Source organism: Gymnogyps californianus, chromosome 15 (assembly GCF_018139145.2).
Source record: "Gymnogyps californianus isolate 813 chromosome 15, ASM1813914v2, whole genome shotgun sequence".
NCBI lineage: Eukaryota > Metazoa > Chordata > Aves > Accipitriformes > Cathartidae > Gymnogyps > Gymnogyps californianus.
The window spans coordinates 3,468,520-3,537,217 of NC_059485.1; the positions used below are offsets into that span (position 1 = coordinate 3,468,520).

At 59.6% G+C, this 68,698-nt stretch overlaps 3 protein-coding genes across 4 annotated transcripts in view; 2 read left to right on the plus strand and 1 right to left on the minus strand.

Annotated features, from left to right (window-relative positions):
* Positions 1-17,598, plus strand: part of TOM1L2 (target of myb1 like 2 membrane trafficking protein) — a 59,414-nt gene extending 41,816 nt beyond the window's left edge. Inside the window, exons 13-15 of one of the 2 annotated variants that reach the window (XM_050905760.1) lie at positions 8,804-8,863; positions 11,544-11,580; positions 12,115-17,598. In XM_050905760.1, coding sequence (XP_050761717.1) covers positions 8,804-8,863; positions 11,544-11,580; positions 12,115-12,263 — 246 coding nt within the window. In that variant the 3' untranslated portion in view covers positions 12,264-17,598. The remainder of the gene's footprint in view (positions 1-8,803; positions 8,864-11,543; positions 11,581-12,114) is intronic. The other variant, XM_050905761.1, reaches the window with a different exon arrangement.
* Positions 17,599-22,098: 4,500 nt separating this feature from the next.
* On the plus strand, positions 22,099-31,874 carry SREBF1 (sterol regulatory element binding transcription factor 1). The gene is made up of 19 exons (XM_050905759.1): positions 22,099-22,274; positions 25,408-25,791; positions 25,957-26,135; positions 26,216-26,350; positions 26,435-26,653; positions 26,745-26,859; positions 26,952-27,163; positions 27,526-27,726; positions 28,318-28,500; positions 28,963-29,224; positions 29,321-29,478; positions 29,580-29,748; positions 29,829-29,937; positions 30,014-30,123; positions 30,221-30,353; positions 30,556-30,718; positions 31,026-31,211; positions 31,304-31,427; positions 31,619-31,874. Exons 1-19 carry the CDS (start codon positions 22,169-22,171, stop codon positions 31,840-31,842), a joined length of 3,372 nt encoding a protein of 1,123 aa, XP_050761716.1. The 5' UTR covers positions 22,099-22,168; the 3' UTR covers positions 31,843-31,874.
* Positions 31,875-35,112: 3,238 nt separating this feature from the next.
* Positions 35,113-43,024, minus strand: RAI1 (retinoic acid induced 1). The gene is given in 7 exon segments (XM_050906040.1): positions 35,113-35,283; positions 35,734-35,783; positions 36,122-36,215; positions 37,403-39,042; positions 39,045-42,353; positions 42,356-42,718; positions 42,721-43,024. Coding segments are annotated over 7 exon segments (5,775 nt in total). The 3' UTR covers positions 35,113-35,268.
* Positions 43,025-68,698: the final 25,674 nt, after the last annotated feature.

Consider the following 68,698-nt stretch of genomic DNA (forward strand, 5'->3'; position numbering starts at 1 on the left):
AACAGCTCTAGGGAGGAGCCAAAAGCTTCGCAGCACATTCTTCACACACGTCTTGTTCCAGCACAGTTGTCCAGTGGTAAAATTCAGCACATCCGACGTTTCTAATGTAGTCATTCTCAGAATGGTCTGTAGAGAGATGGCTGGTCACGTGGCATTAGCTGTCTTTTAATATGATTTAGCAGCTGGAAACAAGACGAGCTAAAAATACACTGTTTTCTTAATATTGCTTTTCCATGTTGGGAATTGCTTTTGTTGCCACAGAGTTGTTGCGTGATCACAACTGGGAGGAGAGGTGTCCAAGAAACAATTCTCTAGTGTTACACAGCTAGTAGATGAAGTTGAAGTGATTTCCCCCCCTTTTTTTTTTTTCTCAGCACAAGTACTGAAATGAGACATAAAAGATTACAGCTCATTCTCCATTATCTGTGGTAATGGGGACAGGAGAGGTATCCCACGTATACAGGTATCTGGATGGAGGTACATAAACACACCAGTGGCTCTCTGCTGAGCTAGCCCAGTTCTGGCAGGGCCGGTGGGCTGGAACCGCTGCGCTCTGCCGCTCCTGAGCAAGCCCCTCCAGAGCTAGAGATGACTCTGCATCCGGGCCCTGGCTCAGGGATGAGATGCTGAAGGACAAAAGCCATCTTGAGAGTCTTTGTGTTGCTGTGCCATGCAGTCTGCAACCTGCTCAGAGGAACTGGATGCATCAGCGGTCCTTTTAACCTCTGCCGCTCTTCGAGAGGGGCAGTTTGAAAGACTGCCAGAACACTGCAGCAAACTGCTGTTACTTACCCTCCTGCTCAACACCATCATTAGAGCTGTTGTACTGTTAGAGTTTGGGGCAGAGTCTGTCCGCTGAGATCAAGGAGGTAAGTAGGGTGTGCTGCAACTCACAGCTTCATAAACAAGGGAGACTCCACAGTGCGTAACACTAGTGTTTCCAGTAAAGTCTGACTGATTTTAGTAGGTCGTGTAGCCTACATTTTTTCTTCTTCTAAGAAGATGACAAACATCAGCCTCACTACTAGTCAGTGATTTTTTTATTTTTTTTTTTATTTTTTTTAATATCAGCATGGAGGAAGTGCCAAAATTGTGTGAACTGTCTGTAGGAAGTGCAGAGGTCGGGGTGAGGTCTGTCCCTCCATGGACAGAGCTGACAGGCAGCAGAGGGGGATGCAGCTGCTGCCAGAAGCTCCCATAGGCAACTCTGTGTGTGTGTGTGTGTGTGTGTATGTGTATGTGAAGTTTTTAACTTGCTGCTGTTATATTACTTTATCACGGGTTGTTGCTGTGGTTTCTCTCTTTATGGACCTTTCTGTTCTCAACACAGAGGAGAGGTAAAGGTGGGAACTCAGACATGGAGCCCATAGACAAGTGGCTAATTACACAAGGAATGGTGAGGACTTCACCAGTGAAGCGATTCCTACTGCCCACCCCAGTCCCTTTACCTAGAATAACCATCCTCCATTCACCTCCTGTCCTGCCCTACTGAACCACTTGAAATCAGACAGTACAAGGAGTTTATTTCCCACCTACGTCATTACCTGGGGCAAAGGGAAAGATTTGCACCAATTTCTGGTTTATACAGCACAAAGGCCTGTAACCAGCTGAATCATTTGTAGGAGCCCACATCACCTTCAGAAGAGGCCTGGGAATCCAATTGGTTCCTTATACTGTCTTGATTTATTTATGCAGTATCCACTTTTCGAGGGATAAACACAAGTCTCATGGATCTTGTTCATAAAGAGGACACTTTCTATGTGTCTTTAAAGCAGCCTTTTCTGGTAGTGCTTAACTTCATGGTCTGGAATAAACATACGGAAGTTGTAGGATCATACCTAATTGAACTGAGTAATGTAGGGATAGTTCTTTATGAAAGGAAGGGAATGGGAGAACTGCTACCCAGATTGACATCTTCCACCCCACTGGCATTAGGATTCAGACTCCAAAGTCTGTCTAGTGTTTCTGGCTTTAAGGATTTAATTCCCATGTCTAGTGATGCCAGTGCTCTGATAAAATCAAGCTTCTGAAGATCACTGAATCTGTGCACATTTTGACCTTGTTTGAAGTTGTCCTTCATCAACATGCTTGCAGAGAGAAGTTCAAAAGCCTGCTTTAAATGCAGAAGTCAGAGGTAGGTAAAAAATAGCCTCAGCTATGCCTTAAAGCCAAGTTCCAAGACCAATTTTGTATTTTTGGACGACGTAATCCATCACTTTAAGTGTCTGAGATTAGTACCAATAATGTGACCTAACTGTACAAAGTCCTTCTGAGACAGTCCTGACTGCACCGGAGTTCAGAAAGGTGCAGTGCAGAATTCCCTTTGGGCTGGGGTGTGCTTGCAGTGCAGCGTGTGGGGCTGGGCATCAGGAGGCCCATGGAGCAGGAATGCCTCAGTCCGGGAAGATCCTTGAATGTCCCAGACTAAGCTGCCTAGTGCTTAAAAAGAGAAACGTCCCAGAGAGTTTAAGGTTGAGAAAATCCAGAGTGTGCAATATCGAAGTGCACCAACCCTGTGAAACACTTTGCATTTATTCTTCAAGACTGGATTAGGGCTAATCCAGATTATTTCTGAGGGCCAGCTTGTGAATTTGTCAGAAGTTTGCATGGCTGGTGCATGCACAGTGATTGGACACGTGCGTATATACAGTCGTATTTGCCTGCTCGTGCAAGCACCCAAAGGCAGCTCTGTGCCTGCTAGCACACGTGGGTAAGCCCAGCTGTAGGTACCTATCCTTGGGAGCCAGAGTTTATTTCAGTGCTTGTTACAGCTCGTAACATGAGAGGGAAAAGCCGTAAAGTGAGCAGCGCTTGCTTTGCCTCTGATGCTGTTGACTGTGGTTCACAGAGGCTCTTGCTGTTCGGTGGCTCCGTTGCAGCCAGAGATGTACTATGCCACTGTTAGATGTTCATCCATAATGAATAATCCAGTGATTGAGTTAGTTCCTCTTCTTTGCCTTTCCACTGTTTACAAGAGCAGGGAAGCATAAAATCGGCACCCCTGCTGTTCACACCACTCACACCACTGCTTTATTAAAAAAACAAACACAATATTTGTTCATTGGCTTGTGGTTATTCAGTCTGGAAAAAGGATACTGCAGCATTCATGGAGGCATACGGATTTGGGGAGGGAAGCGGGTCTGGCTGTCCAGCCAATCGCGGATCTTACAAGCCTGTCACCTTGTTTGTATGCTAAGTATGAGAGAGAAATACCTAAAATAAAACTAAACTAATCATTAACTCCGTTTCTCTCTTAACTGGCTGTAGTTCTTAACTGTATTTATTAATACGACTTTGTAGCATTTGCAATACCAGTGGAATAACTAGCATCCCAGGTATGAACTTGATGTGCACATTCTTTGGTAACTTTTTGTACTTTTGAGATGAAGGGGAAAAGAGGGGTGAGCTGACATTGCCATTACCTGTGCCTGTACAACACTGAGACCACTGAAAGGGTATTCTCCAGCTGCCAGAGTGGTACTCACATCCCTCGTGACCTGATGTTGTTCTTTCCAAACTGCGATACGTTTAAGCTTAGGGTTGAGTTCTTCCCACTCCATTTCTGTGCATCCCGGTTCACCAACGCACCTTTGCAGAGGGAGACTCATTCAGGGCTCCGTGTGCACTCTTCCAGTGAATTTGGCAGCGTTGTTTCTGTTTCAGCTTAATCTACAGCTCAGTTCTGCTGGCAAGGTGATGCCAGGACCATGGAGACACAAACCACACCTTTATCCCTTCCAGCTATGCCTACAAAACTAGACAAAATGATATCTGCAGAAAATGTTCCGGGTTCAAACATGACTTAGGGATGTTAGCTGAGCTGTGCCAGTACCAGATCTGTTTGCAGTGTAAGGTCTGGGTGTTTGCAGGCTAGGCCATGCAGGTCTCATACAGGGATCTGTATCAGCAGCTCTTAGGCGCAGACTTTAGCATAAGGCCACCACGTTTTAGTGCAGGTAATTCCCGTTCCCTTCTCATGAATTTGGGCAGCTCTTGAGATTTGCATGAATATATTCATTTGTTAGAATAATCTGTCACCCCACTCACATGCCAAATGGGTATTTGTTACAAAAGTGAGAAGCAGGTGTTGCTTAAGCCACCACGTCAGGACAGACGTTATTTGGGACAGTGGCAGGGGAAGAATGAAACTGAACCAGAATTCACAGAAGGTGATACGAACCGCTTTCAGCATGGCATCTTGACCACTAGCAGCATGCCTGGCTAGAGAGGAGATTCCTCTCCATAGTAAAGATATGTGAGTAAAGATAACAACATCTCAACAAAGGTTTCATGTAAATTAGTAACAAAGTGGGATGCTGCTATGTATGCCTTCAATAGAGAGATAGGATCTAAGATGTGGAAATTACTTGGGTAACATGAGACTGTTGAAATACATCATCTTCTTGGAGACTAAAGTGCTTGAATTGTGGGCAAACTGAGAAATAAACGTGTGAAGATCTCATTTCTTCTGTGTGGTAGGACCCCTCTCCCTTTTGAAGGCAAGCAGGCGTGTTCCCTTGTTCTGAAGACGACGTGGGTTTCATTACCTGTCCAGCCATGGCATTTAACGGAGCACTCTACAAGGACAATGGGGTACCCCACGTGAAGGAAGGCTTTCGCTGTCTGGACATGCCTGTCCGATCCAGATTGGCTGGTTGTTGTATGGGCACAACAGGCTGTGTTGGGGAACATACTGCACCTAAGCTCTTGCCTTCCCCGTCTATGCGATGTGTAAACACAGTTACAAGTAATCAAGTAGCTAATTCAATCCTTACATGTAAAGTCAAATGTTCTAATTCTAAAGTCTAAAAGTTACATGTTCTAATATTGGGGCCAGGAAGCTATTTCAAGATCACAACAGCTTTAAATAGATGGTAAGACTGTAGTAGTAAGCTGGAGTAGACTGCTAGTGTACATCTTGGTGCTCTTGTTCTGCCACCGTAGGAATGACAGACCTTTCTTTACTATTGCTAACTAACGGGGGGGAGTGAATAGCAGCTAACCAAGTATTGGTGTCAGCTTTGTTAAACATCTAGAAAGAAGTCGAATTAACTAAGCTACTACAAGACAGTAGTCTAGCAACAATTAGCATGAACCTTGTTAAACATTTTAAAAGCATTAATGAGCTCACCTAGAGACCTGAATTGTCATTTCATACCTGCTTCTTTTCCAGTGGGATCATTTTTAATAGAAATAAAATGTGATAATAATAACCTTAAACTGTCGTTTTAAGGGTAGAATATTGGATTTTATGACTTCTGAGGAAATATATTGGCAATACTCTTTGGCTTTTGATTGCTAGTGAGAACACCAACACAATCTAACTTACGAACTTGAATTCCAGGTTCCTGTGGGTTTTGTGGGACTGAACGCTCGCTTTTGTTCTCCCAGCCCTCCTTTTCCATTTCCCTTTCAGGACTGTTGAGATGATCCCATTTGTAGGATTTTCCAAAGACTAAAGAAAAAAAGGAATTTGAACAATAAGCCCAACTTTTAATTAAAGCCAGTTACTTAAAGTACCCAAAAATATTTTGTGACTTAATTTCCATTTACTTTGAGTATAGACTTTTAAAAAAGAAATCACAGCATCGTTATAAAAACAGCTCTTGCAGCCAACACTGACTATCTAGGGAGCTGTCTTGCCAAGACTGAGAGCTTCACTAGACCGTGTATGTTTGCATAATCAAAGTATTAACAAGACAGTATCCCATCCTGGAGCCATTTTCATGTAGTCTGTGGCTGCCACTGCTGTTTGTTTCCAGAAACTGTTGTCTTTTTTAATGTGTAAACTAGCTAATTTATTTTTACATTGCTTCTGTTGTGTTTTAGGGGATTAGTTTTAACGAAACTCCCCTCCACATTTTTCAGTTTAGGGCTTCTGGAAGGGGGAGACTTGCCAAATACACAACTGACTGGCAAAAAATGAACTTCTGTGTGTGGTCAGTTTCAAATGAAATATAAATTGTTACGTACCATAAATGGTACAATGTTATAGTTAAAATACTTTAAAACTTCCAGTTACTCTTGAGAGTTTCCCCCCTCTTTATTCTTGGACAAATTAAAGCTGATGCATTTAACCCATGTTTTCTGGCAAAAATGGGGCTCAGAGTCTGAGGAAGGTAAATTGGAAGTTTGAGCATGGAAGGAGCAATAGATAGAAACCCTTGGCTCTTCTGTAAGTGTGCTGGAAGATGGGGGAAGCTTTTTAAAAGGTCAGTGCTGAATAGCAAACGGCTGACACGCTCAAATGTTTATCTTACAGCTCGCTCTGCTTCTTATGTATGACCTGCGAGAAGTGTTATTGCACTTCTGAGGTTTTTGTTTGTTTGTTATATAAAGTAGGTCTGTCTGAAAGTAGAATTCCTTTTTTTCTCTTTTTTTTTTTTTTTTTTTTTAATCTTACAAAACACAGCAGCACAGACTCCTATACTGCTGAGCTGTTCTTCGAGGACTCCTGCAAACTCAAGAGTCCTGCGATTCTCAGGAATCCATTACTTGCTCAGTCATCTGTTGTGTTTTCAGGATAACCAAGATTTGAATTGCTGTTCCTCCTAATACAGGGACCGCAGTACTACCACGCTTTTTAGAACAGCTCTTATTTTATTCACAGAAAAGCAAAAAACCCCTGCTGTTTTCCTCCTCCTCTCCATAAAGATTTTCTTATCCTTAAAGAAAGGTAAGTACCTTTCTGAGCTGCAAACTAGCCAACAGCTCTGAAGGCTATACCTTCCAAAGCATTACTTATTGTGTGCAGTGTTGAGCAATACAGGAGAGAGACAGCAGTGAAACTTCTGCAGTAGGCTTTAGGTTGCTGTAGGCTGAATAAATTCATTGCTTTGTATCTCTGAAGCCAGTATTTTCCAAAGCTGTTAAACTAACAAGCCAGTGCTACAAGATGCAACTTGTCCTTGGGAAGGAATGTGTTGGAAGATGTCTAGAGCCCTTCTCTCATTAATGGCCGTCTGGACCAACTCGAAGCAGCTTCAGCACACTGCGTTAGTGTTGTACGTGCATGATTCAGCTCTCCCTTGCAAATTAAAAAGGGGCAATTATCCTAAATCTGGTCATTCCAAAGGAAACTGCAGGAACTTATTTTCTGTTTGGGATCTTCATGTATTAGCTGAAAGCAAAATGACAGCTTGCACCACTGACCCTTCTTGGATCTGTCACGTGCACTTTGTCCAGCAACCTGCAGAGTTGGAGCCAAGCTATCTTCCCAGTGCCTCTCTTGGTGGGAGATGCTTTGGACTGAGCCCTGGATTTCCAGTCCTTTGACACAACTAACCCACCTCAGCAGACCTCACGTCAAGCAAGGGTTTAACTGACCTCCTCAGTGCAAAGGCCCACTTGATTAGAAGAAAAAATTATTGAGGAGCTCTGCTAAACAGCGTCAGCCTGTGCTGCTGCTTCTGTAATTCAGTGTCTGTCTGTCTGCCTCTGCTAGAAGTCCCTGAGAAAACTACATCTCCCAGCAAATTCATCTGCAGAGCCTCTTTCAGTTCTTCTTCCCGTGAGAGGTTTCAGGCAAAGCTGTGGACAATCCCTGACACCTTTTCTTCCTAGGAGAGCCTCTCCAGCACTGCGAGGTCTCTCGCCTGCCAGCTCCACTGCTCGGCTGCCATGCTCTGGCCTGGAACCTGTGTGTCTGACATTGCTTTCCAAGTGTTTTTCACATTGTCCTTACCAGATCTATTGTGGTGTTTTCCTGTTTACTTCTGCAGCCCTCTGTTATATTTAAGCAGCATAGTTAAGTCAGGAAATTCTACACCTAATGCGCAGTAATTTCCCTTGGCTGACCCAGTTGCCTGTAGCGCTTTGTGAAATAGCTGCACTTCAGCACTCAGCGTGCTGCGTCTGCACTGCCTGTCGCAATCGCACAGCGTAACGTGAGTGGTTTTATCACAGGAGGAGAGGCAAACTTTCCATGCCTTTTTGTTAAACCATCCGTGGAGGCCTGACGGGCAGGCTCCGGTGAGCCTTGCTGCAGCACTGCAAGGCATTGCCGGTGCTGGAGCCGGAGCCGAGAGGAACGCGTGCTGTGCTCTCCTCCTCTGCCTGCGCCAGGAGCTGCTGCCCCATCCTCCTCCTCACCTTCAGCTTTGAGACTTTGCACTTTGCACTGGCACACATTAGGTTCTGCTGCCTCCGCTGTGAGAGGGTCACTTTTGGCAGAGGAGTAGAGACAGGGAGCCGGGACAGTTTTGCTTTAAACTGGTGTGCCGAGGCTTGCCAAGGCTCGGTGGTGTGGTGGGAGGAGGATCTGGAAGGAAACATGACTGTGTACCCTGGGTCTGACTGCCTCCACCTGCGGAGAAAATCAAATTGTTTTCTTAGGAGTGTTGCCTAAAGACTTTGAGCCCCTCTTTTTGCTAACCCTTCACTGTGGCTAATACCCATTTTAAAAAATAAAAGGTGTAAATTTAACATTTCAAAACCTAACTGATATCCAGTATTCTACCCTTAAAAGCTTTTCACGATCAAGATTAGAATCATCAGTCCATCTTGATGGTTTTAATATGTGGTCGAGAAGTTACCCGTCTTACGCTGGCATCAAGTCACGTCATTCCCCATAATCTTTCTCTTGGTTTTTTTTAGCCTTGTTGTTCATAATTTCCTTTCCAAGTGTTTCTTTATTTGAAATGCCATTTATATTTTGTTGCCTTTTTTTTCCAGCACATCTTACATCTTTGTTTTTTGTTTTGTTTTTAATCTTATTTCTGGCGTTTTCCATCGCTCTGTGGCCATGATTGTGGATGTGTTTTGGTTTTTGCCTGCCTTGCTGTTCTCTCGCTGCACTCCCTAGATCCCTGTTGCACAGTCCTCTGTCATGGATGACATTGAGGAGTGGCTCAGTACCGACTTGGTGAGACTCTTTATATTTTCATTTTTCACATGGGCAATAGCACTTGTACAGATAACTTTCAATGCATTGCTGAGTTACTGGTACTTCTCCTAACGGGAGGCAGTGAAACTTCCAAATCATATAGCTTATTTCCCTTTGAAGGGAATATCTAAGCAGGAGGAGATAGGGTCATGTTCAGCAATTCAGTCAAAACTTTTTTTTCTGAGTTGTTTTATTTTCACTTCTCCATGATAACATCACAGAATAGCATGCGTTCCAGAAATCGTGTGTTTCTGGTCCCCGTATAGGAAAGCATTTAAACATGTGCTGAAGTTTACCTGTGTTCTCCGCCGGACTTAAAGCACATGTTTAAGGCTGCATTAGCTTTGACAGGATCTAAGTACATGCTTACGTTGAGGCATGCTTTTAAGAGATGCTGGATCAGGGCTTAGATTCCTTTCAAATCGAGATGTCTGTGTTAAATTGGCAAGCAATCTTGACGTGTTTCATAATAGTAATAATAAAAATTTATAACAGTCTCTCTTCAATGTTTATAACTTTCAGTTTCTCCTAAATGATTATTGTCTGGTAATTATTAAACGAACAAACAAAAGACAGAACTAAAAGTAGCTTTTCTTTCCTTCTGGAGTTTGTTTTGCTGTACCAATGCACATTTGGTTTAAGCAGTGGTACAGCTAGTACGCATTTATTCCAGTCTTTTTTTTTAATGTAAGCATCTGACTCAAATTAACCAAGTGCATTTTGGGGACGGGTGGTGGGTTGCGTTTCAGACTGTTCTTTTAAACATGGTTTTAGTGAACTGAACTGTTTCCTTGTGGTAACCATATCCCTAAGGATCGTCTCCTTCCATTACTTCTTATGACTTCAGATATTGTCCCTAGATAACTCCCTACTCCTTAAGGTCTCCCCCAGCCCCTTGCTGTTGCCTGCTCGGTTCCTAGCTGGGAGCTGCGGGGTTCAGGCTCCGCTCCCCGGCTCTGGCAGCAGTGCTGCAGGCACGCTCCGGCACGTCAGCCCTCCACTCCGGCACCAGAGGAGCTGACTGTACTGAAAGGGAGAAAATGCTCCTGCTCTCCAAAGCCGCCTGAAGTGCTGAAATAGATTCTGGGTTTCAGTGTTCGAATTTGGCAGACTGACTAGCTGTCTTTGAAATGTCACTGGTTTTCAGCTGCAGGTAGTTTTTTCAGGCCTCCGTACAGGCAGTCATTTTCAAATTTAATTACAAACTGGCCTCATTTTGTTAAAGAAATACAATAAATGTAGCATGTCCACTCTGCTTAAACAATAAACTTTTGTTTCTGCCATTTAAATTAACTTAGCAGGAGAGAAGATCTTAGGGAGAGATATCAAGGTAGCTGTGTATATCTGTCATCCCCTAGATAGTCTTGCTCAAAAAGGGCAAAGCAGAGAAGTGCCGTGTAAATGCCTGAACAAGCCTGGGGATCACACGCGCTGTGGCCGTGACTGTACCGGCTTCCCTTCTCCCGGGTGCCTGGGTCCCCATCCTGACCATGTGTGGGTGCAGCACAGAGATGCCCCCTGAGAAAGTTTGGACTGGATTTTTGGTTTTCGCTCTGGGTTCCCCCTCTCCTTTTTTTGTTAATGCTTCATTTCAGTTCTCTGCTTCCCAGCTGAGGAAGTTACAGATTAGGTTAGCTAATCGTTGTTTATTTCCTTACCCTTTTTGGGGTACATTGGAACAAACAGTACCTCTGCATGTGAAGCAGTGGCTGCTGTGCGTACCTTTGGAAACCTCTGTGCAGGAGAAAGCTCGTAGATGCTAGGTGGCTTTAATGCTCAGGCATTAAAAACCTTTGTGAGGCCAATCAGTATGTTCCCACTCTCCTGGTAGAGAAGCCGGGGTATGGACAAATACTTTTCTTTTTCAAAGCAGGTTCAACATGAAGTTTTCAAGTAGTATTTTTGTCCATCTTTAACATCCTGATAAATTGACAAGGATGCCACATCCTTGGACTTTTAATTTCCTTATTAAAGCACCATTGGAAATTCACAGGTTGAAATGCACACAGCTGGTAGAAATGCACTGACCCCCTGGCATCCCAGCCTTTGTATCTCATGGACAGACGCTAACTGCCCATCAGTATCCTCCATCCAGCCCACCCTAGTCTTGTCTTTGTACAGCATGGACACCAGGAAAGCTGCTATATTTTTGTATGAAATCTAAAATGAACCCCCACAGGAGGAACATTGGCCCCAAACTATTTTGCGGCATGTGTCCTTTGTCAGCTAAAAGTGCGTTTTATTTGAAGACACAATGCAAATCGCAGTCCTGACTTTTTACAGGACTGTGTGACAGAAAAGGTGGCATCTTGTACAGTGTTTGTGTGACTCACCCAGCTCAGTTTTTGACCAGGCCTACTGTCTGAAGTGGAAACAGCGCTGGACTGCCATTCAGGTCCAACGGGGAAAGTTGAGCTATCCACCAGCAATCTTCAGAAGCATCTCTAGTGCTTGTCCTCTTGCTCTGCTGCGCAGTGAAATGTCAGTCACCATTGGCCTCCCGACGTGGGAGCCATGCGATTTCCCCAGGTCACCCTGCTCAAATAGTTAGCATGTGGAAACAAGTGGTGGAAACCGTCCAGTTGCATTAAACGTAGAGGATAATAGTGAAGGTGAAGCGCTGCCTGTGTGTTCACATGCCTTTTTGTTCCAATTGCAGAAAGGAGACGAACTGGAAGAAGGAGTGACCAGTGAAGGTAAGCAGAGATGCCTGTGGCTATGAGCCGTTCTCAGGTTAGTGCGCCGACTGAATTATCTGCTTTGATCCCTGCTGAGATGCTGACTTCTCCCAGCCTGATGTTCCCCAGCAAATGCTTCTGCACTCAGAAAGGCAGGAGGAGAGCATTTCAGAGCAAAAAGTTCGTATTTACGGTGTGAGGAGCCCTCCTGGCTGTAAGTGCTTTCCTGCCATCTTCCTTGGCTGTGCACTGTGTTTGTGCCAGCAGGAATGCGTCCCCAAGCTGCTCAGCCCTTTGGAATGATGTTTCCCTGCTTCTGTCGCAGCCGATGGCGTAGCGTGGGTTTGATTCCCTCTGCTGCCTGAGCTAGGGTGTCTCAAAGGACTTCTGTACCCTTTCCTGAGGAAGTCAGGCTGTACAAGTATGCGTGCCTGCGAACACAGCCCGACAGGACGCCAGGCGCTGGAATTTCAGACCCTGCTAACCTCTGTCCCCGGGGCTAAACGTACAGCCCCAGTTCTTACCTGTCTTCCTTCTTTTTTTGCATTGCAGAGTTTGACAAATTTTTAGAAGAGCGAGCCAAAGCGGCGGAGATGGTCCCCAATCTGCCGTCCCCTCCCCTGGAAGCCCCCACCCCTCCGACAAATCCTTCCAGCAGGAAAAAGCAAGAGCGCTCGGAGGATGCCCTCTTTGCACTGTGAAGATTGCCCTTAGCCTCCCTCCCACCCCCGTGCTCTGCAGGCGAATGTCGCTGTACAGCCACTTTGTCCTCCCACAGTACTTGGCTAACAACAACCCCCTTCCCCCCGATTTCATAGATTGCTTCTCTTCCCCCCCCCCTCCCCAAACCATCCACCCCCACAAGCTGACTCTTTCTATTTAAGTCCAACACCATTCCTGCCAGACCACGATTCTCCAGCACTCGCTTAATCCCCTCCTTCCTATCCCAGCTGCACAAAACCAGCTCTTGATGCTGAAAACCCCTTTAGAATGCATGAGTACGTCACACTGTGTTGAAACAAAAGCCCAGAGGGGAGAGAGCAGCCTTGCCCTTCAATTTATGTAGGGATCGTCCTCTTCTGTAGGCAGGTCCTGCCAAGTAGACTGCTCTGTCGATCAGCATGTAATTGACTGAGCTGGAATGTTCAGGAGGAGTGTGTCTTTATTTTTAGATAAAATGTTAATGTATTGGCTTTCGTGTCGGATTCGACAGCAAGGAACAACTGTTCCCCTTTCAACATGTGCTTCACAAGTTAAAATCCTTTACTCTCCCACTCACAGATCTCCCAGTACCATATGGTGGTCGCTTTTCCCCACTTTGTGCGGCGCTTCATATTCTAAATCTCACAGGGTATTTTTTTCCTTGTGTTTTATCTGGGCTTGCTCTAATTTGAAAGCAGTCTGTTGGCCATGTCCAGTAGCTCTGGCAGTTGACGAGAATGAAAAACGCTGAGCTAAATGGATGCTGTAACGTTAGCGCATGAAGCATTTTGCTCTTTGGGAGAGCATTCTCACATGAGGATTTTTTCTAGTGTGTTTGCCTTTTAAAATAGCTAGGTTATTTTTTCCTTACCTTAGATTCCTCCTTCAGTGACTGTAGAGCTCTGCATTTGTCTCAGCTGTTGTAAATAACATCCATGCAGATGGATGGGACTTGCTCATGGACTGGGTGTGAACTGAGGTTCCTGGATTCCCTGCCATGCCTGGTAGGATAGACATGCTGGTTCTTGGTGGTAGGTGTGAGAAAAAGAGGCAAACCTCACAGAGGCTTGTATGAAAATGCTGAGGGAGATGGTTACCGTGGAGGGCTTAGCCATGCCTGCCTGTGCTGGAGGTGAAACTCCTCATTTCCTTCTAGGTTCGGGCCTGAGAAAGAGTTGGATGATTGTGGCCGTGCTATTTGTAATTTTTGGAGTGTCCTTTGATACCTCTGGCCCTTTGTTAACCCTCAGCTCCTACGGGGCTGCAGTCTCCCTCCTCTCTGTGCAAACAAGCATATTCCCTTGCTTGCCAGAGGCATGGCCGAGAGTGCTGCTCTTCCTGGAGCTGCCAGAAGGGATTGCAGCATGTGTGCCTGCCTCGCTGGGCTGACAGGCAGAGCTGGAGCAGGCAGCTCCAGCCATCGCTGCATCCCCCAGCATGTTCCTTGGTAGGAAGCCAGTGGCGCAAGATGGCAGGATCAAAGAGAGCTGAACGCTGCATGGCAGGGAGAATCTCCTGTCCTGACAGAGAGGCACTTTATCAGATGAACGCCCGTGCAGGCAGCAGTGCTCCAGCCCCTCTTCCTCAGGGCGCTCGTTGTCTTAGGCAACCAGCCACTTTGTTCTGACTTGGCATGTCTGAGCTTCTTGGGATGCTGATGCGTGTCGAGCTCTCTCAGAAGTTGTTCTAGACCAAGAAGCTGTGCCATAAACAGCTGATGTGAAAGTGATAGAAGCTTTTATCTGAGCATAGTTATTTCAGCCCGTAACATGCTCTCTAGGGTACGCCACGCTTTGGTAGGTTGTGACACATAAAACCTTTTACCAAATGGCCCGATTGCAGCACTGATGGTCTTTGAGAGCAGTCACATTAGTCTTTGGAGGGAAGTGTTGTTGAGTGCAGGATTTCCAGGCCGTCCCAGGTCAGATGTCACTCTGTGCTGTCCCTGCTCATCCTCCTCTCTGTCCTGCCCTGCCTGCATCCTCTTCCAGGATCCCTCTGTATGTAGCTGGGCCCAGGCAAGGCTGTCCTGCCACTCCCCCGGCGCTGACTTGGCACCTCGTCGCTGCTCCATAGCTCGCTGCTCCCTGTCAGCTCTGCGCTGTGCAGAAAGTAGCATGGCTTGCAAGTGGACGGGGAAAGTCAGTGTAAGGATGGAGATAGCTTGGGGATCAAGCTGCCTCTTCTCCCCGCTTGCTGGCCCTTTCCCCAGTTGAAGCCTTTCTATGTGAGTCTGCAGAGTTTCTCTCCATTTCATCTTCTCTGTGGCTAATGGAAAGTGCCAGGACAGTCTGCCTTGGTTGCATGTATGCACTGCTGCTCTCGCTCACTGCCCTCGCTGTTTAACACAAGGTGAGCCCAATGCTCAGATACTGCCTGCCAGACACCCCGCTGCCAGCTCCTGCCAGACCCTGCCTTGCTGCAACACGTCAGATGTGGCCACCAGCTCCCAGAAACCTGAGGAAGCTTCTGTTGTGATGCTGATTTGATTTCAGACAGTGTCTGGTGATTGCCTGAGCAGTCTTGCCAGCACAGAATGAATTGTTGGTATTCCTGTCAATGCAAAAAGCTCCGTGGGTGTTTCGCGTGTGTATTTTCTCTTCTAAATCCTTGAAACACATTGACCCTGTAAATGGCCACATCAGGTGATTCTAAGCATGTTAATCCAGCTTCCCTGCCAAGCCGGAGGAGATAATCGCATTGCTCAAGCATGGGGACATTGTCAAATGATGCTGAGTGACAAGGGTATCACCAGCGCTGTCACCGAGCCCCCCTGCAGAGTCCCACTGCTGCGGATTTGCTGGCCCTTCTTCCCACACCCCTAATCAAAAAGGGGTGTGTGGGGGGGTGTGCTGTTAACGCTGCTTCTTTCTGTCATGCTAAACCTGCCCTGGGACTTCCAAGTTGTTGCTTTAGAGAGAATCTGGTCCCTTTCTGGAAAATCTTGCAGAGCTGTCAGTGACTGCTCCCTCTGACCAGGGAGGAAAAGAGCTGAAAGAAGAAGGCTGGGACTGAGGGTAGATAAGGAGCATGTGTTGGCAGATCTCAAGGGACTCTCTTCTGTGCTTGCAACCTCAGGCGCTCCGTGGTCCCCGCTGACGCCCCGCGTTATCCGCTGGAAAGCAAGGGCACTGTTTGCAGGGGGTGGCAGGTGCCGTCGGCACAAGCGGTGGCTTTCCTGGAAGTAGGGCAGCCCTCGGGAGACGCCTGCCTTGGGAGCTGTGTGCTCAGCCTGGGGCAACGGCTAAACGTCCTTTTGGTGGGACCCTTGATGGGTCTGGTAAAAGCCGTGAGTTAAATTTGGAGCCCGAAGCCACCAGAGCTGGGCTCTTGCGGGCTCAGCACGCTGGGGCTGGAAGCACCGAAGGGGACAGAGCGTGCGGCAGAATGGGTGGTTTAGCCCGAACCTTCTTTAACAAATGTAAGAGCTATGCTAGAGCTTCCCTAATGTCCTGTATCAGGATCTCTCCATCTTCCCCGTCCTCTTGTGGTCTGCAGAAAACCTGAGCGGTGGAAACTGTTTGAGGGAAAGGGAAGGGGCTTTTCACTTCCGAAGACCGACCTCTCGATTTATTCTTCCTTTGCTTTCACTCTAAGTGCTTCCTCTGTGCAAGCGGGCAGAGGACTTGCGTGGCTCCGGCGCTTGCGAGAAGAGGGATGGAGCTGCAGCCTGATCCGCTCTCCATGAGAAATAACATCCCAACGCTTTCTAGGCATATTAGGAATGACAGCTTGACACTCAATGACACTAAATTATTATTGGGGTCCTTTGTAAGTTCTAATCATCCCCTATTCTAGGTTAAAATATTTATTTTGTCAATATATTTTCTTTCCAGTGTGTTTTTTAACCTCTTCCGTTAACCCTTCATGTGCTGAGATGTAAGAAATGAATGGTTTCTATTTAAATATATCCTTTCGGGTTTTTTAATTGTTATGTGTAGATTTCAGCTGCATCTTTGGCAGGTGTAATAGATAACAATGTGCTGTACAGACATTTAGGGTGTTCAGTATGTAGGTAAGGCTCATAGGAGAATTGCTCATAAAAACGTAGCATGGTGTCTCTTAAAGGGAACAGCATAAATGCAGAGACTGGTCCTTACCGGGACCCTCACGGAGCCTCCAACATACCTTTCCCCTTTCGATTATCACAGCCTCCGTCCCTGAAACGTGCCGATCAAATCAGCTCCGCCATTTCCAGGGTTGTTTTTACACCTCCAAGCTGAAGAGGGATTTTAGTGGGGGTTTCCGTTCGTTTGACTTCGTTCGGCTTTTTTTTTTATGGAATACATTGGCTGTTTCCACTTTTAAATGGAGGACTCAGCAGAGCTGGCTGTGGTGGCGAGATGTTTCCCTCCAGTGGTGGAAGAACAGATCCGGGCAGTGGTTTCAGACCCAGGGCAGGGGTGACGGTCCCCCTCCGTAAGCTGCCGCAGGAGCTGGGCCCACGCTCCCCCGGCACCCCGGCCAACGCAGCCTGTGCCTGTTCCTCTCTATTCAATGCTTTCCTCCTTTCACCCACGAGGACAGGACATGCAGACCAGGAGAGCAAACACAGCAGCATTTTCAACAGTCTTTTTCATCCGTTGAGTTGTCAAGTCCCTTGGGGCTGCTGGGAGTCCTGTGGAGTGGAAACCGCTTGTGCTATCTCCATCCCCAGGCCAGCCTCATCCAGCTCAGTCATTGTTTACCTCCTAAATGCTAACCGCAAGGCTTGCGGAGCCTACCCTGGAAAAAAACAGCTCAGGACAGTTATTTTTATGGAAATAATGAAGCAGGCAATCAGTGAGTGGATTTATAGCCGCCTTGGAGGTAACCCTTCAGCTGCTGGGGGCACCCACCCGCCCTTGCCCACCAGCAGAGGAGAGGAGGCAGGAAGCCCCTTGCCAGCCGCCCAGAGGCGTTGCTGGTGCCCACGCAGCACCTTCCACTCGTCCCTCCCAAACTGCAGCCTCCGGAGCGGGCTGTACCTGCCTGCTCCGTCCCCAGGCTGCCAGCCCCAGCCTCCCCGCACCGTGCCCCAGGTCGCTCCTCCATCCAGGGGAGAGGGGAGGTTGCGTTTCGCTGGGAGCCGGCTGGCTTTCGAGTGGCGCCGAGCTCCAGTGCTGGTTCTCTTTAGCCCGTGGCAAACCTACGCCAAACTTCCCACCCTGCTCTGTGTTTTTATGAGTACGAGCTCCTCATTCTGTACATGTTATTATGAGCTATCGTTAACCCTACAAATGTAACCTGTGTAATAGCTTCTCTGTATATTACAGCTGTAGGCTTTCCAGATAAAAGTGGATAATATTTATTTACTGAAGATATTGGATATTTTTTTGTTTGGGAATGGGGTAGGGGGAGAAGGGGGACATAACTGTTTAAAGAGATTGACTATGTAAAGAGAAACAAAATACACAAAAAGCAAAGAAACCCAACACTAAAATGTTGCTGTATTCACATAGAAAGTGTTTACGTTAAGGACGATAGAACTGTATTAATCTGCCGTTGTTTAACTTGCTCCAGAAATCATCTCTACTTTGGTTCCTGCATGTGAGATACTCCAATAAATACACTACTAGTGTGACCTGGAGGATGGTGTCCGTCTGTCTCTCAGGTGGTGTCTCGCTCTGCTTCACTGCCCAGCCTGAACACACGGTACGAGTGAGCGCGGGAGGCACGCGTGGCCTGCAGCTGCCCTTGCGTGCCCCTCGAGGTGTCAAAACGCGACGCAGGCTTTTGGGAATCCTGGGGTTTCCTCCAGATGAGAGTGGTGTGGGTATTCTCACCGGGAGAAGGGTTGTCCCCAGCAGAAGATGCTCTTTGTGTCTTTACGTGGGTCTTGCTGTGCACGGCGTTGCCGCTGCTGGTGAATTCGTTCCCCGCTAAACCTTTGACGCATCTTTTGAGGCTGACATCAGACAGGCACACGGGTGACAACCGTGGCGCTTGGTGGGACACCTGCCCACCTTGCAGGGCTTGCCAGGTGGTCCTCGGGGGTAACTGGGGATCCCCTGCCTTGGTGACCTAGGAAGTGACGGGTAAGGAGCTGTTGTGCGGTGCAATGCAGGTGATGTTCCCAATGGGTGACTTCCTGACTCATCAGCCAGGAATTTGTTCCAACAACCTCATTTACGACCGTGGTTGTGATGGGCAGAGGAGAAGGAAGAGCAGCCATCTAGGAACCCCGGAGAAGTGACGTGGCGTTACTTCGGCCAAAGACGAACCAATTAATCAGGATGGTGCCCTCCGTCTCGCACACGAAGATCAAAACTAATGGCCTGTGGTTTAAAAGCTGCTTTGGGGAAGGGGTGTGTGTGGAACAGCTCGAAAGATGGGTTTCCCCTCCTTGGAGCTGCAGATTAGCAGGCATTACATCCAGCTCTGCCCTGCCTTGTTTACCATCGCACTGATCATGTGCCTGGCTCTGTGTCGGATATATTCGGGTAGGTTCGTGGCCCGGCTCTGTTGAGAAAGGTGCGGAGCTACCGCTGCCCTGACAGAGCAGAAACGGCACAAAAAGCACTGGGTCATAAATTTCCAGCGCTGTGCAGGGGGAAGGCTGCCACAGCCGGGGTCTGCTGCCTTCCAGGGGGGCTGCACCTCTTCTGCAGCCCCACAGTTAAACACATGAGGCAAAGATCTCTCTAACCCCGAATTCTGTCTCCAGCGGGGGCCAAAGTGGGTGCAAAGGGAAGAGTGTAAGAGCAGGACAAGCATGCGGGGACATTTTGCATGGGTGCAGCCCCAGCCTCCAGCCGCTGGTGACACCCGACTCCCCAAACCGAGCATGGCTTCCCTGGGTTTGTGAACCCTGATGGGCTTCTCGTCTCCAAACCTGCCTGGGCTCCCGCAGAGACCGTGCAAACTCCCAGCATGGGCTGGGGGCTTCCACGGATCACTGCCCTCCGTCGCAGGCTGCCGAGCCCCGGCACAGAGCCCAGTACGAGCTGAGCCTCGGACAGCGTGCCTGTCGCTGCTTTTCAGCATTGGGCACCGAGTTTGGATCCCAGCGTGAATGGGAAGTGACCAGACGTGCATTTGCCTTTTCCCATTTCACCTTGGGGTAAATAAACCGGGAGCAGGGGCTGCGCGGCACGCTGGAGTGCCGCCGGGCCTGGCTGCGTGTTTACCCAAGCCGCGGCTCAGGAAGGGATAGTTGACAAAGCAGAGTTACAGGTAGTGAAGGAGAGAAGAGGCTTTGAATCTGTTTGCGACACGAATTAATGATTAACGCCGTGCTCTGCCGTAGCAAAAAAACCCCTGGAGCACGAGGGATGCTGAGGGCTGGGAGTGGGGCATGTCAGCGAAGCCCTGGGCGGGCAGGGCTGCTTTCAGCGCAGGGTTAACGTGGGCTGGCAGGCGGCAAACGTCCAGCGGCAAATGTCCGGGGGCTCGCATCTCGTTGGGCACAGCGTTTTGGGGGAGCCCACCCGGCTGAGCGATGGGGCAGCAGGATGGGGGATGCTCCATGCAGGGTGCCTGGGGCTGCCGCATTTGGGCTCTGCAACTGAAGCACAGCACGTCCCGGAGCCTGTCGCTGCCGCCAGTGCGGTTCGGGGTGATGCTCCACGCCGCCGGCGAGCCCTACGCAGCCGCCCGAGCCCGCTGCAGCCGCATGAGCCTGCCCGGCCGGCTCGGCGGCCAGAACCCAACCGTCTCGGGGCCGGTTTGTTTTCTGTCTCATCCTTGCGGTTTCCTCCCAGCCTGCGCTCAGGAAAACGTCTCAGCGACTCCGGAGCAACCACGTGGCCCCGCTGCCATCCCCGCAGGACCGACATGATGTAATCGCGGGCCCTGAGCCGTGATGCAGAATCACTCCACTCCGGGCCGCCGCGCTTATTGGCTGCGTGGCCCTGGTCCTACAGGCGGGGTTTTCCCTACCCCGCAACCAAGCTCACCCCGGGGAGCCCCACCCCGCGTGGCATCCATCGGCCTCCAAACCCACCCCGTCCCACGGAGCTGCCGGGGTGCTTAATTCTTCCCCGTTGCACAGAGGATGCTGCTCGTTTGCTTTGGTCCCCCGGAGCAGGGGAAAGCATCGTGTGGGGTTCCCTGGGGTGAACGGACCCTCCGGCTCGGGGGGAGGCTTGGGGCCCCGCAAAATCCGGCTTTGCCCGCAGCTTGTGCGAAAATAAAGCCGTGTTTACGCGTGTGATTTTCCCCCCTCCATGTCTCACGGGGAAGGCTGCGTCCCGTGGGTCTCGCACGGGTTTTTAAAGGCGTGTGACCCTCACGTTCGCGCGAGGTTGCCCTAAAGCCTCGCGGGGCCACGGCACATCCATCTCCCCGGCCCTGGAAACCTGCCCTCTCCTCCTGCAGCACACGGGCTGCTGCAAGGGCTTTCCTGAAAGCGAAGGGAAACCTCCCGCCGCCACGGAGCCCGGCTTCTCCCCGGTGACCTGAATAAAAATGTGGGGGGGAGCACACGGCCCCCCTGCACGCCCCGTGGCAGGTTGTGGATCTCTCGAGGGTTTTTCTTTAGCGGCGTTTGCTGTGGGCGAGAGATCTCCCGAGTGGCTGCCGGTGGCCGGCGTGCGGGTGACGCTGCCCCAGCCGTCGGCGTGGAGCTGAGCCAGCACTCCCTGGGCTTGTCCCCAGCTCGGGCACAGGTTAATGTCCCCAGCTTAAGGAGGCTCCAGTCGGGGTGAGGGTGCAGAGGGCACCGGCAGGGCTGTGCACCCACAGCTCTGCCACCCACCGCGTGCACGCACGGGGTGCTCTTGCGTGGTCCCCGGCCAGCCCTGTGTCGCATCGGGGTGCCCCGTGCCGTGCAGGGGATCCTCATATTGCACAGGGGTGCCCGCTCTGCTGGTGGGGAGAGGTTTTTATGGTGCAGCCAGGTCGAATTAATTCGCAGGTAGCCTCAAATGGTGCTCGGTGGTGCAGAAGAGGAGAGGGCAAACTTTCAGGGGGCCGACGTTGCAGTGCATCTTCTTTTCCTAAATTATTCCCAGCGGTAAGACAAACCACGCAGCACTGCAGGGCGTAGCGGCATGGCCTTGCCCTGGCATGAGACCCCCCACGCTGAGACCCACCACCCGTGGGCAGGCACGGAGCTGACCCCAATGGCACCAGTGGTTTTCCTGGTTCCCACCGGGGCTCACCGGGCAGCATCGGCGCTTCGGCATCCCCTAACCGGGGTCGTGGGAGCTTCTCCCACCCTGGGCCGTGCTGTGGTTGGGCAGCGGTGCTGGGACTTGCTCCGGACGCCGGAGCCGGGAGGGGGAAGGCAGATGTCTGCAGCCTGCATCTGCGCCGGGAACCGCAGGAGCCTCGAGAGGTGACATGGTGGCCTGAGCTTACCCTGGCACATGGCCTCCACGAGGTGCTGGGGGCTTCTGCGGCCACGGCCACCACCTTCACCCCACACTGGCCCTCCTGCCTGCTCCTACGTGTGCCCCGATCCGGGGGCTAAGCGGTATTTAATGCCCAGCCCAGGTATTTGGTGCCTGTCCCCGGGGGTGGGTGCCTGTCCCCGGGGGTGGGTGCCTGTCCCGGGGGGTGGGTGCCTGTCCCCAGGGCTCGGTGACTTCTCCAGGGGTCCGTGACTTTTCCCAGGGGACTGCTGCCCTGCTCAGGGGCTGCACCCTCCCTTGCTCCCTTGCTCCCTTGCTCCTGGTGCACCGGCTCCCTACCCGCTGCTGCCGGGGGTCCCGGCGCGGTGCAGCGGGGCTGCAGGTCCCGGTGCCGGCGGGGCGGAGCGGGGAGGCGGCGGCGGGGCGGGACGGGGCGGCGGATCCGCCTCCATCCCCTCCCTCCCTCCCTCCCCTGCCCGGTAGCAGGTCTGGGCACGGTTCGCGGGAGCAACTTGGCGGCTCGTCCCCTTCCTCCCTCTTCCCGGGCCAGCGCGGCCATGGCGGGCGGGCGGCCCCGCCGCTCCTAGAAGCACCGCAGCCCGGGAGCCGCCGCCGCCGCTGCCGCCGGGATGAGCACCCTCGCCTTCGACGACCCGGCCCTGGAGGGGCTGGCGCCGTCCCTCGGCCTCTCCGGGGCCAGCGACATCGACACGGCCCTGCTCAGCGACATCGACGGTGCGTCCCGACGCGGGCAGCGGCGAGTGGGGCCGGGCTCGGTGCATGGCCAGGACCGGGCTGGGAGTAGCACCGGGGCTCGGTGCGATACCGGGACTCGGTGTATGGCCGCGGGGCTGAGCTCGGTGCGATATCGGGGCTCGGTGCACGGCCGGGACCGGACTCGGTGCATGGCCGGAGCTGGGGAGACCAGGCTCGGTGCACGGTCAGGGAACCGGGACATGACCGGGGGAGCGGGTTCGGTGCATAACCGGGACTCGGTGCATGGTCGGAGGACGGGGTTCGGTGCGCGGCCGGGCTGAAGGGAGTGGGTTCGGTGCACGGGCACAGCCGGGGAGACCGGGCTCGGTGCCGGGCCCGGCGTGGGGGGGGGCGGAACGACACACGGAGCTGCTGGAGCGCGGAGTCGGTGCAGGGCCGGGCGGTTCGGGCTGGCTCCGTTACCGGGGGCCAGTCCATGGCGGGGGGGCTCGGGGAGGAACAAGATCCCGGGGGCTGGGGGGGGCAGGACACAGGGACCCCCGGGCTGGAGGTGCCGGTGCCGGGACAACCCCGACGGGCCCCCCCTCCCCCGGCCGCAGCATCGTGTCGCTTCTAGCCCCGCCCTTCCGTGACGTCACCGGCGGGGTTACTCCCGGTCATTCCCTCCAGGACGCCTGGGTTCCTCCGAGCCATCCAACCGGGATGGGATGAGGGGAAAGGCTTTATACCGGCCCCGGGGCTGAGCGGAGCATCCCTGGGACTGGGGATCCATCAGCACCCACCTCCCCACCGAGCTGGGGGGCCGTGGGATGGGAATTCTACCGAGGGGACCCGCACCCCAAGGGGACCCGCTCCCCACCATCATGGCACCGAGGTCTTACCGGTGCTGGGTGCAGCGTTATCATGGCTTTAGCAAAAAATTGAGGTTCCCCAGCCCCTCGGCCAGCCCCGCGCCCGCCTCGCCGCATGCTCCACCGGCTCTGCCGGTCCGCGCCATCCGGCGCGGACCGGCAGAGCCGGTGGAGCATGCGGCGAGGCGGGCGCGGGGCTGGTCGAGCCCTCCGACGCCTGCCCCGCTGTAAGGTCCAGGGGGGATCTCTCCTCCGGGAGCCGAGTTGGAGATGGCATCCCAGGGCTGGAGGCTCATCCCAATGGCAATCGGGGCGGATCAGGGCAGATCCAGGTGCCACCCGCCTCCCCCCGGCGAGGTTTTGGCGCGAGGGTGTCCCGCCGTAGGGTTTTGCCACGCTTCTTTGCATCACGGCCATCTGGGTCACCTTGTGCCTCACGGTTCCCCCACGTGGCCCTGACATTCCACGAGCCGTGGGTTTGCCACCGGTCCCTGGGTGGCCACGGGTCGTCCCTCATCCCTGTGCCCACCCCGGGGTGACTGCGAGATGTGCATCCAGGGATGTGGGTGCCCTGCGCCCGATGGGACCTACCAGGACCCACAGCTGTGTGGCTCTGCCCCATGGGCTCCCGTGGCCTGAAGCAGCAGGGTGGGGGCAGCTGTGGCACCGCTGGGTGCCCATGTCGTGCTGCTGGCATGGGTGGCAGTGGGTGCCACGGGATAGAAATATCTGGTAGGTGCCGGGTGGCTGGGAGAGCCGTGCCCACCCAGCAGGAAGGGGGGACCAGGAGGGAGCACCCCCTCTCTGTACCCCCAGACTTTGCTCTCTTGCCCCTGGATCACAGGGGAGCCTTGGGGGGGTCTTTTCAGCAGGGGGGGCTGAGGCTGGGAGCCCCCCCTGGAAGGAAACCCACCCGTGCAGAGGGCTGGATGTCTTTGGGAGGGAAATGGGGCTGCGCAAAGACCCCGGTCCTTGCGGGGTGTCTCCTCCGGGCGCTGGGCATCGAGTGAAAAGCATCACGTCGGGCTGGCCGGACACGGAGGGCGAGGGGGCGCGGGGCAAAGGAGTTAACGGTGGTTGACCCCAAGTAACCGCCGGCGGGTTACGGCAGGGTGCCCGGCAGTAACCCGCTGCCGGGCTCACCTTGGCGCGGCCGCGGGGCTGTCTGGGGGCGGCGGGCGCGCGGGCGGCGATTGGCGGAGTCGCATCACCCCATCGCCGGCCTCGCTCCAGGCCTGGCGCGGGCAGCGGCGGGGAGGGCCGGCGGGGAGGAGGCGAGAACATGGCTTTAAAATATCCCGGTGCCTCGTCGCGGCCCGGCACGGGGCTGAGCGGGGGCTGCAGGCTGCTCCTGGGGACCCCCCCGCGCCCGCCGGCATGGCGTGCACCTTCAGAGGTACTCCCTCCTCACCATCCTCCTCCTCCCTGCCTGGTGGGGGGTCACTGTTGCGGCCCCTCTCGGGGTGCTGCACCCCATGGGGGGGGGGGGGTGTCCGGGGGGCTGTGTACCTCAGTGGGGGCATCCCGGGGGTGCGTGCATGGGGGGGGTGCGCCTGGGGGCACCGCGGTGGGGGCATCCCGGGGTCTGTGCACCCTGGGGGTGTGAGCCTTGGGGGTACGGCTGCGGGGACATCCCAGGGCGCTTTGGTGGGAGCATCCTGGGACATCTCAGTGGGGGCATCTCCGGACACCCCGATGTGTGGGTGTCGGGACGTGTCGATGGGGACATCCCGGGGCACCCAGGTCCCATTGAGTGGGGCAGACCCCCCAGGCTGTTTAACCCTGCACTTGCCCAACTGCCCTCCTGGGGGGTGCCGCCTGGCACGGGGGTCTGGCACATCCCATGTGTGCCACCCCTCTGTCCCAGCCCTAGCACCCCCTCCCCTTGATACAGGGGCTGCTTTGGGGGTTGTCGGGGTTTCCACTATGGGATAAGTGAACGAGCTGGCACAAGCCCATCTCTCAACCTCAGAAACAGGCTGAGATCTGCCCTGCGACCCCCAGACCGGGCTGGAAACCTCTGACCGCGGGTGGCCAGGCCCCGGCACCCCCGTTGCAAGCGCCATGCCTCAGTTTCCCCACTGGCAGGGTGGCCGGGAGGCTGCGAGGAGCAGGGCACAGCAGATTCCTGGGCTCTCGGGGAATTTTGCCCTTGGGTTACGGGGATCCGTCCCCAAAGTGCTGAGCTGTGGAGTGGGCAGCATGGGGCGAGCCCAGGGAACCCCGGGGCTTTGGGGGCCCCTTGGGAGCTGTGGGGCCGGGGCAGCCGCTGATGGCACGGGGCGGGGGCTGTTTTGCAGACATGCTCCAGCTGATGAACACGCCGGACAATGACTTCTCGGGACTGTTTGACTTGCCGTTCGGTGCCCCTGACACCACCGTGCCCCCGGGGCTCCCTCCGGCCCCGGGCAACCTCGGCACCTACCCGGGCCCCAGCAAACCTCCCCCCGCCGCCCCCACCAGCAGCGTCTACACGGGGCCCCCCGGGATGGCAACCTTCCCCCCGCAGCCCCCGGCCCCGCTCCTGTCAGCGTCGGCCCCGGGTGTCAAGGAGGAGCCGGCGGCCGTGCCCAGCAGCCAGCCCCAACCCGGCGTGATGCTGGCCCCCAGCTTCGTCCCCGCGTCCCCCGGCCAGTTCAGCCCCCAGCCCTTGGTGGGCTACCAGAACCAGCACAGCTTCTCCGGTGAGGATTTGGGGGGGGTGGGGGGGGTGTCAGGGCTCCCTGGGTGGGGGCTTGTTGTGGGGGGGGTTCTTGCTGGAGTGGGGGATGTGTCCCTGCGGGATGGGGCTGCCTGGGGTGGGCCGGTGCCGGGGGGTCCGGTAACGCTGTCTTCTGCTCCATGCCCAGCCGTGCAGCCCGGGGGTGCGGGGCAGGCCCTGCCCAGCCCCCTGCCCACGCCGCAGCTGGGCCAGCCCGTGGCACTGCCTGGCCCCGTGCAGAGTGTGGCACCCCAGCAGCTCCTGGCCCCCGCCACATCCACCACCCCCGCTGCCCAGCCCGTCTCACCCCAGATCCAGCCGGTGCCGGTAAGCCCAGGGCCAGGGGTGGGGGGGTCCCAGTGGCCTCCCCCCAGCCCCGCTGACCCCCCTGCCCCCCCCCCGCCCAGGTCCTACTGCAGCCCCATTTCATCAAGGCTGACTCCCTGCTGCTGACGGCCGTCAAGACGGATGCCGGCAGCGCCAAAACCTCCAGCATCGCCTCCCTGGCCACCAGCGCCAGTGGCTCTGCCGCCCAGCTGCAGGTGCCGGTAGGTCCCACTGCCGGGGAGCTCTGGGGTGGGGGGATGCTCCGGGACCCCCAGCGACACCACCCCGTGTCCCTGCAGGCACTAGTGAGCGGAGGGACCATCCTGGCCACGGTGCCGCTGGTGGTGGACGCCGAGAAGCTGCCCATCAACCGGCTGGCGCCCAGCGGGAAGCCGGCGCTGGTGCAGAGCAGGGGGGAGAAGCGCACGGCGCACAACGCCATCGAGAAACGCTACCGCTCCTCCATCAACGACAAGATCGTGGAGCTCAAGGACCTGGTGGTGGGCACCGAGGCCAAGGTGAGAGCCTGGGGGCAGTGGGGCAGGGGTGGGCAAGGGCGGGGGGGGCTTCGCCCGGCATTTGGGCTGAGCCGTCCCTGCCTGCTGGCAGCTCAACAAGTCGGCCATCCTGAGGAAGGCGATTGAGTACATCCGCTTCCTGCAGCAGAGCAACCAGAAGCTGAAGCAGGAGAACCTTGCCCTGAAAATGGCCGTGCAGAAGAACCGTGAGTGGAAGGGCAGGTCCCGGGGGGCTCAGCCTCGGCGCTGGGGCTGCCGTATCCCCCCAGCACCCCTCAGCCTGCTCTGCTCCCCGCAGAGTCCCTGAAGGATCTGGTGGCCTCCTGCAGCGGGAGGGCCAAGGCGGAGGCCCCCATGGAGGTGGTGAAGGCGGAGGTGATGGAGATGCTGACGCCGCCGCCCTCGGACGTGGGTTCGCCGTCCCACAGCAGCCCGCTCTCGCTCAGCGGGGGCAGCAGCAACAGCAGCAGCGACTCGGAGCCCGACAGCCCTCTCTGTGACCACGGCAAGGTGTGGGGGGGCTATGGGGGGGGACCCCCCACCCTGAGTGGGGCAGGGGATCCACTGCATCGCGCCAGGGGTGCCAGAGGCAAAGCACACCAGATGCAGGCAGGGAGAAAGGAGCCGAGAGCCCTGGTCTTGCTCTCTGAGGCTGCTCCTCATCCGATTTGGGGCTGGAGGGAGGGGTATGGGGCATTCTGGGGTGCAGTGGGCTGTTGCACCTGTGCCCCATGCCCATGCCCCATGCTCTGTACCCCAAAATGTGCCCTGTGCCCCATGCCCTGTATCCCATGCCCTATATCCCATGCCTGTGCCCCATCACCACGCCCCATGCCCATGCCCTGGGGCTCACAGCAGCTCTGCCCGCGCAGGTGAAGCAGGAGGGCCCGCCGCCCTCGCCCAGCAGCCAGGGCATGCTGGACCGCTCCCGTATGGCCCTCTGCGCCTTCGTCTTCCTCTGCCTCTCCTTCAATCCCCTGGCCTCCCTCCTCCGGGGCTCCGGTGCCCCGGTCCCTGTGGGGAGCCCGGGCACCGCTGGCCCCAGCAGGAGCATCATGGCTGAGTCTGGCACCGTAGGTAAGCTCTGGCATGGGGTGGGGGCTCTTGGGTTGGAGGACATTGGGATGGAGGCTGTCAGGGTGGTGGGTCTTGGAGTGGGCACGAGGTGGAGGCCGCTGGGATGGAGGCTGTTGGGATAGGTGTGGGGTGGAGGCTGTCAGGGTGGGCATGGGGCAAAGGCCGTTGGGATGAAGGCCGTCGGGGCGGGCATGGGCTAGAGGCTGTTGAGGTGAAGACCGTCGGGGTGCAGGATGTTGAGGTGGGTGTGTGGTAGGGGTTACCTGCGTCGAGGCTGTTGGGGTGGAGCCCATCAGGGTAGAGGCTGTTGAGGTGGGCATGGGGTGAAGGCCGTCGGGATGGAGGCCATTGGAGTGGAGACCATCAGAGTGGAGGCAGTCATGGTGGACATGGGGTGGAGGCCATCAGGAGGGGGGTCTGGGGTAGGTCTGAGATGGGAGATGATCGGGGTGGAGGATGCTGGGGTGGACACCATTGGAGTGGAGGCTCTTGGGGTGGGCATGGGGTGAAGGCCACCGGGATGGAGACCCTGGGGTGGGCGTGGGGCGGAGGCGGCGGGGTGGTGCTGACCCCCTCCCCACGCAGAGGAGCCGTGGGGGTGGTTGCAGTGGCTGTGGCCCACGCTGGCCTTCTGGGCGCTGAACGCGGCGCTGGTGCTGGGGGCGGTGGTGCGGCTCTTCGTCTGCGGGGAGCCCGTCACCCGCCCCCACTCCGAGCCCTCCGTCCTCTTCTGGCGGCACCGCCGGCAGGCCGACCTCGACCTTGACCGGGTAAGCCCTGCCCCCTTGCCCCACCCTGCATGATGTCACCTGCCCCACCCACCCTGGCCACGCCCCACTTGGCCCCACCAGCCCTCTGTCCCAGCGCCTGCTATCTGGGTTAGCCCCGTGCTTTTCACAGTGCCCACCCCTTCTCTTGCCATTAACCCCGCCCATTTCACAGTACCTGCCCCTTCTCTTGCTGTTAGCCCTGCCCATTTCATAGTGCCCGCCCCTTCTCTTGCCATTAGCCCCACCCACCTGGCCCCACCCTGCCCCTTCCACCTGGGCTAGCCCCACCCACCCCCTCTAAGCTTAGCCCACCTATTGCACCTGGCCCTGACCCTATGCCTCTCCCACTGTGTGTAGCCCCGCCCACCTGCCTGCCCCCCGCGGTTAGCTCCGCCCACCCTGTCCCCACCCCCTCGCCTTGGCCCCGCCCCCCGCACTGACCCGCCCTCTCCCGGGGTGCAGGGGGACTTCGCCCAGGGGGCTCAGCACCTGCGGACGGCACTGGGGGCACTGGGGCGGCCGCTGCCCGCCTCCCACGGGGACCTGGCCTGCAGCCTGCTCTGGACCCTGCTGCGGCACCTGCTCCAGCGCCTCTGGGTGGGCCGCTGGCTGGCCGCCCGGGCCGGGGGGCTGCGCTCCGACCCCCCGCCCCCCGCCCACGTCCGTCAGAGCGCACGCGACGCCGCCATGGCCTACCACCGCCTGCACCAGCTCCACCTCGCCGGTATGGCCCCGCGCCGCGGGGGGGGGGCTGGGGGCTGGGATCCCTGCGCCCTGTGTCCCCCCTGAGCCCCCCGTCCCTGTCCCTGCAGGGAAGCAGGCCGGGGGCACCTGCTGGCCATCAACCTGGCGCTGAGCGCCGTCAACCTGGCCGAGTGTGCTGGCGACGCCGTCTCCGTGGCCGCCCTGGCCGAGATCTATGTGGCGGCTGCCCTGCGGGTCAAGGCCAGCCTGCACCGCTGCTTCCACTTCTTGGCTGTGAGTGCGGGGCAGCCCCCTCCACCGTGGGGCAGGGGGTCCCGTGTGTCCCTTGGGACCCAGTCTTGGGTCCCCCCCCTGACCCGCCGCTCTCCCCGCAGCGCCCCTTCCTCTGCAGCGCCCGGCGCGTGGCCCTGTCCCACGGCGGGGCCGTGCCCCCCGCCATGCAGTGGCTCTGCCATCCCTTGGGCCACCGCTTCTTCGTCGACGGGGACTGGGCCATCAAAGGCGTCCCGAGGGAGACCATCTACAGCTCCGCCGGCAACCCAGGTAACCCCTGCCCCCCCAGCATCCCCAGCCCCCCGTTTCGGGGTAGAAGCGTACCCGCTCACCGCTCCTCTGTGCCGCAGTGGACCCGCTGGCGCAGGTGACCCAGCTTTTCCGTGAGCACCTCCTGGAGAAGGCGCTGTGCTGCGTTGCCATGCCCGAGCCCGGCCGCCCGGCTGCCCAGGGAGAGGGGTAAGTGCCGGGGTGGGCACCCCGCTCCCTCCGTGCGGCGTGGGACCGGCTCCGCTCACGGCCCCTCTGCCAGCAGGCGCTTCTCCGACGCTCTCGAGTACCTCCAGCTGCTCAACGGCTGCTCTGACGCCAGCGGTGCGCCCGGCCCCGCGCCCTCCATCAGCTCCGGCTTGGCGGCCGTTACAGGTGAGGCCAGCGTGTGTCCCCCCCCCGGGGATGCTTCATGTCGGGGGGCCATGGGACCGGTGGACAACCCCGCTCCCATGTCCCTCCTGCCCCACAGGCACCGACCCCGTGTCCAAGTGGTGGGCGTCCATCATTGGCACAGTTATTCACTGGCTGCAGGGAGACGAGGAGGGGGCTGAGCGCCTCTACCCGCTGGTGGAGACCATGCCCCGGGTGCTGCAGAGCTCTGAGTGAGTGCTGGGGGTGTCGGGGATGGCGGGGGGGGGGTGCGTGGCAGCAGCTCATCGCACACCTCCCCTCCTTTTTGGGTTGGCACAGCCACTGCTAACACACTCTGAGCACCGTGGCTGTGCTGCCCCGTGTCCGCTGAGGGGGAGCATGGCTGTGCCCGGCGAGGGGCTTGCAGTGACTCTGTGTCCCCCCCCCTTGCAGGAAGCCCCTGCCCCGCGCCGCCCTGCACTCCTTCAGAGCGGTCCGGGCCATGTTGAGCAAGCAGGACGGGAGCCAGACCAGCCTGAGCCATTGCGAGAAGGCCAGCAGCTGCCTGCGGGAGAGCCTGGAGCTCGGCAGCCCCCCCAAGGGCACCATCGATAAGGTGAGGCAGGGTGGGGGGCAAGATGGTCACCTACCCTCAGCGGGGGGTGGGGGGGAGCGCCCGGCCCTCGCGGGAGGTGTCCCCGGCCCTCGCGGGGGTGCATTGTAGTTGCATTGCATGTGTCAGTCTGGGAGTGCAATGCCCCTGCCATGCAGCCCAGCGGGGGCCCCCCGCAGCAACGCCTGCCCGCAGGGACCTCCTCGGCCCCCCCTCCCCTACCGTCTGTCCATCTGTCTGTCCATCCATCCGTGTGTGTGTCCCCCCCATCCCCGCTCACCCACCTCCCCTCCTGCCCCCCCCCCCTTAGGCGGTCCAGCTCCTGCTGTGCGACCTGCTCCTCGTCACCCGCACCAACCTGTGGCAGCAGCAGATGAGCGTCAGCCAGCAGCGCAGCTGCCTCTACCAGGCGTCCGCCCTCGAGCTCCGCGGCTTCCAGCAGGACCTCAGCAGCCTGCGGCGCCTGGCCCAGACCCTCCGCCCCGCCATGCGCCGGGTGAGCCCCTCGTCCCCTCATCCTGGCAGGTCCCCTCGTCCCCTGCGCCCGGCTGTGCTCACTGTCCCTCCGTCCGTCTGTCCCCCCCTCAGGTGTTCCTGCACGAAGCCACTGCCAGGCTCATGGCCCGGGCCAGCCCCACACGCACCCACCAGCTGCTGGACCGCAGCCTGCGGAGGAGAGGGGTGCAGGGCAGCAAAACAGGTGGGACACGGGGTGCTCCCCCCCGCCCCAGCACCCCAGCAGCGTTGGGTGGTGGGGTGTAGGGGCTTCCTACCCATGCTTTTAGTGGTGGCACCCGCTCTGGCGTGGGCGAACGGCCCCGTCACCCTGCCAGAGCACCCAAGGGAGGGTCGGTGGCTTCCAGTGGTGCCCTTGGGGCTGACACCCACTCTCCCCCCTTGCAGCTGGTGAGCCGGAGAGCCACCCCATGCCGCGGGAGCACGCCGAAGCCCTGCTGCTGGCCTGCTGCTACCTCCCGCCCAGCTTCCTCTCGGGGCCGGGCCAGCGCGTGGGCATGCTGGCCGAGGCCGCCCGCACCCTGGAGAAGCTGGGCGACAAACGGACGCTGCACGACTGCCAGCAGATGATCATCAAGCTGGGCAGCGGCACTACTGTCACATCGGGCTAGCCGGGGAGCGGGGGGCACGCTGCCAGCCTGGCTCCGGGATGTGGGGAAAGGGGGGTGGCTGGGGGTAGTGGGGAGGCGTGTGCCTCAGTTTCCCCCGGGACGGGAGCCCCTTCTGTGGGCCGGTGTTAGGGAGCAGGTTTTAAGGCGAAGGGGTGGGTGGGTGGGTGGGGAGGGGCAGGGTGATGCCCGGTGCCACAGGTGTGGGACAGCCACGCGTGGGGCACCCTGGGTGGGCTGGGCCACCCCATGGCTCTGTCCCTGGCCCCAGCCCGCTTGGGTGGTGGGACGTGGGGACCTCTAGTGACACTGTCGCAGTATTGCATGGCACGGGGATGCTTGGCCAGCCTGGCCCCAGTGCCACCTAATACCCCCCAGTGCCCTGGCACAGGGTGGGGGCCCGTCCTCGCCCCCCTCTCCTGGTGTCCCTGCCCAGCCCCTCCGTGGGTCCCGCTGCTGCAGGGGGGCTTGGGGCGCCTCGGCTTTGCCCCCACTATGGGGGGGAGGAGGTTTGGCCCCATGGTGGCAGCTAAGGGCCCTCTCCCCATCCATGCCCATGGTAGGCAACAGGGGACCCCCAGCCTATCCTTCCTGCCACCCCAGCACTGACCAGTCCCCCCAGTTAGGAGCTGCCAGCACAGCCGGGCCTGAGCGCTTTCGGAAAAGGGATGGCAGGGTGGCACGGGGCTCCTGGGGGGCTGGTGGGTGCCCCTGTCCCCTTCCTTCGCCCCCTCTTGTACATAGCCCCCCCCACCCTGCCCCAGCTTCCCCCCCCCCCCACACCTTGCCTTTTTAAACGGTATTTTCATAGTTGGAGAGTTTTGTACAGACCATTAAAGCTGATTATTTATACCAGTGTGTGCTGGACTGGGGGGGTGGGGACAGACACCGAATGTGGGGGGCACACAGAGCCTGGCTGGGGCAAGGGACCCCCCTACACCCCCGGCTGGGCATCCCCTTTGGCTGGGCATCCCCGGCTGTGGGTCCTGCCTTGCCCCCCCAGGGGAGGGCTGCACGGGATGGGGGGGGACGACAAAGGTGGCAGGGATGGGTACACTGGGTGCCAAGGGACCCCAAACACACCCTTCTTACCCCAACATGTGCTGGGGGTGCTGCCTGCTGTCCCCCCCCCCCCCCCATACCCCAGCCCCACTGCAGCGTCCCCTCCAGCCCAGCCCTACAGCGAGACCCTCGGTGCAGGTGGCACCTGGGGGACGAAGGGCCAGCCAGGGGCTGGCACGGCCCGGGGGGACCCCCTGGCAGCCCCCCGGGAGAAAGAGAGGCCACGAGCAGGGCGCCACGTACTTCCAAAACAATCGTTGTATCTTTATTGACGCTCTGAATGCAATGACCTGTTTTTTACTCTTAAGGAAAATAAACATCTTTTAGAAACAGCTTGTTACACACAATCTTCAGTGTGAAGCAATATACTAATAAGAACACTAGTCTTAACATTTACAGTCTTCATATATATTATATATATGTATATGTATACATATATATACACTATATAATGAGGCAATATATAATACACACGGTTTACCATTTTACAGTCATATGTACAAGATGTCACTAAAAATAGCCAGATTTCAGGCAACACTGCCAGGGACACCGGGATTTTTTTTGTTTTTTTTCTTTAAATTAATTATTTTTATTATTCTTTCTCTCTTCCCCCCCCTCCCCCCCCCCCTCCTTTTTGTGTTTTTCGCTCCCGTGTCCGAGGCAAGCTGCTGAAATGACAGACATTTTGTGGCCAGCAAACCTTGAGGGTGAGGGCTGGGTGGGACGGAGGGGATGCGACAACTGGTGGGGACGTGGGGCGCTGGCTCTGCGGGGTTGGGGACGGATGGATGGGGCCAGCACTGTGCCACCCCCCCCCCCCACCTTTGCAGGATGCTTCGCAGGTGGGGGGGGGCGGCTGGTGGCTCTGTTTTTTAGGATGGGATTTGGGGTTGATTCACCCTGGGTTGGTTATTTGCTACCTGCGCCAGGGTGCGGGTGGTGCAAGGCTGGGGGTGTGCAGAGACTGGGGAGTCATGCGGGGCACCCCGTGGGGACAGGGGCAGGGGGCAATCCCAGTGCTGGGCAGCCCCCCAGTTCCACCGAGGCAGCCAGGAAGGGAAGTGAAAGCTGAGGGAGCTGAGCAAACCCGGCACCCAGGGCAGTGAGGGGTGAGCCAGGGCGGTGCAGAGGGAAGAAGCAAATGCCTCCTCCTCCTCCGCAAAGGACCCTGCTGCCAGCTGGAAGCCATTTCTGGGCTGCTTGCACCCTCTTGCACCAGGCTAAAACCCTGGGGTTCAGCACCCAGAGCCTGGGGTTTGCACCCAGAGCCCTAGGGTTCAGCACCCAGAGCCCTGGGGTTTGCACCAGAGCCTGGGGTTTGCACCCAGAGCCCTAGGGTTCAGCACCCAGAGCCCTGGGGTTTGCACTCAGAGCCCTGGGGTTCAGCACCCAGAGCCCTGGGGTTTTTGCACAAGCACAGGGAGCAAAGCCCATCCCCAGCAAGAGGAGCCGCAGAGGAGGTGCTGGCGAGGCCGAGCAGAGGGAGGAGGTGTGAGGTTTTGGGGGGTCCCAGAGAGCAGGACCAGGGGTCCCCGTCCCAGCAGCGCCAGCGCCCCACGGAGCGGGAGGGCGGCGGGTGCAATGGGCCGGGGTTCAGAGGGAGGGAGCGGGGCTGGGGCAGCCCGGTGGGCATCCACCAGCCCAGCCAAGCACCCTTCGCCCCACTGGGGACCCGGCTGCCCCACGCAGGGGCTGGCACCCCAGGACAGGCAGGGTGGGGGCAGACAGGAGATGGAAGAACGAAACGGAAAAAGCAGAGTGGTGTTTCAAACAGCAGGCCGTTGTTTGTCTTTTTTTTTCTCTCTTTTTTTTTTTTGTCCTTTTTTTTGTCTTTTTTGTCTTTTTTTTTTTTCCTTTTCTCCGCCGCACGTATATACAGACAGACACCGTGAGGTTTGCTGAAGGCAACATCTCAGATCAGATCAGTGTGAGATATGGAGAGCCGGGACCCGCGGGGGGGTCCGGCGGCCCCACAGTAAGACAACATCGCTGGGACCCCCACCTTGTATTCGCCCCCCCCCCCCCCCCCCGCTCCCGACCCCTCCCCCCCGCCCTCCCCCCTGTGCAGCCATCGCGGGCCGGGGGATCCCGTTCCGTCTCCCGTACAGCCAGGCCGGGTTTTGCCGGGGCCCGGCGAGAGGGGGGGGGGGAAAACCCGGCGCTGGCTCTGCCCGCCCGGAACGGACTCAGGGGCGGGGGGGTGGGGGGGACGGACACACGGACGGGGGGTGCAGCGCTGCGCCCACCTGCAGCGGGGCGGCTCCCGGTACGGCCCGGCCCGGCCCCGCTCCGTTCCCGGGGCGCTGCCTCCTCCGCCGGTCCCTCGCTGGCGGCGGCGGCGGCGGCGGGGCGGGTGCCCGCGGGGCGCTACACCGGCTGCCTCTGCGGGGAGAAGGAGGGTGTCAGCCCGGTGGTCCGGGGGCTGGTTGACCCCTGGATCCGGTCCACCGGGCCGGCGGGGATGTCCCCATCAGTAGCCACCCTGCCCACCCGCGAATAATCGGCCACCCACCCGAGATGCTTTTAGCACGGGTTCAATTATCGCCCCCCCCCCCCCCCGTCAGTGCTGAGGGAAGGGGGATAAAACCCCGTAGCCCAGCTGGGGGTCCCAGACCCAGCGCCCGTTCGCCTGTCCCCGCAGCGGAGGGCTCCTGGGTGGCCTGGTACCCCCCAGGGACGCGATGCCCCTTGCCACAGGGGGCTGAGCGCCCCGGGGTGGGTGTGCCGTGGAGTGGGGTGTCCCCAGGGGGACGTGGTCCAAAGGCAGGTCCTCCGACCCCAGGGGGCTGCAGAGCATTGGGGGGGGGCATGTGGGGGGGGCTCTGGGCTTACCTTATGTTTGGGACATTTCAGAGAGAAGCTCTCTTCGGTTAATAAGCAACCTGCGAGGAGAGGAGAAAGCCGTGTCAGGGGGGTCCCCATGCTGCGGGATGGCTGTCCCCGAGTGGCGGGGACGCACCATCCTCCCCAGCCCATGGCCTCCCGCCACGGTCTGGACCAGCCACAGCGTTTGCATGAAGGGTTCAGCTGAGGCTGGCCAAACTCGGGACACCACCCGGCACTGCCGGTGCAGGGGGCATCACCATTCCGGCAGGGAGGTAGCCACGAGCCCACCCTGACCTGGGGTGGGCTTGAGCATTGTGGAGCGGCTGGCCCTGCGGCCAGCCAGGTCAGAGAGTGCCAGGGGATCCCGCGCCCCTGTCCCCACGGCCGGGCTCACCTGTGTCGACGGCACACGCGTAGTGGTAGGTGTGGGGACACCCCTTCTGGCAGCAGCCCACGGTGGCTCCCGCTTGCTGGCAGCTCGAGCACTTCTTTAAACGCACCCGGGAATTCGGAGCAGGGAACGAGAGATGTGGAGAGACAGAGAGACCCCATCAGAGCCCAGCGCAGGAGCAAAGCACTCCGACAGCCCCGGCCGCAAGGAGAACACGCCGGTGTCCCTGCGCCTCTCCAGCCCCATGCTGCCTCCCCCCGGGCAGCATCCTCCCTCCCATGCCGGCGCACCGCGGGCGATGCTGTGCCTCTCGCTTGGCCATCTGCAGCCACGCAGGAGGTTTCTACCCGCCGTACCGCTCCCCTGGACGGCACCGAGCCCGCAGCCATCCTCCATGGGGCAGGAGGTGCGGATGTGAAGGGACATGGCCTGGGCCATGCCATGGCTTGGTGGCAGTGGTGGTGGAGGACCGTGGTGTTCCCCATCTCCTGCCCCGTCCCCAGCGGGTGCTGCAGGGATGGGAGCACCCGGCCCCACGGTGTGGGCAGGGAGAGGGCAGCAGCCTCCAGACAGCCATGCCACGAGCATGCAGGCCTGGGAATACGGCCAGCCCCAAATCTGGTACCGGGGAGCTTGCTGGAGACCCCCTGCCCAGCCTCTGCCGGGTGGCTGTCCCCTTCCTCTCCCCAGCACAAAAACCCCGTGTCCCCTTGGCGGTCTCCCAGCAGCGTCCTCCCTATTTCGCTCGGTTGATGTACCCATGCTCCCCTCGCTCTGGGAGAGAAGCAGGGCAGGGCCGTCCCCTCCCTCCTGCTCCCCTTCCCCGGCTGCCCATCACAGTGGCATCAGGCCACGTCGCGCCCATTTTCATCTCCCATCCTGCCTTCGCCAGGCTGTGTCTGTCCCGCTCTGAGCCGCCCCATGCGACGCATGGCTGGGCCGGGGGATGCAACCCACCGGGCTCAGCATCCTCCTGGTCCCGGGGAAGCCCTGCTGCCCTCCCAAAGCATAACAACATAAATAACGCTTCTACGCCTAAAAGGAGGGGGGTTTAGGTGCTATCAGAGACGCGGCAGCACAAATCTCGCGGGGAGCCAGCGGGGTTCATGGCGCCTGACCACCCGCCCCTGCTCTCCCAGGGCGACTCGTCGGGGCCAACCCTATTAATTTTCATCCCGGCCGGAGGCGCAGCCGCGGAAACGGCTTCGGTTGAAGGAGGCTGGCGGGAGATGCCGCCTCGGGGTACGATGCCGTGCCATGCCAGGCGGGCGGGTGAGCTCTTACCAGGTCGGCAGCCGCCTTGACGGCTTCCTGCAGCCCGTAGAGCTTCCCCGCCACCAGGAAAACCCCAGCGGTCCATACGGCACAGGCCTCGTGCAGCCAGTGCTCCTGCGTGTCGCCCGCCGGCTCCTGCGGCGGGGACTCGGCCTTGTGACATTCATGCCGCCGGGGCTTTTCGGCCGCCTCCTCGCCCTCTGTCCTCTCGTCACAGCAGTAGCAGCTCTGCAGCCTACGAAACATGCCCCGCGGGCTGGAACGCAGCACGCTCTGCTTGGCCGCCTCAGCGGCACCCTCCGGCCGTGCCGCCTTGCCGCCGCCGGCACCGCAGCCGCCCTCCGTCCCTCGGGGCGCCCGCTCGGCTGCAGCGGGCGGGATGGCGTCCTCGCCTGGCCCCTCTGCCCGCGCCTTCTCCTTCAGCCGCGACTTCTTCTTGGGCAGACAGTCCTCGGGGTAGTAGGGCCCGCAGAGGTCCCCCAGGTCCTTGTAGTTGGCAGGGTTGCGGCACAGGCAGCAGACCAGGCAGGCGGCGCTCAGTGCCTTCGACACCACCGGCCCCATGTGCATGGTGGAGGAGGCGGGCAGGGCTGCCCGTGGTCGCGGTGCCGGCCCAGCTGGTCCCCGTTGCAGCCGGGCCTCCTCACCGGGCGAGTTGATGACGGTGCAGGTGGTGGTGAACTCACCGCGCCGTTCCACGCGGACGTAGGGAGCGAAGGGGGGGGCCCGGCTGTCCGCCCGCAGCCGCTTGCAGGAGATGTACTTCAGCCGGATCTCGGGCTCGGCGGGGTGCAGCAGTGGGGCCTGCTGCGCCTGCCGCCGCCGCTTGCCACGGCTCTTGCACCGCGCCGGCACCGCCTTGGCCTTGCCGTGGGCCAGACGCTTCCGCTGCCGCTTGGAGTAGCCGTTGTAGTTGGAGTGGTTGGCCCGCGGCTTCGGCCCCCGCGGCAGCCCGGCAGTGGGGCGTCCCTCGGGGGGACCATCACTGCCCCCCACCTCCTTCTCCTCGCTCTTTGGTTTCTTGCCCTCCCGTGGCACCTCCTCCCCGCCGCCCGGGCCGGCCGCACGCTCCCGGGGCAACGGCGGCAGCGCGGGGCCCAGGGGCACCTTGGCCATGCCCAGCGCCGCCGCTTTGCCCTTGCGGTTCCTCTTCTTGGGCAGGAGCCCCAGGCTCTTGGCCGCCATGGTGGAGCTGGGCTGGGCCCCTGGGGCTGGCACACAGGCCTCGCCCTGGCAGCCGTCGGCAGAGAGCTTCTTCCCGCCGCCCAGCTTCCCCTTCAGTGCTCGGCCGTTGGGGTTTCGGCAGAGCTGCTCGGCCACCGGCACGGCAGGCACCTTCTGCGCCGCCGCCAGCTTGGGCAGCCGTGCATCGACTGCCGCCGGGGCCATCCCACTGTGCTTCACCGCCCGCTCCCTCTCCGCCCCTGCTGGGCTCAGGGAGGTGCCGTAGGCTGCTGCCGTGGCCGCTGCCGCCGTGGCCGCCGGCTTGCAGGCGAACTTCTTCAGGTTGGGCGAGGTGATCTTCTGGACGATGGCCTCCAGCTTGAGGCCGCGGCCCTTGCGGGGAGGCAGCACTTTGGTCTTGGTGGCCTCCTGGAAGGCCGCCCGGGAGGTGATCTTGATGCAGACGTCGGGGGCCTCCTTTGGTGGGGGGGCTTTGGGATGGCTTCACCGGAGCTCTTCGGGGGTAGCTTGGCTTTCACCTTCTTGGCCACGGGCATCTTCTTGAAGAGGCTGGGGGGGGCCTCCGGCTTCTCCTCCTTCACGCCGCCGCTGTTGCTCCGCAGGACCAGGTTCCTCTTCTTGGCGGGGATGGGGGAGATGAAGGTGGACTTCCTCTTCAGTGAGTGCAGGGGCCGCTCGGACATCTTGCCCCCCACGCCTGGCCCTGCTTTGGGCAGCTTCATCCGCGCGCCCACCTTGCCCTCCTTGTGGGGGCTGCCGGGGGCCACCAGCTTGAAGGCGGGCGGGAGGTGGTTGTTGGAGATGAGCTTCTTGGGCGCCTTGCAGTTCTTCAGCCGGACGTCGGCCGCCCGCTTGCCCCGCCGCCTCTTGGTGTAGAAAACCTCCTGCGTCTTCGTCCGGGAGCGCAGGATCATTGACCGCTGGTCCCTCTCCCCCGCCTCCACCGTGTCCCCCTCCGGTGGCGTCGGTCCCGCCACCTCCTCCGCCGCCACCAAGCCGGGCACCAGGAGGGTGGCGTCGCTGGTGTTTTGGACCACCTTGGGGGCCGGCCGGCTGCTGCGCTTCCTGGCTTTGAAAGCCACCCGCTGCTTCACGCCGCAGGCGGGCTTCTTCCCCAACTTCTCTTGGTGCATGGGGGCCTTCAGCCCCTCCAGCGGGGCCGGGGCGCGGGGCTCAGCGAGGGCGGTGAAGGAGCGGGTGCACATACGCGCTGGCAGACCCTCGGCTGGAAACCGGGGTGTTTGGCTGTGAGCGTTCTTGCTTGGTATCTCCACCTGGCCGTCTGGCCCGAGGCAGGCGCTGGCTATGCCGCCAGCTGCCGGCAGGTCATCGAAGGGGCTCGGCACGGTGCTGCCGGGGCCGTCCCCCTCTGGCAGCCGGCAGTGGACCCTCTTGTTGCGGAGGCTCTTGCCCCGCGAGATGGGCTCCGTCTTCCCCAGCGCGGTTTCGGGGGTGAGTTGCTGCTTCACCGTGACCGATGGGGCGGATTCAGCATTGGCTGCCTCTGGGTGGGACGTCTCCCCTCCGCCGCTCTCCTCCTCAGGCTGGATGTGGGGCAGGGAGGACTTGAACCAGCTCTTCACTTTGGTCTCCGTGCCCACGGCGGGGCCCAGCAGGATGACGGACTGGCCGGAGAGGCGTGCGGTGGGAGCTGAGCTCTCCTTCTCCACCGTGCTGACGGTCTCTTCGGCGGACACGGGCACCTCGCTGGAGGAGAGCACGGCGGGCATCTCTGGAGGCTTGGGAGGTGAGGCGTCGTACGTCACCGACTTCTGCTCTGAGCCGGCCAGCTCGCAGAGCGAGGAGTACTCCTCCACCTCCAGGTCCGACTCCTTCAGCTCCGGCGAGGAGATGATGGGGATCTCACTAAAGTCCCCGGCCGAGCAGCAGTGCCGGGTGTCCTGCAGCCACCTCTCGCTGTCTGCCTTTGCCGCTTCGTCGTAGGTCAGCGTCTCCTCCTCCTCCTCCTCCTCCATCGCCTGCTGGCCGAAGTCCCGGGCCGGCTCACTCTTGGCCGGCTGCTCGCCGTCGCACAGATCCAAGCCACAGGCATTTTTTTTCTCCTTGCAGGAGCCCACCAATTTGGTGGGGAACAAGCCCTTGGGGAGGTCGGTGGCTTGCAGCTCCTTCCACCGCAGGCACGCCTCGCCCAGGCTCTCCTCCGGCCACTCGAAGTGCTCCATGGCGTTCTCGGACCCCACCGAATTGGCGGTGGTGTTCGAGTAGCAGCTGTAGCCGGCAGCTCCCGCGCTCGATGTCGCCGCAGGGATGCTGGGCTTGGAGTTGAAGGCCAGCGGGGCAGTGTCCTTCAGCGCGTCCTTGGTCTCGGCGGCCGCGAACTCCACCTGGGGACCCTCATACACCTCCTCGCCGAAGTCTTTCCCTGCACTGGCCCCCGAAGCCTTGTCCAGCTTGAGGGGCTCGGTGAGCGTGCTGGAGTCACCCTGGCTGGGCCAGGCGCCCTTCACCATGGAGTCCAGGCAGGGACGGTGGTTCTCCAGCTGGAAGGGGGACTTGGTGGCCTCCTTGCTCAGCATGGGCGAGTTGGCCCAGGCTTTGTCTGCCTTCTCGCTGATGGCGTCCTGCAGGACGATGATCTCGGAAGCCAGCTCCTCCTGGGACAGGGCGCTGAGGAGCAGCCGGGGACAGTCCCGTTCATTGGTCACATACTTGGTGAAGGTCTCCAGGGGCAGGCTGGCGTGGATGCTCTGGAAGGAGTCATCCGATTTGGTGGACATGTCGTCCGGGGAGGTCACGGAGCAGGTGGACACCGACTCGGGCTTTGCCTTGGAGTTGCTGTTGACGCGGGCAGGGCTGCGGTTCTGGTTGCAATAGAGGAAACTCCTCTCCAGCTGGTCCTCCGACCCGCTGAGATAGTCGGCGTCCTGCGTCTCGGTGTGGACGGACTGGGGGGTGCTCAGCGGGTCGGACAGGGGGGTCCCCACCTGCTCTGCTGAGTAGGTGCTGCTCTCAGGGCTGCAGTGCTGCCCCTTGAGCTGCTCGGGGGTCCTTGCCGGGGTCTTGATGCCCTTTTTCTGGGGCACGGCCGCTTTGGAGAGCAGCAGCTGCTGGACGGTGTTGGAGATGTTCTCCACCTGGGAGGTGAGCGCCGTCAGGCTCTGCAGGCTCAGGTCCGACAGCAGGTTTTCGGGCAGCTTCTCCTTCTGCAAGTTTTTGCAGTTCCCAGATTGAGCGTCGGGGCTCGTCCCATCAGTGGGAGAAGGGTTCAGCAGCGGCATGAAATGGCTGTGGTCGGCGATGCCGGCCGGGAAGGCGCCGGCGCTCAGCGGCTGCTGGCTGTACTGGAAGTTCTCCAGGTTGGGCATCAGCGGGGAGGGAGTGGAGCTGTAGGACGGGGACCTGCCGACGGAGCGAGCTGGCGAGTGGCTGGCGCTGGGGCTGAACGTCTGGTAGTACTGCTCCGGCGTCCGGACTGGTGGTGCGTCGCCCTGGCAGTAGGTTTGGCCTGGCTGGTTGTAATGTTGGTACTTGGCCAGGTTTTGGTAGTGGAGGGTCTCCGGGGTGTGATGCCGCCCCTGCAAGGGCTGCGGCGGCTGCGGGGGCTGCGGCGGCTGTGGGGGCTGCGGCGGCTGCGGGGGCTGCGGCGGTGGCTGCGGGGGCTGCTCGTAGCCGATGCGGTTGGGCTGATAGCCGTGCAGGTTGGGCACGCGAGGGCCGGGGGCCAGGCTGGCGGCGCTGCCCAGGGGCCGCTCCAGCGGCGGCTGCCCCGAGGGCGCCGTGCAGCTCTTGTAGGAGTGTGCCGGCTGGCTGCCCCCGGCACCGAGGAGTAAGTGGAGGAGGCGGGGAAGGACTGCGAGTGCTGCCCGAAGTGGGGGCTCTGTGAGAAGGGCATGGGCGAGGAGACGTCGTTCGGCAGCTTCTGCCGCTGCAGCTTGGGGTAGGGGAGCGCGGGCGGCTGCTGCTGCTGCTGCTGCTGTTGCTGCTGCTGCTGCTGCTGCTGCTGCTGCTGCTGCTGCTGAAAGTGAGTCCGGAAGGGCAGCGAGGTGGCCGCCGGCTCGTGGTACGGCCGCCCACCCGCCAACGCCGCCGTCTTCTTCATCAGGCTGTCCTCATACTTGGCCACGCCGCCGGGCAGCGCCTGCGGCTGGCCGCCCCACGCCTGCAGGCTCTCGTCCCCGAATAACGGGCCGGGTAGGGGCTGTTCTCCTGCACGGCGTAATTGGAAAAGGCCGGCCTGCCTTGCAGCTGCTGCCCGGCTAATTGCTTGTTTCCCCGGTGGTATTTCTCCACGGCGCTGTTCTCGTAGCCCGAGTACGGCAGTTGCTGCTGACTGTAGTACTCCTTCGCCACCAGCCTCTGCCGCTCGCAGTTCGGCCCTGCCTGACTTTGATGCCTGTAATTCTCCAGGCGTGATGTATCTTGTGAAGTCGGCTGGTAGCTCTGCTGGTTGCCATGGAAACCACACCTTTCTCGAAAGGACTGCATGGCGCGGGCTCGTTATCTGCGAAGAGAGAGAGGCGAGAATTCAAATGAAGCATCGCCACCGCGGCGGGCCGGGGAGCGCGGCCGCGCGCGGAGAGGGGCAGCGTCGCGTGCGCCGCCGGGGCATCGCCTCGCCTGCCGTGGCGTCGCCCCGCTGGCGCTGCATCGCCTTGCCGCCGCCCTGGAGCACAGCACCTGGCGCTGCATCGCCTCGCATCACCCTGCAGCCCATCGCTTTGCATCACATCGCCCTGCATCGCCTCACATCGCCCTGCATCACGTCGCCTTGTATTTCATCTCCCTGCATTGTGTTGCCTTGCATTGCGTCGCCTTGCGTTGCCCTGCATCGCATTGCCCTGCATCGCATTGCCCTGCAGCACATCACCTTGCATCGCATCGCCCTGCATCGCATCGCCCTGCATCGCATCACCCCGCATCGCATCGCTCCGCATTGCATCGCCCTGCATCACATCGCCCTGCATCGCATCACATCGCCTTGCATTGCATCGCCCTGCATCCCATCGCCCTGCATTGCATCGCTCTGCATCGCATCGCCCTGCATCGCATCGCCCTGCATCGCATTGCCTTGCATCGCATTGCCGTGCATGTCATCCCCCTGCATTGCATCGCCTTGCATCGCATTGCCCTGCATCACATCGCCTTGCATTGCCCTGCGTTGCATCACCCTGCATCACATCGCCTTGCATTGCACCGCCCCGTATAGCCCTAGATCGCAGCAGCTGGCTTTGCATCACCTCGCATCGCTCTGCATCGCATCGTGTCGCCCCCACATCACATCGTTTGGCGTTGCATCACCTCACCTTTCATTGCCCTGCATCATCCTCTATCATACCTCCTTGCATTGCCCCACGTTGCATCGCCCCGCTCCCCAGGACGGTGCCCAGGAGCAGGGGGTCCAGCTAGCTCCTTCCTGCCTGCGGCGTGCCCTGCCAGCCCTCCTGACCCTGCTGCTGGGAGCCTTCCCCGTCTCTGCTGCCTACCCGGGCTTTGCAGGGCGAACAAACCCTCTCCCTGCCTGCCCCGTGTGGCACAGTGACCCCCTGCACCATGCTGGACTCCCCCAGCCCCAGTGCTCTGCATTTCATGCGCCCACTGCCCCTCGCCTCTCCAAGTCACTTAACCCCCCTCCTCGCACGCCCTCCCCGGGGATGCCGGGATCCTGTGAGCCCCTCCGAACACCCCGCTTATCGCCATTCTTTTTAATTATTGGGCTAATTACCGAAAGCAGCAGCGTGGAGGGCTGAAAAAAAAGTCATTTCAACTTGCTGGCTCTGCCCGTCTCTGCCTGCTGCTGCCTCCCGCAGCCCCCCGGCCCCAGCCGATCCCCTCTGCCCCGGTGCGATACCATCTGGAAGCTGTCTGCTCCCGCCAGCAGACGTCTATTAGCCGAGCGCCTCGCCATCGTCGTCATTAAACCTCCCCGTTTCCTAGCCCCACTTGCATTAGGTGCAGGGAAGCACCTGGGTCACCGGTTTGATCTCAGAGGCAGCCGAGTGGCTTGCGGGGGGCTAATGAAGGGCTCGGTGGCAGGCGGGGACGCATCCTGCCCGTCCCCAGCACCAGTGGGTCAGAGTCGCTGGGGTGAACACGAGCCTGTTTCGGCAGCGGCTTGAGATTTGGGAACCTGGGTTAGGGCAGCCCCAAGGGTCTGCAGCTCCCCGGGGACTTCCCCAGTGCTGCTCCCTTGGCACCGTGTCGCGGCGGTGATCCCGGTGCTGTCCCCTCTGCCTTCATTAAGGCAATGAGTGTAACAAGGGGAGGGGACGGGGTGCTGGCGATGTCTGGCACCCGGCACCTGCCGGCAGAGCCGAACTCAGCCCTGCTCCCCGGCACACCTCCCCGCGGTGCCAGCCACGCCAGGCAGCCCTGAGCCGGGACGGGGGTCTGTGTGTGTGTCCCCACGTGTCCCCCCGCCACCCTCATGCCACTGCCACAATGTGCCAAACGGCACGTGGCTCCGGACGGTCCCTTTGTCGGCGGCTCTGCCGTAGCCGCACAAACCACACCGCTGGCTTGACCAGTCCCATCTCAGCCTCATTTCCTCGCAGTGCCCTGCGGACACCGGATACATCTCAGCACCTTTTCAGGGTCTACGTATACACACGGGGCTTTATTTAGTTATATTTCCATAACAGCCGGCGGCTCAGGGATGCACGGATCACACGGTGCCCTCCGGCACTACTGGAGCCGGGCTCAGTGCCACCCACGCCAGCCCAGCACCGCGTCCCCCCCATCCCCTTTTTGGATGCTTTCCATGTCGCTCCCTCATATTGCAGCTGCATCTCACAGGCTACACGGGCAACTGGATGCGGTTAAAGCCTAGATCCCGGGGAAAAGATGGATCAATTAAAAATCTGGTAAGGCCGGTGCAAAAGCCCCTACTGCTGCCCTGTCCTGTGCCGGGGCTGCCGGAACAAAGGCAGCAAAATCAAAGCCAGGCCTCTGGGGCAGCCCCGGGCGGCGGCGAGAAAATTAAAGGGAGAAAAGGGCCCCTCACGCTCCACGTGGAAGCAGGTTTGAAAAATGAAATCGGCTTGAGAAGACCCTGGGCTGGTGCTTTAAGGGGAGCTTTTTTCCCCCCTTTCTCTTTTATTATTAATTATTGTTATTAATTAATTACCGTTAATTTTCCAAACAGCTGGGACAATGCCAGGCTGAGCAAAAGCACCCGGTGCAAGGGGACGGGTCACTCACCAGCACGCAGAGGTGGGGATACACAGAGGGAGCATATGTGCAGGATGTGCATGCGTGCAAGGTGTGCATGCATGCAGGGTTTGCACACTTGCAGGGTGTGCACGTGTGTGGGATGTGCATGCGTGCAGGGTGTGCATGCATACAGGGTTTGCACGCTTGCAGGGCGTGCATGCCCACAGGGTGTACATGCATGCAGGGCGTGCATGCCCGCAGGGTGTGCAGCGCTGTGCACACAAGCGGTGTGTGCATGTGTGTGGGTGGCGGGAAGCCCTCGGGCAGGATCAGGCCATCCTGTAGGATAACCCCCAGCTGGGGACAGCCAGCCTTGGCCGCGTCCCAGTGCCTGGCAAGGCCTGGGGCTCATCCTGCACCCCTGGGCACCTTCTTACAGGGGTCACAACATGAGGGGCTGGATGAGGCCCGCCAGGCAGGAGATGCAGCTGGGGCTGCCCGTTGCTTCCCCATCCGAGATGAGCCAAAATCCCGTGCCGAGCGAGAAGCCTTGCCCGGAGCCACAGCCCCATCTCCCTGCAGGCCACCTGGGCACCGGGCTTTGCCGGGGTCAGAAGCTGCCTTTCGGGGGCTGGGAGGGGACACGCTCATCACCAGCAGCACCCGGACCTGTCAGCAGAGCCGGAGGCCAGCTCTGCCCTCGGCTCTGCCGCAGCTTTGCCGGAGAAGGGCCATAACAGATGTTGCCGCCTGATGTAGGCTGTTTCCGAGCAAACGCTTTAATGGCATCAAATCAAGCTGTCGACAGCAGCAAGGTTATGGCCCTTCCCGGGAGGGGGAGGCGGCCGCAGCCGTGGCCCGGGGGCCCTGCATACTCGCTCCCCCCGCCACGTCCCTGCCGGACGTGCTCTCCCGCCCCGAAGAAGTTTCCAGCCTGGCTCCCGCTGCGCCCACGATGGGAATTGATACGGGCTGTCGGTGCATGGCTGCAGCCGGACGCCTGCCCTCAGCAGCCTGGCAAAGCCACTGCGGCTGCAGCCACGGCTCATGGCATGGGTCCTTGGGGAAGGGGTCCCCAGGGCATCCGTCAGAGGAGGCAGGGACTTGGGGCCATGATGGTGCCCAGAGCCAGCGCGACCCTGTCCCCGCAATGCAAGGAGTCGCGCTCGCCTCTGGCTATGACCACCCCGGAGCATCCCATCCCCTCGGTTCCCAGGGACGCGTGGACAGCCCAGCTGGCCCCACAGCTCCCAGCACAGCCCCAGCGTCACCCTGCGGGGACACGCAAGGACCCGCTGCACCTCCCAGCACCGGTGCATGACCCGGGGCCATGCTGTGGTGCACAAGGCCATGCTGCAGTGCATGGGGCTGACGTGGTGCACGGGGCTGATGCCGGGAGCCGAGCCGGGGCACTGCGCGGCACTGCCAGGCCAGCGCAGCCCCGCCGCTGCAGATGCCCGTGCATGCGGTGGCTTGCAGCCTGCCTGCTGCTCGGGAGGATTTGTGCTGCGTGGCTGGGTTTGGTGTTATTTTCCTCCCCCTCCAATCCCTCCTTCCTTCCCTGCCTTCTCCCCTATCCTCCCCCTTCCCCTTGGCTGGCAGGGACATGGCAGGGCCGGATCCGGAGCCCTCTGAAGGCAGCCCAGGACTCTCCGTGGCAGGGGAACCCTCGGTAAGCACCCAAGACCCCCCAATGCCTCAGCCCCGGGGGCAGCGCGCACCCCCTGCACCCCAGCCTCCGCTTCCCAGCTGCTGCTCATCCCGCGGGGCCTGATCCAGTGCCCCCCAGCCCTGCTGCTCCTCCGGCTGCTCCCTCGCCTTCGCTGCCGCGCCATCAACAAGGACTCAACGACTAAAAATAGCAGCGCGCTCTCGCAGGGGGATGCTTCGTCATCGGAGCAGCGCTGGCACCGCGGACCCCCCCTGCTCCCCACCCCGAAACCCCTGCACCAAACCCCCTCCCAGCCCTCGCCCCCCCCCCCCAGGGGTGCAGCCCCACACGGTGAGGCGGCATCAGAGGGGATAGTGAAGGGATAGGACACCCCCCCCCCCCCCGCCCCGGCCCCCTTGGTGGGTCTCAGGGGGGGAATAAGCGCCTATCAAGGAGCATCAGCCCCGGATTTGTTTAATTGTGAGCTGGTGGAGTTTAAAGAAACCCTTTCTGGCCGGCTGCCACACCGCAAACTGCTCTGAAGAATTTGATTATTAAGAGAGGAGAGAAAAGGGGAGGTTGGGGGGAGGGGGGAGCTGGGGGGGGGGGGGTTGGGGTGTGTGGGACAGCCTGGGAAAGGGCATCCTGCCCCAGGAGCTGGGTATGAGAAGAACTGGGGGGACGGACAGACAGACAGACACCCTGATCTCCCCCCCCCCACCCCACCCCGGCAGTGCAGAGGGACCCACGGGGCTCGCCCAGGGCAGGGTCAAACCCTCCAGGCGGTTGTGGAGCTGCCGCCGTCCGTCTGTCCCTGCACCCCGTGGACGCCCCTGAGGTGCCTGGCACCGGGGGATGGCACCTAGCTCAGAGGGGTTGGGTACCCCAGTTGGGCGCACCCGTTGTCAGTGCGCCCCCCCTTCAATGCACCCTCTAATGCCCCCCGTTAATGCACCCTCTCTCCAGTGCACCCTGCTAATGCACCCTCCCTCCAATGAACCCCTTTAATGCGCCCTTCCCCCAACGAACCCCTTTAATACACCCTCTCTCCAATGTACTCCATTAATGCACCCTTTCTCCAATGCACCCTCTTAATGCACTGTCCCCCCAACAAACCCCTCTAATGCACCCTCTGTCCAATGCACCCCTTTAATGCATCGTCTCTCTGGTGCACCCCTCTAATGCACCCTCTGTCCAATGCACCCCTTTAATGCATCCTCTCTCCGGTGCACCCCTCTTTAACACCTTTAATGCACCCTCCCTCCAATGAACCCCTTTAATACATCCTCTCTCCAGTGCACCCCTTCAATGTATTCTCATTTGTACACCCTTGCCCCAATGCACCCCTTCAATGCACCCCCTCTCCAATGCACCCCTCTTTAACACCCTCTCTCCAATGCACCCCCTTAACGCACCCTCTCCCCAATGAACCCCTTTAATACACCCTCTCTCCAATGCACCCCATTAACACCCCCTCTCCCCAATCCCCCCCCCCCATCAGCACCACCATCTCCCGCAATGCCAACGCTCTGTCCCAGTGCAGTGACTGGGAGGGAGGAGATACCCACAGGGTAGACCCCCCCAGCCCCCGTTTCCCCCCATCACCGCGTTCTCCACCCGCCCCCCCCCATTTTCGGCGCTCAGCCGACCGGAGCAGCTGTTCCCTGCACACTTCACTTGCCCGCAGATGATGATAAATGGAGCTGGGGCTGCGCCGCCCATTGCGCGAGGGTGGGCGGATGCGGGTAGCGAGGAGGAGGAGGAGGGATGGGGTCCCCATCTCCTGCAGCCCCCCCAGATCACACTGCTCCTCCCATCCAGCTGCTGGGGAATTCCCTGGGCAGGTCCGTCGTCGTCCCCCCCTCCAAACCCCCCCGGAGGGGGTTTGGAGGGGGGGACGACGACGGACCTGCCCAGGGAATTCCCATCGCAATGGGGTGCACCCCATCAACAGATCAATGCCCCATTTGGGGGGGGCACAGTCCTTCATCCCTGCCCCCCCCATCCCCTAGCTCTGCTCCTCCCCAGCGAGGAATTTTACTCGGGGGGAAAAAAAAAAAAACATCGCCTGCGAACCGCACTCATGACTCAACGTTTCTGCTGGCCCCGGTTTCTCCGTCGCTTGCCAGGGGAAGCCCGTGGCCTCCTCAACCTCATCCCCTCGCATGGAAATCCGGCTCATCCGCCAGCTCCATCCTCTCTCCCCTTGGTTTTGCCTCCTTTCTTTTGGAGGGAGGGGGGGCTGGGTCCCTAATGTCAGGGCTGGGAGGTTGGCAGAGGGTTGGGCTGGGGAGGATGGGGGGAGGCTGTGAGAGCCGGAGCAAGTTGGTGTGTTTCTTCTTGCCGCTGGAAAATGCCAGCTGGCAAGGAAGGATTTGAAAAGGAAGGGAGGGGAAAAAAAAAAGGAAAAAAAAGGGAAAAAAAAAAGGGGGGGGGAAGAGGGGGAAAAGAGAAAAAAGGAAAAAAAAGGAAAAAAAAAGAAAAAAAGAAAAAGAAAAAGAGAGAAAGAAAAAGAAAAAGAGAGAAAGAAAAAGAAAAGAGAAACAAGAAAGAAAAAAAAAGAAAAAAAGAAAAAAAAAGAAAAAAGAAAGAAAAAAGAAAGAAAAAGAAAAAAACAAGGAAAAAAGAAAGGAGAAAAAGGAAAAAAAGAAAAAAAGAAAACAGAAAAAAGAAGGGGAAAAAAGGAAAAAAACCAAACCAAAACAAAAAACAGGAAAAAAAAGGCTGGCGGCTCACAGCAAAGCAGATGCTCAGCCTGAGCCTTCCTGGGCAAATTCCCTCTCCGGCGGGGAAGCGTGCTCCGGAGCAAAATTCATCGCCGGACGTAACATGGAGGGAGGGCGCCGCGTGTTCTCGCTCCCCAGCAAGAGGATTGACATCAACCTTGAGGCGCTGGCGGGGAGAGGAAAACAAGCCCGTCAGGAGGCTGGAAATACGGCTGAGGTTAAGGAGGGACCCGGCTCTCCCAGCCTCCGCACCTAAATCCTGCTGCAGACCTGCCTGCAGCTGCCGGCGCGGGCAGACGGTGGCAAGGATGGGCAAAAAGAGCCTGTGCCGGGGGCACCGACGGGCACAGCCGCGGCTGTGGGGTGGCCGTGGGGCGGCCACTCACCACCATGGTGACCTTCAGCCAACCCTCCAGCCTCAAAACAAGTGAGCAGCACAGTGCCAGCGCGGTGCCGGCACGGTGCCGGCATGAAGCGACAGCCTGGCCGGGTCTCAGCACGCTCCCATTTTCCTTCTTTACTCATTTTCTGCCTGACAGGTCGGGATCCTTCTTCCTTCCTCCCTTCCCTCCTCTGTCCCCTCCCGCTCTCGGCCTCACTCACTTCATTTCCAATAATAATTAACCATTCCAATCATTACTGCGACCACTAATATTAACCCCCTCCTCCATCTCCCACACCCCGTTTTGTCCCCTGCCTCAGTTTCCCCTTGAAGCAGGACGGAAACCGCATCCCTGCAAGGAAAGCGAGGGGGAGCAGAGCAACCGGAGCGATGCCGGCAATCGCTGCCGGTGATGAAGTGCTGCTCTGCGGTCTCCGGATTCGGCCCATTGGCTGTGCTGCCCAGGGCCGACGCCGGCTGATCGCGTGCCATATTTCGTGTGCCGCTCACATCCTAATCGTCGGCGCGACCCTCCCCGCGGAGCAGCCTCCCAACCGCTCGCTCATTGGCACGGTCACCAGACAAGTTGTTTTGCTGAAATTATATAAACAAGATGCTGGTTCGTTACCGGGAGGGAAGCAAGTGCCGGACCCCCGAGGTGCTGCCGGACCCCTCCTTGCTGGGTGAGGAAAGCGGGATGCCCCACGGCATCCTCCTTGGTGATGCTGAGGATGCAGCCGGCTGCAGTCCCAGCCCCGTGGGGTTCATGCTGCTTGCAACAACAATAAAAGCAAATAAAAGCTCTCCCAAGGATGGGAGAGCAACTGGATCCTCATCCCGGTCCCGGATCCGCTCTGCACGTGGCTGTCTCATGAGCCGGCTCCTCACGGATGCTGCAAGCGGATGCAGTTGAACGTGCGAGGCTGTGCTCCCTGGGGAACGCGATGGGGATGGCTCATGGTCCCCACCCTGCGCTGGCCCACGGGCACCCGCCGAGCCCTCCAGCCCGGCAAAACCACGCCAAACCCGGCAGCAGGACCTGGCACCCGCCCAGCACTGCAGCTCGGAGCCGGCCTGCACCATGTGGGAAACCCAGCTGGGTCGGAACCGGGACCACTCTCCAGCCGTGCCTCAGTTTCCCCCCCTCTGGAGTGGTCCAGGTTTGTGCATGGTGTTGGTGCTCCGTCCCCAGCCAGCACCGCTGGGCTGGGAAATGCCGGCCCAGGAGCGTGGGGATGGAGCAGGCTTGTGCCCCAGCCCCATGTTGGGGTCCCAGACCTCCTCCCCCGGCGGGTGTCTCCATCCCCAGCAGCCCTGGAGACCCCAGAGGGTGACGGGTGCCCCCAGGACATTTCCAGCTCTCCCGGCTGTGCCACTGGGTCCATCCCCTCTGGCTTCGGCGGGTCGGGCTCTGCCCCGGCCACAGCCAGTGTTTCCACCGGGAAAACTTTCAGCAAATTCACGCTGCGGCGGCTGAAACGAGGAGGCACTCGGCTGCTGCAGGATGGCCGCTGATGGGCAAAGGACAGATCCTGGCACCGGGCTGTGCCCCGTCCCCCTCCCACGTTCCCACTCCCTCTCTGGGAGGCGATGGGGCTTTGCTGCCGGTGCCCCCGTGTCCCCACCATGTCCCCTCCCCGCTGGTGGGCACACGGGGACATTTATGCCCATGTTTTAGATGAGCGTTATTAAATGTTACCAGCGGTCCCAGTCCCATTGAGAACCCCTTGCCGGGATCCACGGTTACGGGGGGGCACTACCCCGTCCCCCCTTTGCCTTCCCGCCGTCCGGTTTTGCGGCACCTCCTGCCTTTATTTTTGGGGCAGCCGCTCCGCCGTGCCAATTGCACCTCCCAAGCCGGAGACCCAGCGACCGCTGCTCCCCACCGCCGGCACGGCAAACCCCCCCCCTCCCCGGTCACGGGCGCCCCGCGGATGCCGCACTTCGGCGTCTGGCTGCAGACAGGTTTGTCCGCCGGAGATGAATTTGGCTGTGCCGCTGCCAGGCTCTGCCCTCTAAGTCATCTCCCGCCAGCAGCAGACAGCTCGGTAATGAAGCGTAATGCTCCGACACTCCCCTGAGTGACAGTGGCCAGCACCGTCTGCGTCCCGGCGGCTCGGCACGGCCTCCTCTGCCTGCTGGGGGGGGGGAAGAGAGAGGGAAAAATGAGCATCCCCTTGCCACGAGCGGGGCTGGGGGCTGCGGAGCAGCACGTCTCGCCAGCCGGCACGGTGGGAGCCGGTACCCCCGGCTGGACCCCTGCTAGGGGATGCTGAGCAGGAATCCCCTGGGAAAAAGACAAAAAAAAAAAAAAAGGATAAAAGGGGGTCGAAAAAAATGCATCGAGGTAAAAAAAAATAGACTAAAAGGGGGTTGAAAAAAATAAATCGAGGTTCGATGTCATGTGATAAATTATTTTGGTATTATACATTCCCCGTCTCCAAATCCTGAAGACAAATACTGGAGCAGGTGAACTGGGGAAGCAGATTTCCAAAGGCCTTCTCCTGGTTCCCGGTTATTCACTCTGTCAATCACTGCGGGTGCCGTCCCAACCTTTCGCACCCCGCAAAATCTGCTCTTTTTGTTCCTGCTGAAAAACCGGGGGGGGATGGGGGGGCGAAGGGGAAGGGAGAGGAATTTGGGGCAGGGAACTTCCAAAAGGGATGATTAAGGAGTTAATCTGCCTGAAATAGATAAGGAGCTTAGAGCTGCTGCTATTTGACTGTCCAAGTTTGGATTCAGCGTGTCTTAAACACTGGCTGGAATGTACTTAGATATGACCAAAGTACATGTCCCCCCGAGGAATTACCAGGTTGCCAATTAGATTTGCTTCCCAGATTCACTCAAACCTTCACAAGCTTCTTCAGAGCAGGAAAATTGCTGCCTGTCCCTGGGGAGGCAGCGGAGCAGCCGCTGCTGCCCGGCACGGCACGGCACGGCAGAGATCCCAGCGGCGTGCGGGCAGCTACTGGGATTTGCGGGAAGGCGGCACAGCCGGGGCGATGGCGAGGTGGGGATGCCCGTGTCGGGGCGTGGGGGCTCCGGGCATGGCCTGGTGGGCGCTGCCAGGGGATTTGGGGTGGTTTTGAGTGCTTGGGGATGCGGACGTGAGCCTCACCGCGGTCACGGCTCCGCACCGGGGATGCCAGCGTGCTGGCGGAGCTCTCACCGGACCAGGCTCAGCATTCCATGGGGCTGCAGGGCTGGGGCTCTCCCCACCTCCGACCAGGCTCCCGGTGCTGCCGCGCAGCCAAATCCAACCCAAACTACCCCAACCTGGCTCCACCTGAGCCGGCGGCAGCCAGAGCCATCCCAGCCTCCGGGCAGGGGACACAACACAGAGCGGAGCCGTGATGCCGCATGGGGAAGGCGAACAAGCACTGGCGGCGAACGCCCGGCTCCCGGTCCCCGCAGGCAGCCGGCACACGACGAGCTCGCCGTGAGCCCGATGCTCAGAGCGGCGGGACCCACCGCCAGCGCCGGGGCGGAGGTCACCACCCCGGGGGGCACAACCACAACCAGCACCGGGGCAAAGCGGCAGTAGAAAAGCAAACACCATCCCCTGCAAAAACATCTCTCTATCCATTTATCTTAACTACCCCATTCCCATCCTCGTTATTTACGGTATTCCATAATGTGATGGTGAAAGTAATGAAGTTTGGGGGGTTACATGACCGTCATGGAGGTAGGACCATAATGGGGGACCCCCACCGCCGGCTCCCGCACCCCAACACACAGGTGCTCAGCTCCTTTCCTATCCCGGCAGCGCGGTCAGGCTGCGCTCACTAAATCCGAGATGGGTTTCTCTGCTGGCATCCCAATCCCATGGAAAGGCGTCGGGAGCGGCAGCGTGTCTCACCGGGCCCTTCTTGGCATCGCCGGAGCGGCGGCGGCGTGATGGAAAGTTGCTGGAACATCAGCTTCGGATGCCGAGTCCTGGTAACAGTTGCTATGTGAAACATTCAGAGGTGGAATTTACTGTCACAGTTAATAATAGATGAAGGTTTTAGAATTTTTGATGCTCTACATTTTAAGCTGTTTGATTTATAATGTTTCAGAAAAGGAGGGGGGGGGGGGGAAGGCAGGAGCTGAATGGCAGTACGTGGTAAACACGCCGAGCAGGGAGGTGGGCAGGGGGCTCCATCCATCCCCCTGCCCACGCCGGGGATGCGGGTGAGACCCCCCCCCACGGCCATCGGGACGGGGTCTCCCCACCAAGCACCGGGACCGGGAAGCATCCCTGCGGAAAACCGGGGTGCGATTGGGACCGAGCCCCTCAATTGCCAGATTGCGCTTCATTTTTCTCTTTTGTTTTTTTTTTTTTTTCCTTAAATCGCTGCATCTCTTCTCATTCTGCCCGCGCGCTCCCGCCAGTGTTTTTATTCCGGCGGGTTGCTGGGTTATTTACTTGCTGGCGCTCCTCTCCCCTCTTGCAGGTGTATTTCAAGTAGGCTCCTTAAATAGCAGTGAGCCGCGCGCCCGCGGCGGTGCGCGCTGGGTCGTGCTGATTAGCAACACGCTGCCAAAAAAGAAGAAGGGTCTTGTTTCCCCGCCGAGCTGCCGCCGTGTTTGCACAAAGAGGCGCCGATGCCCCAGCACGTGGGGATGCTGCGGTCAGATCCGGGGGAGCTGGTGCTGCCGTGTCTGTTCCAGGCCTGAGCTCTCCTTCTTGGAAAGCAGCAGCCAGGACAGGCGCCGGCGCCGTGTGAGGGACCTCGGCATCCCTCGGTGTCCTTCGGCGTCCCTTGGTGTCCCTCAATGTCCCTTGATGGGCTCCAAAGCCACCCAATGCTCGGGTTGGCTTCAGCTCTGGAACCTTGTTCCAGCTTCTCCCAAACCCTGGAGCATCCCAACATCCCAAATGCGTGCGTAGAGCATCCCAACACCCCAGACGTGTGTGATTAGGAGGATTTAATCCCAGCTCAGCGGGGCTTCGGGTCAGGCATGAGGCAGGGAGGAGAGGGGGACCCCATACCTCTGCTCCCAGCGCTGGGCACGTAGTGACGTCTTGATAAAATTAGGGGGGGGAGGATGGATGAGAAAGGGTTCCCCCTCTGCTCCCCCAAATCAAGAGAGATGCCGCGGTGCAGAGGGCAGAAGCCGCGTCGCGATGCTGTCGGGAGGACTTGAAGTGAGGAGGACATGGGGGCTGGAGCTGGGATGCTGGAGCCTCCGACAGCCGGAGACATCCCAGCCCTGAACAGCTCTGTGGCTCCTGCCAGGGCCCCGGGCAGACACAGCGGCTGCCGGACCCTGGGAGGTGGCTGGGGTGCGTCCCCCAGCGCTGGCACCCTCCGGCCCCTCCAGAGCCCCCCGCTGCCCCCCAGGATTGGGGATTCCCGGGGGTCCCAGGCTGAGCTGCCCCGTGATGTCTCAATCAGGGCTTGTGCGTTGCCCCATTTACATATGCACAGCCTGGCCAGAGCCGGGTATAATTTCTTTATAAAGCAGCTTTGACACACGGGGTAGCTCGCCTTAATGAGGAGGGTTATTCCACAAAAATCCGTTACTAATGGGCTCGGGGGCAGGCAGCGCCCGTGCGCAGATGCCTGCTGCCAAAACCAGCTCCACGATGCGCCCGGCTCTCCCCCGGCCACGGGGTCCTCACCGGATTTGCACCCACGGCTGAGCCGGTGCTGGCAACCTCCGGCTTGGTGGACTCCCACCCTGGTCCCGGCAAGACCCCAATGTTCCTGAGCCTCTGCCGGCTTGCGGTAAAAACCGCTTGGAGGTCCAAAAACGCGACTGTGAGGCACATCTTGGCGTGGAAACCATTCAACCCTTCCCAAAAAGCAGCTCCAGGAAGGGAGATTGAGGCCAGCGCGGCTCCGGCATCCCCCGGTACCCACAAGGTCCCTGCTTGGAACATCTAACCCTCGATGTCCTCATCTGCGTGGGCACCCGCTCTCTGCCGCAGCCCCGACCGAAGACACCGCTCCCGCCAGGCACAGGCTCAGCCGCGGCGGCTGCCAGCGATCAGCCCGTCATTACCAGAACCGCCTTATTAAAAAACATAAAAGGACTTTAAAACCTGGGACTCCCCCAAGAGCAAGTCCCTCCCCGCAGAGCCCCAACAAATTCGGTGCACCAGTTCAGCCCTGCCACTCCCCCCCCCCGGCCCCCCGGGGACCCCCGTTAGCGGCGGGTTCCTCGTTAGCCAGCGCCATGCCGGCGATTGGCTGAAACTCGTTTGCGGCGTCAAGCGGCTCTGCCCCAGACACCTTCTCATACGACCGGCGGCGCAGTACGTCCCAGGGCACTGTCACAATATATTAAGACGCGGCGCTAAAAATAAGTAACGGCAAAAATAAGCAAGGAAATCGCAGTCCCTGCCTGCCCCTGCCGGCCTCGCGCGGGCAGAGCCCCTGCCGCCGCACGCGAGCTGGGGAAGCACGGCAGGAAAGAGAGAATTTCGCTGGGTTTTATTAAAACGACGCGGTTTTCCCTTCCCTCCGCCCCACGGAGCGAGCCCCACGGTGACACACAGGACTTGGTGACAAATCATCCCGGGGCTGGGGGGAGTTTCTCCACACACCGGTGTTTCGGGGCTGGAGTGGACACCTCGCCCACCCCACGCAGCCCAACACGGGCTCTGCTCCCCGCCGGGGCCATCCCCGGGGCTGCTGAGCCGGGAGCCGCGGGCGCAGCACCACGTGCCCAGCCGCGGTTTGCCGTCGAAGGATGGCTGGGATTTAGCCAGCCCTGTGTTAGATGCAACACCCAGGCTGGTGCCCCGCAGCCGTCCCCATCCCAGCAGCTCCCTGGCGGGGTACCCATCTGCAAACACCCCATTTTCCCCGCTCGCTGCTACCCAGGCATGTGAGTGCCGGTGCGGCACAGCCCATGGGATGGGAGCTGGGAGCATCCTCCCCCCCGCAGGGATGCATTTTGCACTGGAGCACCCGGGGAGGGGGCAGATGCAGGCAAGAGGCTGCCCGCACCCATCCCGCTGCCTGCACCCATCCCGCTGCCCGCACCCCATGGGGTACCATCCTCCATGCCGGGTCCCACGGGGACGTCAGAGGGACCAGCGAGGACACAGCCCCTGCTGTCTCCGGGAGATGAAAGAGCAGCTCCAAGCTCGAGGATGGCTCCGTGCCTCCAGCCGAAGGCGTGCGGCCGCCCTGCTGCCTCGGCTGCGGCTGGAACGAATGCATGCACATACCTCTGCCCCGGCACGGGTGTTTGCTCTTCTCTTCCGCGGCTGTGATTGATTAAAGGATCAGGGACATCTGAGAATGGAGGCAGCAGCGGCAGCAGCAGAAGCAGCTCCCTTTGGACTTGGAGAGCTTCCTTGCCTGCTGCTTGCTGCTGCCGTTGCCTGTCAGGCAGCTTTTAATCAAGGTTTGCTTATATCTGCAAAGGCCTTTCCCAGAGGGATGAAGGGAGGAAAAGAGGGGGGGAGAGTATATTAACATGCCAGCCACCCTCCCTCTCCTTCTCCTTTGTTTATGGAGAGGGTCAGTGCTTGGAAACGGCTGGTGGGGACGGGGAAAGGTGCTTTGGGGGTGCTGGGGCTGCCGGTGGCACGGTGTGGCTCTCAGTGGGTCCGGGTACCGTGGCGTGGCCACGGGTAGGAAAGGCATCGCCACCCAGCTGGGATGCGCTCGGCAACAGCAACGGCGCGTGGAGGGAGCAGGACCTGGCGGCCAGGGCTCGGTGGCCTCTTCTGGGTGGTTCTGGATGCGTGGCGCGTCCCCACGGGTGCTGCGGTGGGCACGGCGGGGAAGCAGGGACCAACCTGGCCACCCCCGAATCGGGATCTCAGCCCGGAGAGACCAACACCATCCGTACACCGAGACCGGCACCGTCTGTACGCCGAGACTGGCCAGGTGGGGGGAACCCAGGCCCCTCCATCCCTTCCCCAGCCTCACGGAAGGTCGGAAGCCTACAACAGCACCAGGGCTGCAGCCAGGAGCCCCGGGGTGGCCAAGTGACAACACCACATCTCCCTTCTGCGGTGCGGGTTTGGGCAGCAATACCAGGGCTGCAGAGGGACCAGCACCGGCCCCAAACCTGCCCCGCAGCACCCCAGGGATGGGTTTGCCCCACGACGCTGGGATTTTGGCACGGCACGGCACAGCCAGGCTGGGAGCAGCCCCAGCAGCACCCGCCACACCGCCGTCGCCCACTGCAACCACCACCGGAGCCACGCAAGCAGCGCGGGAGGACGGGTGACCCCCAGCCCCGCGTCCCCCCATCGAGCGATGTGTCTGCCTCTGCTGCCATTCGCACGCATCACTTAGGCTCTCCATGTTATCTTATTGCTCAGCTAATGACCTGCTAAAAGTATTATGTGAAAAACCACACTCTTAGCCAGCCATTAAACTGGTTAGGACCAGCGGGTCATGCTTTATTGCTTTAATAACTGAGTTTATGAAAGGTCGTCTCATAACTGATAACATGCATAATTTTTGTAACTTAATTAATGCTGCTAATATACTGGAGTCTCCATCAGCTGCTGTTGCAACTGATGTGCAGTTTGCATCCAGAGCGGGGCCGGGTAGCATATCCCGGGCCAGGCTCTGCCCCACCGTCCTTGCCACATGGCACCCATGGTGGGAGCAGGGTTCAAATGCACGCCGAAACCCTGCCGTGCCACTTTGCCACATTGGAGCATCCCGTCTGGAAATGCTCCAGATGGGAAGGGGATTGCTGTGAGCGGGCAGAGGGCAACAGGGCCAGAGCCCAGCTCCCAACTCCAGAAGGCTGTAAAGAAGTGATTTCTTTGCTTCTCCCAAGCCCAGCCCGTGCAGCAGCCGAGGGCGGATGTGAGACTTGCAATCAGGGGGAGTTTTGCCCGAGGAAGGACCAAAAACCTCTGCGGGATGGGATTCACTCCAGCAATCCCATACATCCCTGCCTGGAGTTAAAACCGAGCAAAGGAGCTTTGCCCTGAGTGGGGATTTGGGGTTGTGCCCCCAGGAGGGTTTCCCCTGGGAACCCCAGGACTGACCCTGCTCCTCCCGGCGATGCCGCGGGCAGCCGGGCTGGCACAGGGCAGGCTCCCGGGTGCTGCACATTAATCCTGGCCCCGCAGAGGTAAATGTCACGGAGCCGGCTGCCTTTCTTCCCAGCGCTGTATTTTTTAAGGACGACCTCCTTGACAAGAACACGTTTTTCTCATTAAAGGGGGGGAAAAAAAACCCAAAGAAGCAAATAACTTCTCCCCACCGGCCCTAGCGCACACCTGGGGGGCTGAGCGTCTGCAGGGGGAGCTGCCAACCGGACGCATTTTCCAGGCAGCAAAACCGGGCCCTTCCCTTGCAAAAAAACAAAAAAACCAACCAAAAAAAAATGTAAATAGGAGCCCAGGTGCATGCGGTGTGCAAGTCCCTGATATGCTGCCACCAGCAAATCTGGTGAGCTGCGAATCCCCGGCACCGCGCATCCAGCGCTGCAAATCCGAGCTGCTCCAGTCGCCTGCTTAGTTTTGCAAATTCTTTCCTGCTGGCTGAGAAAAGCCAATATGTCTGCTGCTCCCGCTCCAGCGCAATAATTGTTCAGCGCTGGTTATCATCCTGCCAGAAAGGCACGAGCTACCGCTGGGGCACTCTGCTTGCTGTAAATGCAGCTAGATGATTTCCTAGCAAATGCAAGTTTTCCAAGGAAGTGGGTGGAATCTGCTTGTCTCTGATTAGACAGCTTGGGTTTTTGTTTTCCTGGTGCTTTAGAGAGAGAGAGAGAGAAAAAAAAAAAAGAGGTATAAAATATGTGGCTTTCCATCCCCTCTGCCCTGAAACACAGGCTCGCACGCATCCCGGCGATGGTCCCCCTGGGACGCGCAGCTTTGCCCACACTCTGAGCAATGATCCTGTGGAATGAGGCTATGATCTTTCATCAATCATTGCCGAGCGCTTCTCCCTCCCGCGCCCGCTCCCCGGGCCGTGCCCACTGCGAGCGTACGGCCCCGCCGCTCCGCTTTCCCTCCTCGCTTCCAAAAATCAAAGGGTGCAGGGTCGGCCCCCCCAGTGCCCATGAGGTCAGGACCCTGCTCGGGGCTGGGGGGCACAGGGCAGCCCCTCTGCCACCCTCCCAGCTCGGCACGATCGAGGGATGCTTGGGAGGGGATGCGGGATGCCCTTCCGCAAGGAGAGGCTTGCAGGACCGCTGCTTGCGGGCAGGGTGAATCCCAAATCCCAGGGCAGCATCCAGGCTAACCCGGGATGCTGCGAGGGAGGTGGGATCAGGACAAGCCCTGAGGCTGCAGAGAGGCAGGTCTGCCTCCCCGCCCTTGCCAGGGGAGGAAAAATGACTTGAAATTAAGATTTCCTGATGTTTGGGGCCTTGGAGACCTTGACACCCCCTGCGTCCATCTGGCTCTTCCCCTCTTGCGGCGGCTCGCTCCCGCGTCCCCGTCTATCTATGAATACCAATTATGGTTTAGGAGAATGTATATCTGAGATGTGCAAATACAAAAGGCAGGAAATAAAAGTCATCTCTTACTGAAGAGGAGAGGTAACCATGACTACCTGGGACCTCATTTAAAACTGTGCCGGCCGCAGGCTAAAAGGCAACGCTTCCTATTGTTACACACGTTTACGAAAAGCTTTGAAAACCGGTTTCCCCCCCAAAATCAGCTGGGAAGTAAGAATGAAAACGAGAATTGGAGGAGGGGAGGATGTAGAAGATATTTATTGGCGTTTGCGGGCTGGTTTTGCATCCCCCCTGCATGAAAACAGCCGGCGAGCTGAAACTTCAAATGAGCAACTCGGAGGGAGACGGAGCGCCGGCGGCTGCGGCATCGTGGCTCCGGCGCCACGTGGCAGCCGGCTGGGAGCCCGCGCAGCAAAGGCAGAGCTGCGGCTTGAGTGCTCGGAGAGACATGCACCCCCAGAGGAAAGCGGGGAGCAAGTGAGCCAGTGAAGGGCTCCTAATGGCGCAAGCGCTGCCGGGATGTGCCGGGGGCTTGGGGGGAGCTGGGAGGAGATGGTGGTTCTTGGTGCTGGCAGGGGATGACCGGGAAGCGCCGGCTGCCCAGCGGAACCTCTTCATCAGCTGGGTCCACAGTGCCGGCGCAGAGCCGAGGGACGCTGGCTCGCTGTCCTCGGCCGCCTGCAAAGACACCCAGTTGCTCCGACACGTGTGTAACCGCGACCTGCCCCATCCACGTCAAAGACTGGGAAAGCTGTCCTCCAGCCACCAGCCTAGCCAGGACCTCGCACCGCTCTTGAGCTCACGGTTACAAGGCAATTAAATTCCCTGGTTTTTGGTTCAAGAGCTGTCCCACCCGCCACGCTACCAGCGTGCCCCTCGCCAAGGTGAAGCCGTTGGGAAGCAAGCCTGTGCCAGTGCTCGCCCTTCCCTGCCACCTCGTGAGCGGCCGCTGAGTCCCTGAGGTTTTGAGGATGGCTTTCCCCATGGGTGATAGGACTGGGATGACACCCCTGCATCAACCACAGACAGCCGCTGCCAGGCAGGGATGTCCGGCAGGTCTATCGGCGGGAGTTGGTGCTCCCAGAAAGGAGCCAGTGCAGGGCGGAGAGGGGAGCACCCGCTCCGGCGCATCCGGGCCCTTGGGAGGTGCCAGCAGTTCCCAGCTGGGTGATATGAGGTCCCTGCTCCAGCCTTACCCCATCGGATGCAAGCAGCAGGCGATGAAGACTCGCCTCCCTACGCGCACGGATTTGCTACCTATGCCCAAAGGAGGGATCAGTGCCGGATGGCGCCATGCTGATATCCCACCAGGATAAAGCCCATTCCCCGTTGGACTCAAACCCTGCGATGGGTGATGTGATGGGTGGGACGGCAGAAGGACTGGCAACTCTCCTCCCTGCCTTTGGGCTGCCGGGAATGGGGAACCCCCACCGCCTCGCCGGTGTAAAACCGGGCAGGGTGGCACAGGGGGAGGCACAGCAGCGGGGCCTGATCCAGATCCTGCTGCCGCACGGGGTGCAGCAAGCACCATACCCTCTGCGCCTTGTCCTTTGCACCCTCCCAAATCCGCATCCTACGAGGGGTCACAAAATGCCTTCCCGGCCTGGAAGGGGCTAGGGAAGGGCCCTGCGGGTCTGGGTGCGCCAGAGCCACCCCGGCATGGCTCACCGGCATGCACAGCCAGCGGGAACCACCTCAGCGAGCCTCGAAACCAGACGTCGCTTTCGCAGGGAGCTGCATTCGGTGCGCAGCACCAAGAGGCATTGCAGCGGTTGCAGCCGAAGGCTGCGCTCGCCTTCGCCTTCGCCCCCATCATCCCCGGGCGCCTGCCGCAAGCTCCTGCCAGCAAAGCTCTCCCCTGCCCATTGCCGGCATGGCCGTGGCCCCCCGCGCCCCGCTGCCAGCGCGCCGGACCCACACCTAGGACCACACAACGGGGCTGCAGGCAGGAGCCCAAGCCAGGAATTATGATCTGTACAAAAGACAATGACAGTGAATCTTGTTACTGGCTTTTCAGCAAACGTAATTCCTTTTTATTAGAAAATTAAAGGGTATGAAAAGCTTTCCAAGGCTGAAGAGCTGAAATGTGCTTTCATAAAATATGCGGCGTCTGATAAAACGGATTTGCTTGTCTGCTTGCCCCGGCCCCCTCCCCCTCCTGGTTATTATTCCTACCGGCAAGGTGATGCCTTTTGCCAAAACACCGATCCTGACATGGCCGGCTCTCGCCCGCGGAGACCCTTGGGGAGCAGCGCTGCTCCCCGGCACCCTGGCCATCCGGCTGCGAGGCACCACACAGCTTGCGCCTGTTTGAGGGTTGGTTTTGGGGTTTTCTTTTTAGCTAAATAAAACTCTGAGGGGCAGTTTTTCCCCTCCAGGGTTGCAGGTAAAGGCTGATGATGATCCAAACCATCACCCCAAACCCAGCCGTGAGGATGCAGCAGTTGCAGACAGGAGGAGAGGTGAAGCCAGGCAATGGCAGACAGAAAGCGATGGATTCCCCCCAGCCATTGCACAAACAGCAACTATTAAAAACCTCCCAGGGAGCCCCCTCCTGAAGACAAAGCCACGCCGCCCTCCTGTGCGCCGGCACCGAGCTGCGTGTGAGAGGTGCCGAGGGCCCGCGAGTTGCCGGCAGCAGGCAGCGGGCAGCTAAGGTAACGCAAGGAATCTCGTTTTCTTCCCTTTAATCGTTCCCTCTCTCTGGCTCTTACACCTTTCCAATGGTCCGAGTCAACCTTCCAGGTTTGCGAGGTTAAAGGTTTCTCGCTCTCTCCCGCTCTGGCTTGCGGGGCCGGCACAGGCGCAGGGGACCGCGGCACGACGGAGTGATGCTCGCAGGCAGTGCTGCCTCTTCCGTCTTTCATGGACAGAACGCCCCTCGCCAGCCCTCCACAGACAAGGACCGCAACGCTGGGGCCCGGCTCCACCCTCGGGGTTTTGTATTTCCATTCCATTGCTGGGGTCAGTTTTGCCTCTGCAAGTCCCTGGGGACGAACGGCAGCGGGATGCATCCATCCCTGCGTGGAGATAGCCACAGCCCAGAGGTGGTGGCTGGGGACCTCGCTGTGACCACTGTGCTGGCAGGCGTGGGGCTGGCACCCTCCAACAGTTTGTCACCCTTGTCCTGGCAAAGACTGGGGAGGTGAAACAATGTCCTCTGGGTGCCACCGGGGAGCAGACACCTCGGCTGGGAGAGGACCCGGCAGCCCTGGCCACTGTCCCCAAATGACTCCAGCCCTGGCGATGTGACATATGGGCAAGCAGCGAGGGGACGGCAGCACCGCCGGCACACATCCGCTGCAGCGTGCGGGACGAGCCGCCGGACACAGGGCCATGGGGCTTGCGGGGACAGGGACAGGCAGCATCCAGCCGGCTCCCTGCCACCGTGCCGGCCACCAGCACTGCCGCCATGGGGAGAAGCAACCCCGGTGGCAGCACCGCTTGCGCCACGGGAGCGTGCGTCCCCGCGTGCCCCCTCCCTCCCCTCGCAAGCAAGTGCACCGTGACCCAGCTACGGCGGCTTCTCCTTTCCACTCCATCCGCCCCGGCGGCTGCGGCCTCCCCGTGCTGCCGGCAGCGCCGTGCATGTGACGCCTTGCCGGCTATTACCACAGGAAGAGCTGTAACGCTACAGCAAACCTCCCTGCTCAGCCCTGCTACAAATCAGGGTCAGGCGGCAGCGCTGTTAGACAGAGCCTGCCGCTACGTGCTCCTGCTCCTAATGTCCTCCCCGGCACGCTTAATGGGGACGCGGAGGAGAGCGGTGCGGCGAGACGGCGGCTCGGCCCCGCTGCCCATCCAGGGGTTGCTGCCCTCTGATCCGGCTCTCCCGTAGCCGTGCCAGCTCCGAGCCAGGGCTGGCAGTGCTGAGGGTTAATGCCGGGGAGGCACGGCTGGGGATGTTTTCTCCCCCAGGGCTGTTCTGGCTTTACCTTTAACATCTGCAAATGTGGTTAAAAGTTTGCCGAGCCTATTTTTAGAGCCTCTCACCACATGCGATTTCTCCATCGTGAGACAGGAAACGTTGATGAGGTTGTTCGCCACGGAGCTGCTTTCTCCTCCCCGGATAGCCTCTGAGCTCCTCCGATCTGCGCGGTGCTGCCGTGCCACCGGCCCCCTGGCCCCCACATCCCGGCGAGGGCACTGTATCCTGCAGCGGCGGCAGCTATGGCAGGCCAAGGGTGACAAACCGTTGGAGGGTGCTGGCCCTGCACCTGCCAGCGCGGTGGTCACGGCAAGATCCCCATCCAAGGACATCCATCCCTGGGCAGTGGCGATCTCCGTGCGGGGACGGATGCATCCCGCTGCCGTTCGGCCCCGGGGACTCGCAGAGGCAAAACTGACCCCAGCAATGGAAATACAAAACCCAGAGGGTTAAGCCAGGCCCTGGTGTTGCGGCCCTTGTCCACCAGCTTGCCCCGTGCCTCAGTTTCCCCGAAGCAACAGCATTTTGCTTCGCTGCCCAGCCTGGAGCAGCGCTAAGGGCTCAGCGGGTGCTGCATCTCCTTGACCGCAGGATGCATCGATGCATCGGCACCAGGCACGGGGGCTGCCAGCAAACGGACCCCAGCAGGGATGCCCACCACCCACCCTCATGCTCACCGCCGCCGGCACGGGCTGCTCGGCATGTCCCTACCGTCACACTTAATACGAAATGCTTTGAAGCTGAAGCGGAGCCCGGCTGCCCCGTCGGGCACCGGCCCTTCTGCCGCCTGTCACGGCCCCGTGCCTGAATCCGTGTCACGGGCTCGACAGCCCGCGAGCGCGGCTGCGGCTGGGCGGCGCGGGTACCTGCTGTTTGAATGTCAACACCTCATTTATACATCTTGATTGGCTCTCATCAGCCATGCTGCGTTACACCTGATTGCTCCGAGCCGACGCAGGGTGCCAGACTGCAGCGCGTAATTTCATTTAATTGGCCCTCCATCCGAAGCAAAACAGAAATAGAGGAATAAAGAAACAATAAAGCAGCCTTCCCCCCCTAAAAAAATTAAAATCTCTGCGTTTTGGGGGTTGGTTTTATTTTGCAACCACGAGCAGGCCGTGCCGCAGGCTGTGGGAATCCCTTCCCGGCGGTGCCGGACCCCGCGTGAGCCGTGAGATGCTTTGCCACCCCACGGGCTCGGCACGCTCGTGCTCCCCCTCGTCCCGCGACGAGCCCCGCGTCGTGTCACGCTTGCCTGTGCTCCTTCTCCCGCCCGCTCTCACAAACCACTGAGGCTGAAATTTCAATTAAGAAAGAGAAATAATTACCCGCCGCTCCACATTTCCTCTAAAATGGTAGCCAATGCCAGCAAGCCGAGTCACCGCCTCCCGCCGCGTCCTGGCGCTCACTGGCGGGCTGGCGTTCGGCTGACATTTCCAGGATAATGCCAGCCCAGCTGCCGCTCGCCAGTGGCCGCTACCACAGCCGTGCTGGGAGGCCAACACCGCGCCGATGCTTGGAAGAGATGCTTGCTTCGTCGGCGAGAGCGGGGCTGCCGCAAGCCCCCGCCGTCCCGGCTCGCCCTTGCGCCGGGTCCAAACCCTCTGCCCAATGCTGCCCGCAACCGGCCGTGCCCCGGGCTGGGGTGCCGGTCCCCTGCTCTCTGCCTGGCAGAGGTGACCCATGATAACGACTTGGCTCGCCTCCTCCCAGCCCCAAGCCACACACCACGGGGAACCGCTGTCCCCGACAGCCTCCATGCAGGGGACGGGGTGCACGGGAGGGCAGGAGCGAGAGGACGGGCAGCACCGGGGCGGGCAGCAGCGTCGGGCACACCGGTGGCACTGCCAGTGCGCTGAGCAGCACCGGGGAAAGGCGAGCAGATGCTCACAGTCCACCTTTGGGACACATCCCCAGCTTGGGGACACCAGCGGTGTGGCTGTATCAGTCTCCCCCACGGTGCTGGTCTGGGCAGATGCCCCAACCCAGCGCTTGCCGGGGCACCCCGGGCCTGCCCACAGCCCCCGGGAATGGCTCTGCTTTTATTCACTCTGATGATGTCCCAGAAACCACATTTCTTGCATCGTTTTATTTTAGTAGAGCCAGAAATAAAAAGGGAACAAACCCCATCGGGGCTGGAAAGGGTGCAAACCCCGATCGGAGGATGCTGCGGCATCCCACAACCGCTCCTGCAGCTTCTCCTCGCCAGCCAGCCCGTCCTGGCTCCAAATCACGCCCCGTCGGGGTGCCACAACCCTGTCACAGATCCCCACGGTCCAGCCCTGGCCAGCACAGCCGGAGGCGTGAGATGCAAACCCCAGAAGGCGGCAGAGATGAACGCTGACCCAGGCACAGGAGGTTCTGTCATCATGAGGATGAGGATGAGGATGAAGGTGAGGAAAGGAGGAGCACGACGCACAGGGCTGGCCTTGGGTTTCACGCACCTTGCAGGGCTGCAGTTCCCACCCGCTCACAACGCCCCAGGCTTGAGCCCCTCCTGCTTCAGCCAAAACCTCCACTGGGCACCAAACCAGCAAGAAGCACCGACCGGCTCGTGCCGAGCTTGGCTTGGGGAGACGCCACGTTCGGGCAGTGGGGGCCGAGACAGAGCTCCAGGAGCAAGAAGGCGGCAATAGCGAGACTCGCCAGGGAAACGGATGCTCCCTGCACCCCGACAGATACAAATACACCGCTGCCCAGCGACGCCGCGGTAATCGGCTTGTGCCACCGTGTGCTACAGGAGCTGTACCTTGAGTGAATAGTAATTACGCTCCTACAGCCCTGGCTGCCCAGGGAGCTCCACGGGCGCTGCAAGGATCCACGCTGCTGCAGAACAAGCCAGTGCGGGCAATGTGGTGTGTCCCCTAAACTGGACCCTCTGCAATCAACGGGGATGGCGTCTTATTTTCTCTGGATGTTTTCCCGTTCCTCTTCCTGTAAGCTGGAGAGCCAGGGGGGCCGCAGTGAAGGCTGTGAGTCCCATGACTCCAGCGGCAGGAGATGCGGGAGCCCCGGGCAGCGATCACAAGAACAGGGAAAGCAGCAACCTCAGGTTGCAGATTAGCTTCATTTTATAGCCAGGGAGGCAGAAACCTCCCGTGGTTCAACATTTTGCCAGAGACCACACAGGGAGCCTGCGGAAAGCCAGGGAGAGGTCGCAGGTCTCTGCAGGGTGAGAGCATCCTCCCCCTGGGGAGGGAGGGAGGGAGCTCGCAGACAGCAGGACCCCACGGCTCCCCCGACCCATCGCCGCACCCCAAACTTCACACGGGGCCACACGCTGCACCTCTTCCCCCTATAACCCCAAACACCCACCCCTGCAATACCGGTGGGGGCTGCAGAAACCAGTTTGGTGAAGAGAGGCTCTTTAACCAAGTTTAAATGCACTTCCCTTGACTTGGTTCCCAGTTCAGCGTAGAGGAGACCCAACTTGGCCGGCAGCCACGGCGCTCAGCTATGCACGTCCCTACCGAGAGACACATTCCTCAGCACTGCAGCTAAGTGCAGCACAGCCTTTGAGGCCTTCACCCCTCCTTCAATGATAATTTATGCCCTCTGACCCAACTCCCCCTTTTAAATCAGGCTGATCAATAGAGAAATCAGACAATCCTTTTAAGAAACTATCTCATCTGATCCTTCCAGCTAATGATCTCTGCTCTTCTTACAGCTGTTTGCAGATATGTAGCCCAGGCTGCCAGGGGAAGCGGGAGGAAGAAAAGCCACCAGGCCAAATTTCTCCTTCCCCGGTCCAAGCAGAAGCAGAAGCAGCAGCGTCGCTGCCGATTCGCACGGGAGCAAAACGGGAGATGCCAACCTCCGTCTTTTGGAAAAACGAGGCTCCCATCGGCAGGCTGCCGGCTCCTCCGGCAACGCCGCACACAGGCGCTTGCCGCTGAGCATTGTGCTGCAGGGAAGCACTGGCTCCGAAAATCTGCCCCCTCGCCTG

Excerpts from the sequence above, each read along its gene's own strand:
- SREBF1 (XM_050905759.1), top strand. The coding sequence starts at position 22,169 with ATGAGCACCCTCGCCTTCGACGACCCGGCCCTGGAGGGGCTGGCGCCG. Across the intron at positions 26,351-26,434 it reads GCTCTGCCGCCCAGCTGCAG|GCACTAGTGAGCGGAGGGAC; the intron begins GTGCCGGTAGGT and ends GTGTCCCTGCAG. Across the intron at positions 31,428-31,618 it reads CAAAACAGGTGGGACACGGG|CTGGTGAGCCGGAGAGCCAC; the intron begins GTGCTCCCCCCC and ends CCCCCCTTGCAG.